General features: G+C 37.0%; 3 protein-coding genes and 1 pseudogene across 4 annotated transcripts; 1 reads left to right on the forward strand and 3 right to left on the reverse strand.

Annotated features, from left to right (window-relative positions):
• The first annotated feature begins 20,360 nt into the window (after positions 1–20,360).
• LOC113339246 lies at positions 20,361–23,914 on the forward strand. Of its 2 annotated transcripts, XM_026584546.1 has the most exons (4): positions 20,361–20,444; positions 20,659–21,534; positions 21,673–21,835; positions 22,576–23,914. In XM_026584546.1, the coding sequence occupies exons 2-4, from the start codon at positions 21,162–21,164 to the stop codon at positions 22,859–22,861; spliced, it is 822 nt and encodes a 273-aa protein (XP_026440331.1). In that variant the 5' UTR covers positions 20,361–20,444; positions 20,659–21,161; the 3' UTR covers positions 22,862–23,914. The 2 variants fall into 2 exon arrangements, with proteins under 2 accessions (XP_026440331.1, XP_026440332.1); XM_026584547.1 differs by lacking the exon at positions 20,361–20,444 and having other exon boundaries at positions 20,605–21,534.
• Positions 23,915–38,306: 14,392 nt separating this feature from the next.
• LOC113340317 lies at positions 38,307–42,227 on the reverse strand (annotated as a pseudogene).
• LOC113340129 (elongation factor 2-like) lies at positions 40,221–40,751 on the reverse strand. The gene has a single exon (XM_026585337.1). It carries the CDS (start codon positions 40,749–40,751, stop codon positions 40,221–40,223), a length of 531 nt encoding a protein of 176 aa, XP_026441122.1.
• Positions 42,228–55,645: 13,418 nt separating the features above from the next.
• LOC113340130 (probable disease resistance protein At5g63020) lies at positions 55,646–59,032 on the reverse strand. The gene is made up of 2 exons (XM_026585338.1): positions 57,877–59,032; positions 55,646–57,192 (listed from the first exon to the last, which is right to left on the reverse strand). Exons 1-2 carry the CDS (start codon positions 59,030–59,032, stop codon positions 55,646–55,648), a joined length of 2,703 nt encoding a protein of 900 aa, XP_026441123.1.
• Positions 59,033–72,089: the final 13,057 nt, after the last annotated feature.

The raw sequence follows: 72,089 nt of genomic DNA on the forward strand, positions 1-72,089 counted from the left end.
CTATATACCTTAAGAGCAATGGACAAGCGGAGGCGACTAACAAAACAATAGCGATGAAGAAAAAGCTAGGAGCATATAAGAAAAGATGGTGCGAACAACTGCACAATGTCATATGGGCCTATCGAACTACAAAAAGGGCGGACACGGGAGAAAATCCATTCTTGATAACCTACGGAGCCGAAGCAGTCATCCCAACGGAGATAATACTTCCAACAACAAAAACGGAGGAATGGGAGAAGAACCTAACAATAGAGTTAATGTTAGAGAAGCTCGATGATCTTGAAGAAAGGCGAGAAATGGCTTTGCAAAAGATGGTAAACTATCAACGAAGGATAGCTCGAGAATACAACAAACGGGTCATCCCTAGAAACATTGTGGTCGAATAATACATGTTGCGTCAGATACCACCATATCAAATAAATAATGAGAGGGGCAAGCTAGCTCCGACGTGAGACGGGCCCTACATCATACACGACATCGCCGGAAAAGGGTCATACTACCTAAAGACCCTCAAGGGTGAAGTATTGCAACACCCTTGGAATGAAATGTACCTAAAAAAGTACTACCCGTAAGAGAATGGTGATTACTCAGGAGAAGAAGGGAACGGGCAATAGACCATCATGTTATATCCCTGATCAAAGGTATTATGAACCTTACTAATCAATGAAGGAAACTTTTTACGAAGAGAAAGTCAATTTTTGATTAGGTACAAACTGGGTTAGAATAGACACCCTTTTTCAAGGCTGACGATGAAACAAGGTAAGACATAACTGCGCATATGTCAATACTCGGATCCTCGGAGTGATGGCTCCATTCATGAGGCAATAAGAAAAACTAAGTTATCATCTATAGAGATACCTTGTCGAAGTAAAGCAGCCTTCACGTTGAACGCGTTGGGTTACAGGAAAACTATTGCCCACGTAGGAGACTTCACCACCATGGTACCTACTGGACAAAAGATACTTAGGTAGGACGATGAATGTTCCACCCAAGGTTAAACATACCTTAGCACCTTGTGATGACCTGAATGTGCAATCATCTAGACACAATACGTCTACAAACAAAATATTCATGCAATAACATAGGTAAAATAATAATGTTACCAAAATATGACTAACATGTCTTAAAAGTTGCAAATAACAAAGGTTCAAACCATCACGAATCATTGTTTCAAGGAAAGGAGACGATACAAAGGTCCCTCATCTAGGGGCATAATACAACAAAAAGTTCAGTTAAGATAGACTGGACACGGCGTGATCAAGGGTAAGGAAGACGAGTAAAGACAACTCCTTCAGCTTGTAGCTCAACTTCTGCAAAGGAATCTTTGATGTAATCAATGGTCGAACGCTCATATTGTACCTTCATCTGAGAAGACTGAACCTCCAGATCCGAAGCCGACTTCTGACGAAACTCCATCACTTGAGCACTAAGCTGATCATTAACTTGCTGAAGATCCTCAGCCTTGAACTTAGCAGCAACATCAAATCGACGAGATATCTCCATCGAGGATATCTGGCCTTAGAGACGATTGATCTTGGCATTTGCACCCACCAGCTGTTCCTGGAGACCTGCGAGAACGAAGGGTGTAAGCAATAAGAAGAAGCGGCAAAAGACATAAAGAATGTTGTTGGAATATAAGAACCCTAAGCTACCTCCTGCATGGTAAGGGATTCTTCTAAATTATGTTGGGCCTCCGCAAAGTCCACCTCAGCGGCTTCGAGATCTTCCACAAGGGTATCACGTTCAGTTCGGAGATCATCAACATCAATCCGGAGCGAAGCACTCTCAGAGGGTAAAACTTCGTAAACATTCTCTAATTCTTCCAACTTCCTAACTAAGGACGCATGGGACATGGAAGATGAAGCAGTGCTTGCCTCGAAAAGTCTATTCTTAAGAGAACAAACCTCAGAAGATAAAACATTACGCTCTGCAGTAACCTTAGCTAATGAAGCACAAGCATCTTCGAAATCCGCATGATATTTCTTGCGGATAATTTCTTGGCTGAGAGGCGTCTCTCAACTAAGGAAGTATCCTCCTTTTGCTTTAAAATGAGACTCTCATTCCAATTAAGGGATTCGTGAAATTCTTTACGAAGCAAAGCCACCTGCTTCACTAGATCCACGTTACGAGCAGATTCAAGGGAAAGTTGGGCCTCATTATGAACAGTTATGTTCATCATCCTGTCAGACTTCTTCTGATAATACCAAATATCGGAGGTTAACTTGTCTACTTGATCCCGAAGATATCTAAGGTCACTAGAGCTACCAGCTAGCAGGCAAAGGTTGTCTCAGGACTATGCAACCAAACAAGAACAAAAACAAGGCTAAGGGAAATAAGAAACGAACTTATGGCTTTGGAGGACTCAGCAGCCAGAGAGGAATCAACATCTTTACGCCCGTCCTCAGTAACTTTAGCAGCATTGTTAGCTCTCTCAAGAGCCAACAGACAAGCTTCCAAGGATCTCTGAGTCTTTATCAGATCATCCTCCAATGAAGACACCTTATCAATAGAAGCAGCATCACTGGCCGAAGGTTGTTGTGTGCTAACGAGGGAATATTCTTGACGAGCACGCTCCAACAGAGCACTCAAGTGAGTACACTTAGACCTATAGAACTTTAACAAGGTGAAGCCAACATCTATTTGCTTGCAAAGCTGCAAATAAAGGAGTATAAGAACGAACGAAGAATCAAAACAATTTGCAAAGTGGTAAGGTAGAAATCACTTACTGAGACGAGGATGGAAATCATCATATATGTCCATGAAAGCCTCCATCTCTTGGATGCTAACCCTACGGATTTCACCAAAGCTATGACTGAAGCGAAGGAAGTCCGAGACAAAGAATGGATCCTTAGCCGCACGATATTGAGCAGACAACACATCCAACTGCGAAGCTACCTCAAAAGAGCTATCCAGGAAATGACGATCAACCTCAGAAGAAAAGGGACCCTTCGAGTTCCGCAGAATGGCTTCAAGAATGGCATCATCAGAAATACCAAGGCTCAAGTTCTCAGGCAGCTTACCCTTTCCAGACTCAGCAACAACTCCATCAATCGCTTGAGAACGAACATGGGGCACGACTACTGAGCCCTCATCACGACAAAGAGACGGCATGGTGGATGAGCTAGGAAATGAAGAAAAAGATTGAGCACCACCTAGGTCCATATCACCAGCAGAAGGAAGATTACCCAGTACGGTCCAATCTGGTGACGAAGGCGGAGGTCCAACAACTTTGCTAATAGGGGCAGTAGAAATATATTGAGCGCTCCCTAACGAGGGTGGCATAGCATTGAAGTAGAAGCTTACCAGTGAAATAACAACCTTCTTTTTCGGCTGAGAGTATGAACTGCTAACCCTCACCACCGGGGTAACAAAAATTGAAGCGAAGTAGCAGGAGACGAAGGAAGACTCTTGGAAGCTACAAAAGCATCTCCAATAGTAGCCGAGACAACCGGCAATGCTCCACCAGGGGCAGAAAACGAGGGTACCTTTGGAGACAAAGTAGGATCTGGAGATTGAACACTAACAGGGTTAACAAATGGAGCATCACCACCAGCTACGAGGTTCTCACCCTCCACTGGCCAGTATCCTCAATGTCCTCCATATCCTCATCATCCGGTACCTCCTCACCAGCCTTGGTATCCTCATCTGATGCCTCAAGATCAATAACATCCTTCAACTTGCCCTTTCTCTTGGAGGACTGTGGAAAAACACATGCGCCAGCTAAGGATCAGGGGCAAGATACTAAGGAATCTACAAATACAAAGGTATGGCAATGATTCTTACCTCCGCGGGTGTTAGTGTAGTTGTTTCAGCCGAAGCCTTTCTTTTCCTAGTCCTGGTGGCTACAGAATTACCAGCAGAGCCCGGAGCAGTCCTAGCATCAGATCCTGGAGCAGTTCGTGAAGAAGAAGCAGGGGCAGACTACAAAAAAAAGCCATCAGAATATTAAACAAAGATATTAAATCAAAAGACTTCAAACATAAACGAAGGTTACTTCATGAGAAGCAGCAGGGTTGAAAACCCAAGGCTGATATCCATCATACTTCTAAGGCAAGGAGAAAGCTACACGAGGGACATTGGGATCAACGGTAGTAAAACCGTAGGACCAAGGACCCGCCACACGAAGAGGAGTACGAGCCCCGCGATCATCAAGATCAAGACGGATACGATCAGACTTCGGCAAAGGTAGCCTAGCAGAATAAGGGATGACAGTCAAACCAGTCTTATCGATATCCTCTAACAGACGAAGGATGTTACCTTCCATGATTTGATTAGTAGTAACATGGATACAACGAGGGACAACAATCCAAGGAAGAAGATTACTCTTCTGAATAGCATCAGTGTACGTAGCATTGAAGTTGGCAGGGGTATAATCCTGCTTAGACCTTCCATCAAAAAAGGAGTCATAATACTTCAAAATGGTCTTACCATTTCTATGGTACCAGCTCTCACGAAGGGCACGCCAGTAGTTACCAGTATACTGCAGAACTCCTCGGACCCGAGTCTTGTTCACCGGGTCATCCCTGGTAGAAAAAAAGTCATAGTAGAAGAGATCCTTTCTACTAAATAAAGGGAGAAGCATACCTGCGGCCAGCTGGCCAACACTAATCAGAAGATTGTTCTCATCATATGGAAAGCTCCGAATCAGGGACTCAGTAAGAACATCATGGCCGTTAACAAAGGAAATCTCAAACATATGGAGGCGAAAAGATTTGATGATCTAAGCTAAAGATAAGTGAGCATAGATATCTTTGTCACGCAGCTGAAGCCTATGAATCTCATAGTGAGGAGGAGGAGGTGGAATATCCTCAACAACAACTTCTTCTACCTCAGGGTCCGCAACAACCTCAGGTACCACAACCATCTCAGTACCAGGAGGTATATCAGTATCCTCAGGAGGAGGAGCCGACGTAGCATCAGGATGATCCACGGAGGTGGATCAGTAGACGAAGAGGTTTTTTGTCCCTTACGCGTAGGCTTCTTCGGAAGTCTCATAATCCCTATCACCAGCAGGAAGAACACCCCATCAACAATGGCGGACTAAAAATCACAGTCAACTCAAAAGCAAATTGGGGTCAAAAACATGCATACTTTGGGCATGGGTTTAACTAAGCTAACCAAAGGAAGCGGTTTAAACCCGTCACGACACAAAATGGAAAAATATTCATTTCCATGAAGAAAGTTGCAGACGAGAAACAATCATGCCAGAATCATCATCAAAATACAAAATGAGAGCAAACCCAAGTTCTCATACAACATGAACGAGTAAAAGAGAATTAAAACTCACACATGCAAGTACAACAACATTCTCCAAAAAATCGAAGAAGATGAGACAGAATTAAGCATGGAGAAGTACGAAAAGCAACAACAAAGGGCAAAGTATCAATTACTTATATTTGATGATCGAGTATTGAACCACAAAGCTTTGGCAAAACGAAGAAAATATCAGCAGTTGATGGTGGAAGAAAATCTCTGAAAGAGACAGAGAGCGACAGTTCGAGAGGAAGAACAGGAGTTAATGAAAATTTCTCCTCTTTATTCCCTTCTTATAGGTGGCTGAAGAATCCAAAAATTTGGACGTACCGAAATTCAAGGGGGAAGTTATTGCATGAAAGGACATATAGGGACCACCCAATCAGTACGTGCAAAAATGGCGGCGTTACGGGAGTTTTCTTCCAATCCTACCAAACGGTAGAATATGAAAGAAAATGGGAAAACTGTGAGTACCAATAATCTACGGAGCACTTGTCACGATCTCAGTGGTCGCATACAAGATAACTGTGTAGCCCTCGCTATACAGAGGAATCCAAGTGATAGAGTATACCTTCGTAGATCTGCTTTATCTCGTCCCAAGAAAGGATGCCTCGACGGCTAAGATGAAAGAAGTAAAAGCCTAGTCTATGAGGAGGAAGCTGACGAAGGGACAAAGGTAGATGACATATATAATCAGCATTATATGCACAAATATCTTATCTACACGCATAATCAAAGCACGTGTAGAGAGATTATATGGCGGAACCAGATTGGCAGAGGCTGGCGGTGAACGAAGGTACAATATGTACTAAGGCTGGGAAGTTCCCGAATGAACGTGGGTCAGCTGAGGTGGCAGAGTCCGACTGGAGAAAGCGTGCGATGAACGAAGGTACCATTTGTACGGAAGGTATATCAGAGAACGATAGACCCCAAGACAGCAAAGATATACCTGGAGTCGAAGGGGCTATAAATACCAAGCTTCACGTACAAATTAAGGCATTCAATTTCTAGGATAAGAAGATCTAGTCTTAAGCTTATATCTCTTTAATGTTTAGAACTTAAGTAATGACTTCAACTTGAGTTTATATTACTTTGGGAAGCATTTAAGATCTTTTGTAACCACTACAACTTAATACAAAAAAATCACTCATTGCCCCGTGGACGTTGACGAAAGTCGAACCACGTAATATCTTGTGTCTCATGATAACTTAGTAGCATTTACTTTATATTTGTGTTCTTTGTTATTATTGTGATCTTTGATATCTTCTATGACTTAGCATCATCAGTTCAACTGAGGTATCGATACTACTTAGTATCTGATTCTGTGAAATGTATACATTACGTAGACTACGGGAAAACGAGTAGTTACATAGATCAAGGTGAGAATGGAAATCAATAGAAATATAAAAGTCTAGCTAACCTCAAAATTCGGACTTATGCTTCCCTAAGTGCATCCTAGATTATTATTCACCCCGTAAGTATTAAACTTACAGAATCAACAAAATCTGAGACGAACAGAATTTTGTGATTTCTAACTATCTTGATTGATGGATCAAGATCAACATTCAAAAAAGATCAGGATGCTCGCGCTATCAAGATAAAAGATATCTAGACCTCCCTTCATGAATCCCTATGAAGTATTTTTAGTCGCTGAACCCTAAAAGGGTTTTAGGAAGAGGACAACTCTAGTTTACAACTAGCACACACAAAGATAGTGTTAGTATTCAAAGATCCCAGTTGTTTGAGGTTCCCCTTTTATAGACTTTCAAAGCGTAAGTTGATTTAGGTTTAATCTAAGATAGCTTTGGTGTTAGAGCATTGCTTGGTCGAACTCACAAGTACTATTATCTCAAGCTTATTGTCAAAACATATCTTGATTTCTAGTCTACAATTAGTTAAGTCTCGGACTAGGATAGAAGATATAGTTGAGAAAAGGACCAATCATCATTGCTTTCTACCATTTGAAGGCGAAGATCAACCGAAGATTTTGGAGAACTTCATCAACAAAAGGTAAGTGAAGACTGAACTACTTATTTCTCAAGTTATATTCACTTTTCTATCTTTGAGACGTTATCGCGTAACTAATTAGATTACCATGCATATACAAGAATTTCGATTCAAGTTTATCTTGGAATTAGTTCTCAAAATATATGACTAAGATTAATGAACATTTGTTCATACTTGATGAATTCGGTTAAAGAAAATTTATTGTTCGCAATCAAAATTATGATTCAAGTTTTATCATACGAAAATATCCGGGAACAGTTATACATAACTACTATAGATTCAGATATAAGATAGTTTTATCAGTCTTACAAACTGGGAAAACTGTTATAAGTTTGAAGCCGTATTACATGTACTCGTACACGTAGCCCAGTAGCTATATGTCTACAAGTAGATTTTTGGTAAGCATATCCTTATGCACATTCTATAAAAATATGTTAAATCATGAATCGGATCGGTATGCATACCCGTATTCAACCCGAAAAGGAATTGTGGTCACAGAACCGGTTTTGTATCCATACCGGTACACGTACCAGAAAAGTTATGTGTTCAAGAGATCGATTTTTGTATCCATACCAGTACGCATACCAAAACAGTTTTGTGGACTCCGCGCCGGTTATAGTCTTAAGGTACACATACCGGTACGCATACCTAAATAGTTTTGTGAACTCTAGAACTTGGTTGTGATCAATAGTATACAAATTGGTACACGTACTGTGACTGACCTGACTCACGAACGGCTATGGTGTTTGTACCTTGTACATCTACTCACCATGTCGACTATTTTCAAATGCAATAAAATTGTTTCTACGAGATAATTCGCATTTGATCAAATCTCTAAAAATACCATACAATTATTTGGTCGCATTATTGTGACTCAAGGTTAAAGTCTTAAGTGATCATGAAAATGAATATTAAGCTTATAAGTTTAAACGTCTAGTTTCATCCAACCACCTTGAACATAATCTTTATACACGGTTCGATTACGGTTTCACCTAACCAGAGTGTATATCTTGTTTATGTAATCAGATTCAAAGATTCATCTAACGGTGGATATTTATTTCTTGTTTCCAAAGCTATCTTAGCTTAAACCTAAAGCAACCTATTCTTTGAATGTCTATAAAAGGGAAACTTCAAGCAATTGGGGTCTTTGAATCCCGACACTAATTTGGTATGTCCTAGTTGTAACTACAGTCGTCCTACTCTTAACCCTTTTAGGGTTTAGAGACTACAACGATTTCACAGGAATTCGTAAAGTCAGATCCAATTATCTTTTGTTGATAACTCGAGTATCCTGATCTTGATCGATTGTTGAGCTGATCATTCGATCAAGATAGATGGTAATAATCAAAGTTCTCTTGGTCTCAGACTTTGTTGATTCCAAAAGTTTTATACTTGTGAGGTATATAATATATGATCTAGGCTGCAATTCAGGTTGCATAAGTCAGGATTTGGAGGCTAGTTAGACTTTTGTCTATTTCTATCGGTTTCCATCACCTTGATATTTGATCAAAAAGGAATCACATATAGGCTTAATCTGTGGGAGGCAGGTTGGTTTAAAGTCTTCAATTGAGTTAAAGCAACTCTTAGTTAGTGTAAGGTCATCTAAGGGAATCAATTGCGCGGAGTCCTTCAGGGATTCAAAGGCGTAAGGAGCGCGACTGTACCTTAATCAGTGTGAGACTTTATTAGGGATCAACTACATTCTTGCCCGAAGTAAATTGGTAGTAGGCTAGTGTCTGTAGCGGCTTAATACCAATGAACTTCATACTTGAATGTAGTAGGCTAGTGTCTATAGCGGCTTAAATGCAGAAAAATCCTGGGACCTAGTCCAGATTGAACATCAAACTGGATTAACCTTCTACAGAGACTAACCTACTACCAATTAACTTCGGAATGGAATTTAGTTGAGGCCAAATTAAACCTTCATAACAATTCAGTTACAGTCGCGCTCCTTATGCCTCTTGAATTACAATAGGACTCCGCATAATTAACTCCCTTGGCTGACGTCCTTTATATCCTAAGAGTTGCTTCAACTCAATTGAAGACTTTAAGCCAATTTGTCTCCCACAAATAAGCCTATATGTGTGATTTCCTTTTTGAACGTAGATCAAGGTGAGACTGAAAATCGATAACAATTGGCAAAGTCTAACTAACCTCAAAATCCGGACGTATGCTTCCCCAAGAGCAGCCTAAATTATTGTTCACCTCACAAGTACTAAACCTGCGGAATCAACAAAGTCTCAGACGAAGAAAACTTTGAGTTTTCAATCTATCTTGATAGATGGAGCAAGCTCAACAATCAAACAAGATCAGGATACCCGATCTATCAATATAAAAGATAGCTAGACCTGAATTCACGAATCCCTATGAAGTCTTTTTAGTCGCTAAACCCTAAAAGGGTTTTATGAAGAGGACGACTCTAGCTTATAACAAGGAAACATAAATATAGTGTCGGGAATCAAAGATCTTAGTTGTCTGAGGTTCCTCTTTTATATACTTTCAAAGCATATGTTACTTTAGGTTTAGGTTAAGATAACTTTGGAACCAAGTGAACAATATCCAATGTTAATTAGATGAATATTTGAAATGTGATTGACATATCAAGATATACACTCTGGTTAGGATGAACCCTAACCGAACCGTGTACAAAGACATTGTTCATAAACGGTTTGTCGAAACTATCCGATTGAACCATAAGGTTAATCATTTTCATAAACACTTAAGACTTTTAAGTTTGAGTCACAACTGTACGTTATTAATGTGATCAATCATATCTATATAGTGTTCTTAGAGATTGTTTAAAATGTTAATTATCTCACGGAACTAATTTTATATGCGCTCGACAGGGCAAGTACGTGTACCAGGTACGTGTACTCAGCCTTGTTCGTGACTATATTTTTCATGGTACATGTACCGGGTATGTGTACCCTTCAGAGAAATATAATTTCCTACACATACAGAACTTTTGTTTTTTTGCGTACAGAGTATGGATACCACACCGGTTTCAGAACCAACAGTTCTTCTTTGGTATGCATACCATGCATACGTACTATTCCAGGTTCACGAGTTTACAAACTTTTTATGGTATGGATACCAGGTATGCATACCAATAAGTCGTGGCCGAACTATATCTACATTGGTACGTGTACTAGATACATGTCCTATGGCTCCAGACCTATAACCGTTTTTCCAGTTTGTGAAACTAGTATGCATACTGTCCTGTATCCAGATTTTCAGTAGTTCAATATTTCTCTCTAGATCAATTCAAAACAATCATACATAACATCAATGACATTGTTCCAGGATATTTTCGAATGATAATCTTGATTACGAACAATAAATTTTCCTTAACCGAAATTCATCAAGTATGAACAAATGTTCATTAAGCTTAGTCATATATATCTCAAGAACTAATTACCAAGACCAACTTGACTCGAAATTCTTGATATGCTTACGATAGTCTAATTAGTGACGCAACAAATTATGATAGATAAAAAGATGAATAAAACTTGAGAAATAGATGGTTCAGTCTTCACTTACCTTTTGTTGAAGAAGTTATCCAAAATCTTCGATTGATCTTCGCCTTCAAACGGTAGAACCCAATGATGACTGACGTGATGTCCGTTTCTCAAATACACTTGTATTCTAATCGAGACTTAAATAATTGTAAACTGGGAATCAAGATATAATTTTGACAACTAAATTTGACAACAAACTTAAGATAGCAACACTTGTGAGTTTGACCGAGAAATGCTCTAACAAATTGTCAATGTTATTTGTTCATTGGTGAAACAAAGTTGTGGTTGTGAATATTAGAAAGTTGTGTTACTTTCAGTTTATTTTATTCATCGCCGTTAAAAAACCAAATCTTTACCTTGTAGTCACATTTGATGATGTTGCAAATTCTACCGTTTTTTATGGGCGTTGACTAAATACACCCTTGTGTAAGTTAAATACAACTCTCAAAAAAAAAGATTATAAAACCCTCTTGACATAAGTAACTAATACTCTCTTTCATCATCGACTAATTTTTCTTTTACTTTTTTCTTCAGTTCCGACTTAAAATAAAATAATTATAATTATAGAGATTATGATTACCTCGTTAGCCTTGTTCTACTCCTAGCTCCTGGATAAGCTGTTGATTGTGAATCTTATTTTCTTCGCGTCATACTTAAAATATTCATAGTGTTCTCAAATGGATTAGGAAAACTCTATAACCTGGACAATTAACATAGTCCAGATATAAGACAATCAATCCAAAACTTTCATCATTCTCATCTTCACCCCACTACCAATCCCAATACTAGAGTCATTCCCCTCTTCACCATTAAGATTGTGCCACATCGTTTTCCAAAATTGGACAAGCTCCTGTTGTCCCGGCTGTAACAAGGTCGGATGGATTATTAACGGTGAAAAGATGGTTAGTAAAATCTCTTACAGGGAAAAAAATAAGAAGTCAGAGTTCGAATCATAATATTCAGATCCCGAAACAAAGGTACATGTTCAAACTAATCAATGTAAAACTGTATTATACCGCCAAAAGCATGATTATGATTACCAAGAAAATTATGGGTTTCTAACGTAATCTAAGGATTGGATTTTGAATATATTTTATTTTTTTCTTTCAAGAATATTATTATTTCTCCAGATTATACATGGAATAGATTAAGAAATTACAAATATATAATTATTCAAGAGATACGGTTTTCACCCATGTCTATCCCTGCAACGAAGAAAAATGACAGAAAAAGATAGAATAAAAAATTAAAGTCATGTTTAGGAAGGAGAGAAATTATAAAATTAAACTTTTGTGTCATTTTAACCATGGGTATTTGTTACACGCTATAATATTTGCTATCCATATTCCTTTCTTGAATTTAGGGTTGTATTAAATTAAATAAAGGATTGGACTTAGTTATTATGTTTTTACCTGTTTCCTTCATTTTATTTTCCTCACACACACCATATAAATCACCTTAACTTTCTACACCAACAAGTGTTTTGTTTACTGATCAAATTCTTGCTGAAAACCCAGTTCGCCGATGTTAATACCCAAATTTCGGTTTAGTTCCTACCCGTCCTAGATATTGCACATGACCTCACAATACCAATAATACTAAGAGAGAGAACTACGTTTCCATTGTACCTTGTACTTCCTTATATAGGCTTTTCTAAAAACCCCTCTTTTTATGACATCATGCCACATGTCCTAAACCTTCTTAATTACCACTAATATCAATCCTTAACATAACCTTTTACTTCTTTGTTAATTCCTCCTTAGTCCTTCCACCCTTTATGGGTATCTTTTATGTGGGCTTGGGTTTAGTCCCCAAGCTCCTACGTCTTGACCCAAGTTTTATCCCTACTCTTTGGGGCATTCCCATCCCGCTAAAGGGTGTTATTTTTCATGTATTAACAGCCGACCATACTAGTATAACATTCTTTCGCTTCTTTACTAGTATTAGATTGCATTCCATCATATGGTATTTATATATTGCAAGAATTTCCATTTGATGGGCCAATATAATTAGCATCCTTTTTTTCGTTAAAAAAATATGTTTGCATTGTTGGTTCCATTATTCAATACTCAATTTTCATCGTTTGGTTTGTTTGTAAACTCATCCATAGATCATCAATCCTTAAAAAAATTTGAAAATTTAGTATTTATAACAAGGTGTAGCAACCCCACAAACAGATCCGTTTATCACCAACTGCTTATTTTGATGTTAAAACTCATTATACGATTTTGTAATCAAATAATTATGTAAATAATCCACCCATAAATAGTATAGGCTCGAGTAAAAATCTTTATTTGTTATAGTAAAATAATGATGATGAATTTGACCTATTAAAATATTTATAAATATAGTTTGATGATTAAGGAGTACAATTCCAGACAGATGCGGATAAAATAAAAAAAATACTATCAATATCGCAACTGCGAAATGGAGAAGAAAACTTTACTCCAAAAACATGGAAGACATATTTAAAATCAGTTACAGAGAATATTTCTTAGTTTCCGTATCATGTTATAGAGTTCTCATCGACTCGTCTTGGCTGAGCCGAAAATCTTTTGAAAAGATGCCACCTCATCATAATTGCTAACCATTGTATGTATAGATTTGGATGGATAGAAACTTTTTTCTACAGCTTGAGTCCCATGATCCTTCCCTTATCAAAGAAAATTCATATAGGGGTTGTTGCAAACATTAGAGTGTTTTTTTATGTAAACAACATAGGGTTACCAGTTAGTAAAATTAAAAACTCCGTATCCTTAATATCTTCATGTATAATGGCTAGTTTGTCCCTATTTAATTGTAGTAATTTTCTGATTAGATTGGCTAATTCATTATTAACTATAAAATTAGATTTAATGTTAGTTATAGTTATTAGATAGAAAAAACATAAAGTTTTTAGGTTTCTTTTTTAGAGAAAAGAAGTAGAAGGAAAAAAAAGAAGATAAAATACCAAACCTACAAAGAAAATAAGAAATGGCCGAAAATAGTGAAGTATACCTCTAACTTAGCTCCAATATCATTCTTATTGCTCAAAACTAATAAAAGTATGTAAAAGATTTAATCTTTTAGTTTTTCAGGCATGATTACGGTTGAGTTTTCCCGAAAATACTCAACCATAAGACGTTTACAGCTAAAATTGGGGAAACCCCAATCATAACGCATTTACAGTTGGGTTTTGGTATTTCGAACCTGACTGTAACTCATTAAGTGCATTAGTATACGGTTGGTTTTGAAAACTAAACTTAACCGTAAAGGGATTTGCACAATAAGGAGATTTCAGGATTATTTAAGGCCAGGTTTTATCAAAGTTGAACCTAATTGTAAGACCATTATGGCTAGAAAACCTAACCGTAAGTTCACATACAGATCAAATATCTAATAAATTTACGATTTGGAGTTCTTTAATTCCTTATGTACGGAAGCAGATCCATATAATGAGTTTACTGTTAGGAAATAAAGAACTCCCAACCGTAAATACCTCTGCCACCCTTTTTTTCATACAAATTTGATTGAATTCGAACTATTTAATTCAAACACAATAATGACAAGTAAAAAGTGTGTTTGTGTCAATCTCAATCTAGTTTTTTTGTTGAGGCGTTTGAAATTATCTTAGGTTGCTTGATTATATTGGTGAGGTTCAACAATTGGAGGTTGTTGTTAATGGAGGATTATGGTTGAGGAGAAAAAAAAAAGAGGAAAAGAAATGAATTAAAATTAATTAGTTATCAAGTTTTTTATTTTTAAGCTTTTATTTGACGAAGGGTAATTCAAACATTTGATATTTCCTTAAGACACTCCTAACCAACAAACAAATCACTAGGAATCCTGGATAAACCCATGTGGTCTTTTGACAATCCCTATAAGAGGTTTCTTATTAAAACGAGCTAACTGCACTCTAAAGGCCATATCCCATAGTGTCAAAATCGTCTATCTTCTTTGGTTCATAATCTAGCAAACTCTGAATGGCTAAATTTTATTTCATTTTAAAACGCGACTTAAGTAGTTGAAAGTTTTTTAATTTAATTTAATTTGTTTTGGTAAGAAAGTAGTCGAAAGCTTTGCTAACACATTCTTAACTATAAACTATGATCCAAAAGGTCTATAACTCCAAGGGACGCCCTTAGATAAGTATACCCCAAAATAATCATTACTATTTAGAAAGTTTTCTCGAGAAATAAGAATAGCTAGCTTCACGGTGCCACCCAAACGTCCTTTAAATAGTGTTTATAGGTAAAACCCTTCCTGTATACAATATTTTGATTTTAAATGTTCGGCTTTTTGGATAATTTGAAACTGCTCTTTATATGTTTGTTAAAATACCTAAAACAAAAAATTTTTGTTCTTGTGACAAGCATGCTTAAGATTTCTATTAAGAAAGTGTAATGTTGCTGGTAATTGGAAAAAGTTAGTGTAAATGATCTATGCTATTTTCATTAAAGTGTTAGTGATACAAGTTGTTGGTTTCTTGAAACAGATTAGGAAAAGGAAATACGTTCGATTCTTCTCTTATGTTTATTTCTTTTTGTTGTTCTTATCATCTGGACGCAGTAAGCTATGCGCAACAAGATGCCATTATAATCGATTTTCAATCATCTTAAATTCCTTTTTAATGGTTCAATGGTAAAAATGTCAAAAGAAAATCTTATATTTTAGATTAAATTTTGACATACTTTTGCGGATTGTACGTAGTTATTTTTTGAAATGAAAATAAAAATTATGAAAAATAGAAATACTGGTTGCATTTTATCCACATGGGTTGTATTTAATCACAACACTTTAATATGGATAATTTAGTAACTAATAAACCACATTCTCAAGATATCGAATAATTATTATTGAAACCATTTTAAATGTTGAAATTTGTACACAGAACATTGGATATAACAAGTTTTTCATGTTTGTATGAGCACATTAACCTGAAAATTAAAATTTTCGATTAACATCAAATTAATCAGCTTATCAAGCTTTTCTATGACACACCTTTTTATTTCCTTTTGATGTGATAATAACCCATATAGAAGTTAATTCATATATGAGCTTATTCAAAAATTAATCCAATATTTTTAAAGGATTAGGCGTTTCTTCGTATTGTAAACTATTAACGAAAATTTACGAATTAATTTCTTTTAGTTAATATTTACTCGCATTTTCAAAAACCATAATAAATTTTAAATTTAGCATTCGTAAAAACTAAAATTTGTTTGTACATTCACGAATTGCCGCTTTTTCTAAAGCTTGTCGTGTGCTGCTCCTTGATTAATTATTTTGTTGTTGTAATGTTCAGATGAAGTCCAGTTTAGAGAAGTTTCCGACGATGTTTGAACTAAACTACCTCAAGACCTTGGAGATTTCTGGCTTTCAAGGAAGTGTTATGGAAATAAAGCTTGTAGAATTTTTTTTGAGGAAGGCTAGCATCTTTGGGAAATTGTGTCCTTTCTATAGACGCGGTTTCAGTAGGATTCAACATAAGAAATTTTTTGATGAGGCTGCAGTGTTTCCAAGGGCTTCTCTGGGTGTCGCTATTTTGTTTACTTGATTAGTAATCGAGTGGGGAAAAAATAGTTTCCATATGCACCTGTAAAGACTTCACAATAATCTTCTTCTTTTTTCACATCTTGACCAGTCTTAGACTTTGTAGTAGAGATGGAACTAAAAACTGAGCGATCAATATATGATATGAATTCATGGAAGATCTCCATGGTTGTGAATTTTTATAAAGAACAAACTCTCCACATTGAAAACTTAATTAAAACATAATAGAGAATTCTATCATTGAATAAAAAATAAAAAGAAATCTATCAATGTAAATTTAATAACTTCACAACTGGTTGAAAAAAAACTTATTAAGAGTTTTCCGACATTTTCTCTTATCCACCACCACAACCACCACCACCACATCAGCCGACAATTATCTAAATCCGGAAGCCAGTCAAGATTTTGATTAAGAAAGTGTATTATTGTTGGTAATTCGAAAAAGTTTGTGTAAATGATCTATGCTAATGGGATTAAAGTTTTAGTGATACATGTTGTTGGTTTCTTGAAACAAATTAGGAAAAGGAAAAACGTTCGATTCTTCTTTTGTATTTGTTTCCTCTTGTTGTTCTTGTCAACTGGATGCAATAAGATACACGCAACAAGATGACATTATGATCGATTTTCAAACCTCTTAAATTCCTTTTTACTGGTTGAATGATATATTTTGGATGAAAATTTGACATACTTTTCGGATTGCATTTAGTTATTTTTTGAAATGAAAATAAAACTTATGAAAAATAAAATATCGGTTGTATTTTATCTGAATGGGGTTGTATTTAGTCACAACACTTTAATATGAATAATTTAATAACTAATAAGTCAATCATTTTCAAGACAGTGAATAATTATTTTTGAAACTATAGTTTTAAATGTTGAAATTTGTTCATAGAACATTGGATATAACGAATTTTGCATGTTTGTACGAGCTCATTAACCTAACAATTAAAACTTTCGATTAACATCGAATTAATTAGTTTATCAAGGTTTCCTATGACACCACTTTTTATTCCCTTTTCCATGATAATAACCCATAAGAAGTTAAATATTTTTAAAGGCTTAAGTGTTTCTTCATATTGTAAAATTTTAACGAAAATATACGAATTAAATCTCTTTTAGTGAATGTTTACTTGCATTTTCAAAAACCAGAATAAATCTAGAATTTGTAAAAACTAAAATCTATTTGTATGTTTACGAGTTACCGACGTGAATCGATTTGAAGAAACACAATGGATACATTAGATTTAGGTTTTTATATATACGAATATATTTGTCCAACATTTCTTCTTTTACACCTCAATATATTTATTTTGTGTACCAATTATAATTTGGTTGTTAAAACGTGTCTTACGTGCTAAACACTCAATGTAAAGAAAGTCCTTACATTATTGACACGCGTGATCTCTCTTGATGTAATGCATACGATATGTATTATGTATTGGGAGTCCTCAAGCTTTGTATTGCATAATCTCTCTTGATCTAATGCATACAATATGTATTATGTATTGGGAGTCCTCAAGCTTTGTATTGCATATGGAATAACAAGCTTTGTATTGCATATGGAATAACTAAGTATTCACATAACCGAGTTGCATGATCCCTTAAAATGAGTTTCTACCTGCTACGATATGCCGTGTTGATCATCTAACTCTTCTTCTCTCTGTTTGCAAGTACGGTAGGAGTATATATTGTACTGGTTTCACCGTCTAGCAAGAGTTTTGATAGATTAATCCTTTTCACGGTGATTTATGCACACAATGCCTATGATACATATTGATATATTTTGAGATTAATTTTGTAAACCTTTATTATTTGAGTTTACGAATTTCTAGTAAATCTCTTATTAACATTTTTAGTAATTGGTAGATCTATGATTATTATGACATGGTTTTATAAATAATTTCTTGTGGAAACGCACGATGTTTTTCCCTCATTCGTGTTATGTATCGTTTTTATTTACTTTCGATTTTTTGTTCGTATTAGAATTAAACATATTTAGAAAATGATTAATAGTTTAGTTACAAACACCTGACACAATTTCAGTGACTGCGAAGGAAAACAAATCCAAACCTTTGTGGATTCAACAGTTTGTATCAGGTTAACTTTTTCTCTGGCCTGTTAATTCAAAATTCTAATTTTAATTTATTTTTTAGGAGATTTTTCTGCCTAAACTTATGTTAAGTTTTAAACCTCGCCGAAAAAATTTATCCAAAAGTTGGGAGAAGTTTCGAACCTCACCTACATATCATCTATTGTCAGTATTTAGCGTGAATGGTAAATGGTGTGGTGTATTTTACCATATACAATTCCATTTTGCTATTCCTGGACGTAGCTACTTTAATTAACCATTTTTCAGCGGGTAAGCTGGTGTTTTTTTTATCATCTTTTATATTTCATTTGAATTCTGAATTTAAGTTTTCATGAAATGGAATACCACATTTATGTAGTTTTAGACCACTAATGGAAATTTTAACAACTCTTTTTTTATAAAGCAATGACAATTTTAATATATCACTGTAGAAATATTTCTAGATTATTTACCAAATTAAATGTATTGGCTTTTTGTTTTGTTTTTTATTTTTTTATTTTTGAAGAGATGATCCTACCTATGCCTTCAAAGGACCATCATATTGTTATATTCGTAGATGGAACCTTTCATTCTCTGTTTAGTTGTAAGACTATATTGATGTACCCATACAATCCTGAAACATGGATGGAGATTGAAAGTGTAAAAAATTAAAATTATAATGCGCGGAAAAACTGAAATGATGAAAAAAAATAACATAACTAACAAAAATATAGCCTCTAAGATTGCATACACAATTAAACAAAAATATAAACAAAACAAAGATGAATTGCCTGCATTAAATTAATATGTATGAAAATAGAAAAATTGTAATAAGAAACTGAAGTGATGGCAGAAAAAGGTTGCAAAGTCTAAACTAAAACGGAAATGAAATGAAAACATAAATGAAGTTTTTAATAAAATTTTTTTCGCCCCTGACAATATTTTAAATTAAAATTCAGTCTGATCTGGTGTTAGAAATTTTTCACACCCACGTAGTGCATGTCCTTCAGTTATGAGTAGTCAATACATGGCATCTAACACAAGTTCTCATCTTCTTCTAGGGAACTGAACCTGTTTCTTTCCTATCAATAAAAAAAAGAATCATAACATTATAGTAGGTTTCATAATAAAAATCAACTGAAAAATTCAATTCGAAGAATTTGAAAGATAACTAATAAATCAATACCAAAGAAGGAAATACCCTAAAAGACGAATCCGAGTATCCGATGACTGATTTGACTACCACGATTAGCTTATTCTAAAGCTGATCGACTGAAGAAAACCAATTCGAAGGATAAACTATAAATTCACTTCAGTATTGGAATCTTGGTGTCTTTTGATATTGATGTTGATGAAGAGTGTTGATGGAATCTCAGTACAAGTAGATGTGGTATCCATTTTTGTTGAAAAACTTGGTCTACTAGAAACGATAAAGTCAGCAAGAACTTCACAAGAATTTGATGAAATCAAACAAGAAGATAAATTCGACCTAAATGAAATTAGAGATATTAATTAGGAATGTTAAGAAGAGAGGTTAAAGATGATCCGATCTTCTCAGATATGATCCTTTCAGATCTGCGCAGATAAGCTCCAACGGCTAAGGTTTGGGTTTCTTTCAGTGATTGGTTTCAAGAAGGAGATGTTGTTTTTCAAATCAGTGATATTTATCAATTGACTCGTCTGAATCTGACTAATTATATAGAATTTGTCTTATTACACTGCGATGGAGTTGGAGTTGCAAAGAAAAGGTTGGTAAATAAATTTTCCTTGCTTATGCATGTATATATTGGAAAGACAAAAATAATTTAGGCTTTTCAAGGGTAAGCAAAACTCTCTTTTTTTGCGGATTTGGGCTTGCAAAATTTATAGGACTAATGGAGAAATGTGGCAGCCCATGGAGGGCAACCTTGCCCGGGGCTGCCAACATCCTGATTTCTATTCATAGTCTCGCATCATACAAGTTGTTTATTTAATTTAGTCGCCCGCCACAAAATCAGACTGACATCCTCACTGACTCCCTCGCTCAGTAATTATCAGCCTCTTCCTCCTCCACTGAAGTCAAGTAGGTAACTCCTTTTTCATCAAATTTCTTAATTCTTTCCATCTTTGATTTTCGGATATTAAAAAATGGAAATTATACAACTGCTCTTTATATGTTTGCCAGAATGACTAAGAGAAGAAAAATATTGTTTAGAGGATAAATCAATCTAGCAATTTTAATGATGAAGAACCCGATTGTGATGTTGTTTGATCTGTGCTAATGTAATGTCATTAATACAGGTTGGTGGAAAAGGCATTACGTTTGGTTCCTCTCTTGTTATAGTTAAGGGTTTGTTCAATGGGAAAAATAGATCATCAAAGGGGTGAACGCAGACTTCCACCATCCCCAAAGGTATCACCTTGGCTTGTTATCCCACATGGCAAAGATAGTAAGTTTCAAGCTTTTTATAACATATGTGCTGATGATCAATTAAACAAGAGATGTTCAAAAAAAGTTTATACCAGAATTAAGTAAAAGGGATTTTCGGCAGAAAAATTGTCATCAAGGATGGTTAATTGTTCTTTGTCATGATACTACTGATCCTATTTATGGAGATTGTTTACTTTGGAATCCTCAAACACTAGATACCGTTCAATTACCTTCTCTGTTGGATTATTATGAAACAGACGATAAATATTGGCTCAAAGATTGTATTTTGACTTCACCTCCTCAGATCAACACCACCATCAGAAGCGACAGTAGTAGTACCAGTAGTGATGGTTATAACTATGATAAAGATTCCATGGTTTATTTACTTTTTGATGGAGGTCACAATAATGTTGTTTGTACTGACGTTCTTTTATTTTGCCACCCCGGTGAAAAAGAATGGAGAAGGCATGAGCTTAATGTATCAGAAGAACCAAAAACGATGTTGTATCTCAAAAATAAGTTACATATAATGTGCTTCAACCCTGTCTACTATGTGATAGAAGTACAAAGTGGGTCTGATATGGATGATGAAGAAACCGTCTCAGTAGGTGATGAACTCATTGTTAGCCCAGACAGCATTCCTGTAACGGAATCAGGAACTGGAGGTATGCTTCGAACTGTTGAGCAATATTGTCTGGAGTCTTTTGGTGAGGTCTTCCGAATTCGGAAATGGAGCATCCGTAGAGGTATTTATACAAACTGTATACGCAAGATTGAAATATGGAAATTAGATTCCGCTTTGATGGCTTGAGAGAATGTGAAAAGTTTGGATGACCATGTCTTTTTTGTAAGCTATCATACACAACTGTCTTGCTTGGCCTCAGACTTGGGATTTTCAAAAGGTTGTATGTATTTTACGCAAGACGAAGAAATGAGCTTGTACAAATATGACTTGGAAGATCAAAGTATTTTGCTTTCTTTACCATGTCCTGATCTACCAACGCCGTGGTTCCAACCTGAATGGTTGATGATTACTGCAACCCCAAGGTAATTTTGAAGAACATCGCGCTTTGTCTCATTAATTTGTACTTACTTTTGTTTAAGTATCATCAAATTGAAATTTCTTTTAAAAGCAGGCAAGCTATCTTTCTTCTTTTCATAAATCCCTTTGTTCGAATCTCACTAAAATTTATCATTAGTCTTTTTTATCTTCACATAACAATTTAAGTAACCACAGACGCAGAGCCTCCTTTGTCTGTCCAGCCAAACTTTTGGTACCAAGATTATTTTGACCATTTAGCCAAACTGGTCTCTTTTTTTTTTTTTCCTTGCAGAGTTATTGAAAATCTGTAAAGACGGTCAACAGTTTTCAATTGAAAATTCACAGAGTTATTTAAATTGTTAGAAGAGAGGAAGATCCCAAGTTTTTCCTGGCCAATCATTTTGCACAAAATTTTCAACCAAGTTCTGAACCTAACTGGTTGGGATCGTGCTAAAATGGGGATCCTCATTTACTGAAGTCCTAAATGTAAATTCAGTTATAAGTGCCAGTGTATGTGTATGTGTGTTTAGGGGTCTGCAAGATGGATGCACAATGTAAATTCAGTTATAACTTCTTCCTCTTTGTCTTTTTCTATTAGACTCCATCCAGAGTAGACTGACTAGGTTATCGCTTTCTACAGATAGTGTCTCTTTTCAAGTTTTACACATAAAATGTATCCACTTAGCCTCTGTGTGATTGAGTTCATGCCGTTTACTTATTTATGTTCTGATTCTTTAATTTGCAGGGTCGATGATAAAAGACAAATGTCAGACTGTATTTTGGGAAAGGTCGAAGACATGGACAAAGTTATAAAGGTAACTGAAAACATACCTTGTGTAGCTTGGGATGGTGAGAAAGATGGTATTGGAGAAGCAAAACTAGGGATGCTTGCGAGTGATGATTTCGTGTGGTCGGTGTCTAACCATGTTCATACATTGGATTACATTCGCTTACGTGCAGTGAGTAAAAGATACCGTGCGATAATGAGTCTCAAAAGACCCTCTTCTGCTAGAACTATCCGGGCCCCGTAATAAATATCCCCATGGCTGGTGTTTTCTACGGTTGATCCCTACATCTTCAGTTTTGTTAACCCATTGCATAATAATGAAAAATACCAGATTAATATCCCTGAGATGTGTAAAGGTTCTAGGATTCGTTTTTCGAAAGGTGGGTGGTTGCTCATGTCAAATGGTCTGAAATTGCTCTTCCACAATCCCTTCACGAGATGCAGCATCAAACTTCCAGACTTGCCAGAAAATGACGGTCTATTCTCAGGTATCTCATTCTCGTCCTTGCCGGCTTCTTCAGATTGCATGGGTTTTACCTTCTGTAAACCATTGGGTGATAATGTATCGATCTTCTTCATTAAACGGGGAGAAGAACAATGGAGGTATGGTTCTTTTGATGGTACTTATTTAGCTCCAGATAAGAAACTCGTAGAGTTTGACACTGGTTTGAACAATCCAGTTTTCTACAATGAAGCATTTTATTGCTTAGACTTGAATCGGAACTTTAGGAGTATCTAAACAAGAGAATGGGGTTATTAGTTGGGAAATTTTAGCCATGGTACCCCGGCCTAATTATGAGTTTATCTATGAGAGTTACTTGGTGGAGTGGGAAGGAAACCTTTTGTGTGTGTTGTTAGGGCATTTGGGGAAATGGGTTCGTATTTTCAGATTGAACAACACTAAAATGGTTTGGGTTGAAGTTGCGAATTTGGGGCGGCATATGTTGTGTATTAGCAATACATTTTGTATCTCTGCAGTTGCTCCGACTAGTCAAATGGAGAACAAAATCTACTTTGCCAGGTTGCATGAAGAAAGGGTACTCTACTATTCTCTTGATACAGGTACGTATCACTGCCTCGGAAGTAGACATTGTGCTAAAGATTATCGGGAATCAAAGGAGATGTTATGCTGCAGTTGGATAGAACCTAATTGGTCACAGAGCTCAAATCATTTTCTTAACTGGCTTAGCGTTTAGAATTAGACAGGAGTACATTAAAAGTATGGAAATGTGTAATCTTTTGTTAATAAGATGGAAATGAGAAAATTGGGTTTATAGGAATGAAAAAGAATAGAATGATGGAGAAAATTGTCCATTTTCTGTTGAGTTAAGGCTTGTACATTTGGTTTTTGCTCAGGCTTAATCTTTTTTGAGCTGTAATCTCGGCTTAATGGCTGACCAGATTTTATTTTGGCGAAATCAGCCGAGAAATTGATATTTGACGTGCCAGAGTAACCAGGTCTCTAAGGGCGCCATAGTCAATTCCTGGGACATGTTAAGACAATTGACCCCTACACGCTATTCAGCTCCCTCCAATCTACACCACACGTCTATGATTTGAATCACATTCAGGTACAAGTGGGGTTCACCATTTCCCAGATGTGGGGTTTAGATTAGAGGGAGCAGAGTAGGGAGGTGGAGAATAGGGAGCTGAATAACACCACATGCCATGTCAAAATCTCAATTATCTGATTCGAAAAACACACGTAATTCAAGCAGTGACTGGTTGTAATGGGTCCATGTGATCAACCTAGTCAGCAGCGTCAGTATGTTATAAAAAGGAAAACCAAACAAAGAAAAAGAGAAAAGAACAGTCTGTTATAGAGCACCAGACTGTAACCAAGTACAACCAAAAATACCACTATTGTTAATTAGCAAAAACTGCAGCAAGAGATCCAAACCCAACCGATCTCTCCAACATCCCAAAGAAACAACTACCAATATCCCAAACTCAACTCTCTGGAAACCATGGTCCAACACAGTAAAAGCCAAACCAGACCTTGCAACTACCAACAGGCTAACCATTTTTATCCCTGAGAATAAGGACACACACCACTAAAGTATTCTTCCAAATTAGATTCCTATCTTCTACCTGAAACAATCAATCCCCTAAAATTCCAATAACACCAGGATCACAGACAGGGTTGATGCACATAATATCTAACTTATTTTTTCACCGGGGTGACAAAATAGAAGAACGTCAGTACAAAACCTACCACTGTTACCTTCATCAAAAAATTACACAAACCATGGGATCTTTATCAAAAAATCACCATCAAGATCCATTTGTAATCGAATTTAATTCTAAATACTAAGCCAGTCAAGAGATTGATCTGAGCTCTTTGACCAATTGGGTTCAATCCAACTGCAGCATAACATCTCCTTCGATTCACGAAAATCACTAGCAGAATGTTTACTTCCAATTATGTGGTACATACCTGTATCAAGAGAATGGAGGAACCTTAATCGTCTTGAGTGGTCTTTTCTTATGGATGTAATAGAGCATACGGGATTCTGTCATGAATGGAGGAACCTTATATTACAGTGCATCAGTCCTACAAAAATATCTATACTTCTTAATGGTTCACCATGTGAAGCTTATCAAGCATCTCGTGGGGTGAGACAGGGTGACCCTTTGTCACCTTATCTTTTTATCATTGTTATGGAGGCGTTTTCAGGACAATTACATCATGCTGAACAGATGAAGCAGTTCCAAGGAATCCAAATTGCACAGGGTGTACCATCTATCTCTCATTTGTTCTTTGCAGACGATTGTATGTTATTTATGGATGCAGATCTCCATAGTGTTGATAACATTCTAAAGATAATTAAGGATTTTGGCAATGTTTCAGGCCAACTTGTCAATCTCAAGAAATCTAGCGTGCATTTTAGTGAAAATGTACCGCATAGATTTGGAATTATCTCAAGAAGATTAAAGGTACCAAAGATGATCCCTACTGAAAAGTATTTAGGTATTCCTATCATAATTGGTAAGAAAAAAATTCAGTGTTTCATGATAGGCACATTTATATGTCTTATATAATCTCAATTGTATATATTATTAGTGCTCGATTTTATATTTATTATGGCGTTTTATGTCCCTGTAGGTATTTTTGGAGAAATAAGCTTTTGCGGCGAAATTGACTAAAAAGTGGTTTTTGCGCTCGTGGGAGAAAATTACTATACGGACTCTCACTTTGGATAAGGGGTAACCTAATTACTAAGGGGCACCCCATTTCAGGGCATGTACTAAAGGGACACCGGAACTGGATAGGGGGAGGTCATCTTCAAAATTCAAAACAGAAATTGGCGGGAAGAATAGGCAGCAGCGACAACAGTTTTTGAGAAGAGATTTGAGCGACTTAAGAGGAGATTCAATGGGCATATTTGGTACCTACGGACTCTAGGAGACATAACAGGCCTAATGCAATCATCTTGACCCATCCAATTGGGCTGGGCAAGTCGGAAAATCCACACAAAGTCAAGACAGCAACACGGTCCCTGTTTAGGGTTTGAGATTATTTTGAGAGATTTAAGGGATTTTCTTGCGTGGGATATACTTCAAATAAGTTGAGTCCAATTCCTAGAAAATATTTGAGACGAGAGAATAGCTAAAAACAGGGTGGAACGCAACAAGAAGAGGATTATTCTTCAAACTGCCCGTAGAGAATAATGGAGATTTTCAACGAGTTTGATCGAGTTTCAAGGTGATTCAAAGCCTATAAATAGTTGGGTTTACGTCATAGAAAGTTTATCAAGAGTTTTGGGGTAGAGCAGAGACCAGAGAGAGGCTAGAGGAGCGAAGAACGGGAGCTGCAGGAAGGAGGAGTTCTGCTGCTGCTGCTGCCATTAAAGAGCACGAAGAACACGAAGAACAGACACCAGAAGACAGTCGTTTATCAACAGTGACAACGACTATCCAAGGAGGGTCTTAAAACAACAGCGTCAACAGCAACAGTGAGGTATCGTTATTTACAGCAGTGGTGTTTTATCGTTCTTCTCTGGACGCTTAAAGAGGGTCGTAGTTTCACTGTATTTTTTTTTCACTTTTTTAATCATATTTTGAGCATCAAATATTTACTTTTAGAACATGATTATTATGAGTAGCTAAACCCCATTACTGGGATGATGGAGGAAACCATTCTTTATGCATGAGTAATTCTATTTAATTCTTTTTTGACTATTTGCACTATTATGAGTTGTTTTATGATTTTTCTTGATTATTTGTGATTTTATCTGATGATGTATGCTTAGTCTAGGAACTCTTGATGCATCATGCTTATGATTTACATCTAATACTTTACAAAATCTATTTTGGGCAAAGAAAAGAGTCGATATTTGTTATCATTATAAGCTATAATTGTCTAGAATTAATAGTTGATTCGCATGAGTATAAGAATTGGTGGAATCCTGAGTCCTAGTATCTCTTGATCCTGTGACAAATTGTGTATATATTTTTGTTTTAAAAATCTTTTCAAGTCCGAGTAACGAACTCTTATTTACCACAAATTTAATATTACAACATTTCACAGACTTGTATGACAGAGTTAAGAACAGGTTATCAGCATGGAATGGAAAGACTATGTATCAATGTGGAAAGTCTTTAATGATTAAGACAGGCACAAATACCATCCCGGCTTATTCAATGAGTTTCCTCCAGATTCCATCTGAGGCGATTAAACAAATTGATGCCGCACAAAGAGACTTCTGGTGGGGTTTTGAAGAAAAACGAGGAACTTATTTTGTTTCTTGTAGGAATTTGAGTCTCCACAAAAATCTTGGTAGCCAAGGTTTTAGAGACTTAAAAGTTCTTAATCAAGCTATGTTAGTAAGGGATCCATGAAGAATATGTACCAACACAGAAGCTCAATGGGTTAAAGAAATGCAAGCGAAATATTTCGCAGGTACTACATTGCTTCATGCTAGTATCAAATCTAATTGCTCTTGGGCGTGGAATGGTATCCAAAAACAAATCAGTTTTATTAAGAAGCATAGTCGATGGAGACTGGGTAAAGGAGATAAAATCAAAATCTGGCTCGATGTTTGGATTGCAGGTATGGATTCCCCTCCAGTTCCAAGGAATGAAATAATGGATTCGGAGAACTTCATCTGGGTTCAAGAACTGATAATAAATGATGGCAGTCAATGGAATGAGGAACTTGTCATGCACTTGTTTGATACTCCTACTGCAAACTTAATTCTGGATATGAGAATACCGTCATCTGCTGAAGATAAACTGATATGGAGCCTTACGAGAAATGGCGTTTTCACTTTGAAGTCAGCTTATAACAAACTGTTCGATGAAAGTAGGGGAACTCAACAATCCTCTATATTCATTCCAGGCACAGACATTAAATGGAAAGATTTCTGGGGATTCAAATTTGGCCAAGGACAAAGCACTTTTTTTGGAAATGTCTGACATATATTCTTCCAACAAAAGATAGGAGATCACGAGCCTGCAACTATGTCAATCAGATGTGTCCGCTCTGCAAGCAGCACAATGAAACAGTAATGCATGTTCTCTTCAATTGTCCCTTCTCAAAAGCTGTATGGATGTCAATACCAGGTGGATCAAGAGTTCTCTCTGGAGCGCATAGCAGTATTGAAGACATGTTCTAAAGTTGGTACCAACAGCACCAACAACAGTCATACAACACAAGTTGGCTTCATACGGCTATGTTAGTTTCTTGGACAATTTGGAATATCAGATGTGAAGTCGAATTTCAAAGCTCAACAGTAAAACCACAAGGAGTCGCAAGAAAATCTATGAGTTTCATAAACTATATGGAGGCACTCTATAATAAGATTAAAGCTCCTAGGATAGTTGAGAATAACCTATCAATACCTGCACCACACTGGAAACCTCCTAATTCACCCTATTTAAAATTAAATTGTGATGCCTCTTATGATGTAAATACTGGTCTAACTGGCGTGGCTCTTGTGTTGCGTGATCATACATGACAATGGAGGGGAGGCTGCTCAAAGTGCTATGCAGGAGTAGCAAATTCGGAACAAGCGGAGTGCTTAGCTTTCTCAAGTGCAGTCAACTGGAGTATGGAGCTGGGATTAACTCAAGTGATTTTGGAGACAGATCTTCAAGGCATAGAGAGAGATATCAACAACAACGTTCCAGTAATAGCATGGGAAAACGAGGCAATTCTGTTGGATGCAATTGAAAGAGTGAAATGCATTCAATTTTGGTCTTGTGTTTTCGTTCATAGGAAATGTAATAAAGTTGCCGACAATTTAGCTAAACACGTGAAGTTCACAGTACATCTCTCTCTGGCGAACACGTGAAGTTCGAGGTGGGTGGGCCTCTTTCATTTATTTTCTTTCTCTGTTTAGGTGGAAGACTATGTTTACGTGTCAATACGACAGTGAAGCATGGGAGGAACTGGGGAAACGTACAAATCCAAAACTGGCGACTGTAGTGGGCCCACGTAGAAATCCGCTGGTTTATTTGGATCTGAATCATGGTGAATCAGATGTTTAACGGTCTGACTCGGCTCTTGGTATATTTGAATTGGTGGAACACATATCCGACTCCAAATGTGACTCGCACATGTATTTGTGCCTAATTTACATGAATTTTAAGAAGATTTATAACTCTACAATTTTTACTGACTCAGTAATTGAATTTGACACGGCTCCTCAATTTATTCGATAGAATATCAGATTGACTTTTTATTTTGAGTCAAATCTAACTTTAATCTAAGTGATTCGGAACATTTAAGTCGGGAAATGATATCTTCCTGAACCAAGCGATAAATCACACCTAGCACTAAATAAAACACAAATACATTGAATCATACTCAATTACTTGTAGGTAAGTCACGAGGAAACAAACAGGTAATTATAAGTTACATCCCAAGTTAACAAGGTAAAAACTAACACAAAATTGGTTAAAATGACCAAAATCAACAATTCCTGGGTGAAAAAGACATCTAGATTTTGATACTGTTTAAATGGACAAACATGTAAAAAAGTCAGGATGTAAATAATTTCATCCTACTCATTTTCAAATATTTTTTGTTATTTTTAATTCACATCAGGACCCATAAAGCCGCATTTGCCAATCTTTAAAAATATCTGGTCTATCTCTTGTTGGTGTTCACCTACAAATTTATTGTAATATTTGCACATCTCCTAAACGTAATGAATCTCGGACCTTGGTCCATCTTGGTTGGGACTAAAATACCGAGATAACTTTATCTCCGGAAGTTCTCAGTTAAATCCCAGAGTCTTTATTTTCAAATTTTATGCTTGTAATATAGATGTAAAACATTTTACAGACTATGCATAAGTTAAACTCGTATAAATAAAAAAGCAATACTAAATTTTTTCGAAAAAAAATTAAAAAAGAGAGCTTGTTAGAGTTAAAATTAATTTTTTATTACAAAATTTCGTAACTAGAACTTTTCTGTGCAAGATTTCGGTCATGTTTCGGTGAAATCTTCACTTTCTCGTTCAAATCTCCTCTCGCCGAGACTAAAAGACTTGCCTCAGCTGTAGAACGAAACTGAGATTCTTGGCGAGATCTCGACCATCTCGACCGAGATTGACAGTAATTACAAGTCGAATTTGAGGTTCATCAATCCATTGTAGAAACTACCATTTAGTCCTAGGAATAAAATAATAAAGAGAGTTTGATATTGTTGACCTAGTTAACTGTCTGTTTGGTCCTTTTAAAAAATATATATTACCACTAGTGGAAAATGGGGTTTTTACAATCCACATCCGAGACCCTCGGTAACAGTAGTTGGAACGTTGATCAAAAATAAGCGTCTCTGATATGATAAAAACACGGAAAAATTCCGAGATGATTAATACCCGTCTCTGAATAATTACGTTTTTGCCCTAAAACTGCTACCGATATAAAATGACACTTGACTCAGACAGCCACGCGTCCGATTGAGCCGAGCCATATCGTTAATGTTTATGGTAATGTATACTATAAAATTGTTGTTGATTCTTCTTTTTTTTTGTGCTTCGTTTTGTAGTTTTCAGAAGATAAAAACTGCAGTGGAGATTACACAGTTACCTCTAGCAGTTTCAAGAGCCGAATCTACCAGGTTTTTTGGTTTCTTTGTCAGTTGAACTTGGAAATGTTCAGAAACCTCCCGAGTCGAGAAGGTTAGCTGATAATATTATACATAATAATTCATTAGATACTGAAGAGTGTGTTAGGAAGCCTCTGAGGTTTGTGCTAATACAGACAATGAGATTATGGGATTACGAGAAGTGGTATCATGGAAGCTTACTCTGGGGTCCTCAGGGAGGTTTTAAGTGTTCAAAGGCAGATCTTATGTTGCCACATGCTGGTCATTTTTGCAATTTATTGAATTGGTGTTCAATGATAAGATTAGGTATGCTATGTTGATCTAGTAATCTTCTTCCACCACTTCCATTTTCTGTTCTGAATAATCTCATTTGGTCTGTTGTGTTGGCATTTGCGGGAGTGTCCTTATACAAAATATGTTCTATGTTTTCTTTTCAGGGATGAAAATGTTTCTAAAGTTGCTGAATTTATATTGGGTGATCTAGCTGATTCACTGGGTCCAAAGTTAAAGGTATTGTTCAAGGACAAGAGTCTTTTCTGCTGAGTTTGTAGGAGAGTGTCTGGAGCCGGAAGATGATCAGCTCTAGAATACAGAAAAAGTACTACCCTCTCTGGTTCCTATGGTGTAGATACACTATTGAAACAGGAAGAAGATCAGGAGGATGATCTTGTTTGGAATCTATGTCTGGTGGGGTATGCTTATCGCTGACAGAGATTGTCATGACATGTATATTGTGAATGATAGGATTGTATTCAATGTGTAAACAAGATACAATACATCTCTGTCATGACATGTATATCGTGAATGATAGGATTGTATTCAACGTGTAAACAAGATACAATACATATGTTCTTATATACAAAAAGAGAAACAAGATATACATGGAAAAGGGAACAAAGTACACAAAGATATACATGCCATGTAGAGAAAGATATTATCCCAAGAAATCAGGACAATATCGTTTAACACCCTCCTTTAAACTCAAGATGGTGCAACACACATGTTGAGTTTGGAAACCAAGAACCTTAAACGAGCTGAGGTCAATGATTTGGTGAATAAACCAGCGAGTTGCAATTCCGAGCGAACAAATGGTAAGACAATAGTCTGTTGCTTGAAGTGATGTCTTACAAAGTGACAATCTATCTCAATATGCTTCGTACGTTCATGAAACATATCATTATGAGCAATGTGAATAGATGCTATATTGTCACAACACAATGGAGTAGATTCTGATAGTGAACTCCCATATCTTCAAGGAGCCATCTTAACCAAACAATTTCAGAAGTTGTATGAGCAAGAGATCGATACTCAGCCTCTACACTAGACCGAGAAACTACACTTTGTTTCTTACTGCGCCAGGAGATCAAGGAATTACCTAGAAACACATAGTATCATGTGGTTGAGCGTCTATCTGTAACGTCACCAGCCCAATCTGAATCTGAATATGCATGAAGACAGAGATCATAAGTAGATGAGAATGTTATACCTTGATACAGGGTGCCTTTAATGTAACGTAATATCCGAAGTACTGCAGCATAATGTGTGGACCTTGGAGCTGACATAAACTGGCTACTACATGATCATGACTGATATCTGGTCTTGTGATGGTTAGATAATTAAGACTTCCCACATGCATACGATATAAAGTAGAATTTTCTAAAGATTTTCCTTCGACAGGATTGAGTTTCACATTTAGTTCAAGAGGAGTATCTGCAGTCTTACTATCTGTTAAACCAGCACGCTGAAGAATGTCGGAGGCATACTTCACTTGTGAGATAAAATAACCATCAACTGATTTATCAACCTCTATACCAAAAAAATACCTTAAGAGACCTAAGTCTTTCATTTCAAAACACGAACTGGGATGAAGTTTGAGAGAAGTAATTCCTTCTAAATCATCACCTGTGATAACCATATCAACAACATATAAAAGGAGAATAACCACACCCTTGTCAATTTATCGAGTAAACATTACTGAGTCATATACACTCTGATTGAATCCGTACTGAAGGATAGCATTTGGAAACTTCTCAAACCAAGCACGCAGTGCTTTTTTAAGTCCATACAAAGCTTTACGAAGTTTACATACTTGATTTGGAGAATGAGGCATTCCTGGTGGTGGTCTCATATACACTTCTTCTTGAAGTTCGCCATTAAGAAAGGCGTTCTTGACATCCATTTGATGAAGATTCCAATTACGAGCAGCAGCAACAGCAAGAAGTGTACGTACAGTAGTCATACGAGCAACGAGAGCATACGTTTCTTCATAGTCTATACCATATTCTTGTGTATATCCTTGAGAAACCAAACGAGATTTGTGGAGTTCTATCTCACCTGCTGAGTTTGTTTTGATATTGTACACCCATTTAATTCCAATAACAGTTTTCCCTGGTAGCAAGTCAACCATATCCCATGTACCAGCGTTCTTGTGAGCTGTTAGTTCTTCTCCCATAGATGTTTGCCAGACTGGACTTATAGATGCTTCCCTATATAATTTTGGTTCATGTATAGACAAAATGGATGATAAAGAACAATGATAATCTACAAACCTGGCTGGTGGTCGACGAGCACGTGGAGGTAAAGCATCATCCTCAGGTACAAGATCCCTTTCTGGAGAAGCATTGTCAGGATTTTCCATAGAATGGTCATGTGGAGTTTCAACACTGTCAAGAGGAGTAACTTCTGTGGTGGTGGATGGAATATTTCTAGGCTGACATATAGATAAAGAAACATCCTCAAAAAGATCTAGATACGTAAACTGTTCTAGAGTAGAAGACTTGCTACTAAGAAGAGACCAAAAGGGTATATTTTCTCAAAACGTAACATGACAAGAAATACGTAATCGACGATTCTCTGGGTCGTAACAACGATAGCCCTTTTGTTCAATACCATAACCTAGGAACACACAGATAGCATTCTTTTTGCTGAGTTTGTTTCGTTCTCGTTCTGTGAAAAGGACAAAGCATGTGGAACCAAAAACACGAAGCTCATAATAGTTTGGTTTCTTATCATAGAGACGTTCATAAGGAGATATTCCTCTTATGACTACAGATGGAACGCGATTTATTGTGTAAACAGCAGTAAGAACTTACTCACCCCAAAAATTAGAGGGAACTGAAGCTGAAAGAAGTTGTGTTCTAGCGGTCTCTATGATGTGACGATGTTTTCTTTCTGTTATACCATTTTTCTCTGGAGTTTCAGTACAATATAACTGAAGTAGAGCACCTTCTGTTTTAAGAAATTCTTTGAAGGGAGTTGATATACACTCACCTCATTGATCAGCACGAAAGGTTTTAATGGATTTTCTAAATTGAGTTTTGACCATTCTAGAGAAATCTGTGTATATTTTCAAGAATTCTGATCTAGAACTGAAAAGATATATCTATTTAAAACGAGAGAAATCATCAATTAAGATAACATAATATAAAGCCCCTCCCTTAGAGGCAATGAGAGACTTTCCCCACACATCATAATGAATAAGATCAAAGGGTTCAACTGAATGAGTAACACTATTATTAAAAGGAAGTGCAGGTTGTTTACCCAACTTACATGAAATGCAATAAGGTTCTTTATCAACTTGAATTGTTCCTAGTAATCCTTTATTGATCATATATGTAAGACGTGAAAAAGAGACATGTCCTAGCTTATAGTGCTAAGACATAAATGGAGATACAGTAGAAGGAAGGGAATTTGCATTTGCAGCGGTAAGTTCATTCTTTGATTGTTGAGGAACATTTAGAGTTTCAAGGAGATATAGTCTACCGACTCTACGGCCTATCCCAACAAGCTTCTGTGTCCTGAGATCCTGTATTACACAGCCAAAGGAGAAGAAATAAATGTTAAAACGCTGATTGCACAGTTTCCCAATTGATATAAGATTCATCTTGATCTTTGGAACAAGTAACACATCAGATATATGTAGTTTGTCTGAGACTTTAACCTGACCAATGTGACTAGAGAAGCTATTTCAGATCCATCTGCAGTTTGGATTTTGGGTGTAACAATAGGATGCTTGGTTTCAAAAATGTTAGAGTTGAATGTCATATAATTAGAAGCACCTGAGTCAAGAAACCAACTATTTGAAAATGTACCTGTGGGAACAGAGAAAGCAGACGATGTTGTAGAGTTATTGTTACCAATTGCAAGGGCTTGTTTGAGCATCCCTTGGATATCATCAAGACTAATTGATGAAGATGTTGATGTTTCATGACTTCTTTCCAGTGCAGGTGTTGCAAGAATAGATGGTACAGGTGTGTATGCAGTGCCATTCATCCTTCTTCTTTCTCTCATGTTTCTTGAAGATGGAGATGTACAGTTTCCTACTGTATGACCAGGTTCTTTACAATAGTTGCACTGAATTAGAGAATTCGAACCTTGATGGGTTGGAGCTTGAAAGGATGATGTTTGTGACACACCCTGTGTTGATGGTAAAGTGCAATTTTTGGTCAAGTGACCCGGTTTCTTGCAGTTGTAACACTGAACCTGTGAGATGTCACGATAGTTTCTCTGAGAACTGAAGGTATTATTAATACTTGTACGTGAAGGAACTGCAAACACAGCAGGTATTTCAGGATTGATCCGCTTCCGAGTTTCTTTAGTAATAATCTCAGATAACACAGCTTCCACCGCCGGGAGAGGTGACCGACGAAGAATTGAATCTCTTACAGTCTCAAAATCATCTCTTAACGCAATCAGAAGTTGAACCAGTCGTGACTCTTCTATGTATTTCTTCCACAACTCAATATCTGCAGTCCAATTTGGTTCCATGAGTGCTAGTTGATTCCATATGATTGACATCTCAGAATGGAAATCTGAGATTGATTGATCCATCTGTTGTTTCATGGATCAAATATCTTGTTCTAGTTTGTAACACTGAGCAAAGTTGATTTGGGTATATCTTCTTGAAAGAAAATCCCATGATTCTTTGGCAGTTTCAAAACCAGTGAGTTGCATACTTATGGAGGTGATCACTGTATTGCTTATCCATGTCAGTATCTTGTGATTGTTGATCTCCCAGTCTTCAAGGATTTCTTCAGTTACTTTTGTCTTTGCTAGGCTCAGTTTGTTTATCTCTAATAACAACACTAGTCGTAACAGCACTAGGCTTTTTGGTTTTCCCATCAATATATTTCCACATAGCTTTTCCTTTGAGAAAACTTCTCATAAGGAAGGACCAATGATTATAGTTTGTTCCATCAAACTTTACGGTAATAGGCTGATAATCTTCATGCGACATATTGAACGATAACATGAAAGGTTTTTGGATATTAGGGTTTGAGTTTTACAGGCTAAACACAGACGAGAGAGATGGTATGGCAGGGATTGAACTTGTTGTTGTTTGTTGTTGCAGCGGAAGATGGATTATTAGGTCTTACGAGGCTCTGATGCCATGACAGAGATTTTCATGACATGTATATTGTGAATGATAGGATTGTATTCAACGTGTAAACAAGATACAATACATCTGTTCTTATATACAAGAAACAGAGAATAAAAAGAAAAACAAAATATACATGAAAAAGGGAACAAAATATACAAAGATATAGATACCATGTAGAGCAAGATATTATCCCAAAAAATCATGACAATATCGTTTAACAATCGCAACCAAGACTCGGTAGTGCTCCATTGGTAAATGCTTGTTTAGAGTTGTTGTTTAATTCGATGATGGATGAGATAATTTATGTAAAGGTTACTACAAGTTTCTCTCTGCTCTCACCGTATCTCCCTAGCACAATATCTGCTCTGCTTGCTGCTACTGAGGGAACTGATGCCAATGATTCTAGGCTCAGGTCTTCTGCATATGAGACCCTTCAGGTGATCATCCAGAAATTGAATGCTTCAGATGAGTGTTTTTCTTCAGGCAGCAGATCAAATTATGATGTTAGTGAAGTTCGTAAATTGTAGCTCTTGATAGTGAAGTTCGTAAATTGGCACGACACACCTCGTACGAACTAATGAGCGGGTCACAGGTAACCATAATTTCCATATGTTCCTTGAATGCCTCTGAATTCCATCCTGTTGTGAATCAACAAGTGTATGCTAATCTCACTTCGACAGTCCTTTATATTGCAGGATATTGCGAAAGAACTGGATTCTCGCAGATCCTCAATAATGATGTGGATTTCCTAATTACTCTTACTTCATTCAACGTGAAGCACAAAGTAGCTACCCACTGCACCGTCACCGGTGTTGATCTCCATTCTCTGCATGTACATCCAGACCCCACCCAAAGTCCCTTTTCCCCGGTAAAACGGGATGAAACTGAAGACCAACACGTGACTACGAAGGCTTGCCCTAACGAAACTGTCCCACTCGATGAAAGTCCTCCAGAACATTGAGTTCTGGCTACATGCTTATTAGACTGAATAAGACTATCTAAGATTTTAGTTATTATTGTTATTTTTTGTTTTAGCTTCCTTGGTTAGATCAGGTTTACTTCCCTATCTAACTATTATCATGCTCTGTCATACAACAATGGGTTATATGTTTAAGAATGCAGTTACGAATTGTTTTAATTTTGAATTTTTGATGTTTCTTTATCGACTATACAATCCCATGTTACTCCGGATTTTGGTGGGGATTTTGTTATGCTTGGTCATTCTAATTACAAATTTGTTTGTGGTAATAAAGACAGCCTGAATGATTATGGAAAAAATTTGGATCCTAAATATATGTGATGAGCTACCACAGATAGAATCTCCTAAAGAATTCCTCGGTTATGGATCATTCGAACCGATGTCAAAGCCGATTGGGAAATTAGAACCGCTGATAATAGTACAACATAACGACGCTAAAATTTTCTCTTAGATGAGAGTGCCGGTACCCGGAAAACATTCCTATAAACCAGGTCGGCAGGCAGTTGCAGAATTAGAGGAAATGCAGTCCTAACCGTTGCATTGTCTTTGGTAGCATCAACCGCACATTCTGGATATTCAAGATCTCTTTCAAGTTCACGAAACTTCGAATTGTAGCGTTAAAAAAATCGGACGAAGCTGACATATTCTGAGCAGCGCTAAACTAATCATATGGGATGAAGCCCCAACTTGAAGACTTTCAATTCTTATTCCTTAAACCAAGTATAGTTTCTTATCCTTGCTTCAGATTTTGTCTTCTCTAGATCTTTGATCTAGCTTGTACTTGTACATATTTTTCTCTTTAATATATCCTTACCTTTTCTAAAAAAAAAAACATTACTCGAGATAGTCTGGAGGCATAACGATCGTCCTAGGTGGCAACTTGAGACAAAATCTCCTCAAGGGGAGGCAGGAGCAAATCGTGGGGACTTCTCTAAGGAGTTCCACAACGTGATTGTACTCAAACTAAACCAGAACGTGGGACTCGGAAGTCAAGAACCTAAAAATGTAAAATTTGCGAAATTCCTACACAAGCCAAGGTAACACCGTATATACCTTAATTTATTGCTCAACAAAGTAAAACGAACTATAAACACCGTATAAAACTTAAGACTGAAAAGATGAATATATGAAACTAAAGAGAATTGCCGAAAAGATGCACAGTTATCTAGCCACACATATAGTGGTGGCTGAAACTAAAGAGAATGAAGATGGTCGCTCTATTCTTACGAGCAACTCAAAAGGGGGTAGGCAGAGTAGTAGTATAAGATAAATTTCTCTTAAAAATAGTTCATCTTCACTTTCAGTCCAGTACGTGAATGTATGATAACTCTCCCCAAACCAGCAGACATTATTATTAATTACAGACCCTTCTGATGTTAACTAACATGCAGGTTTATATTTTAATCATACTTTTATATAAGAGAAACTAGTCCCCATAATAAGAGACTGGACTCACCTGCGCTTGCATGCCCTTCTTAAACCTCATTCGTGCAACCTGTAATTCAGCTGGATAACTTTCTTCTAACGGATCCGAATCAATCATTTCTTAGCGAAGAAACACACACTGGTGTAAAGCCTCACCTAACGTTGCAGCCCTTAAATCCTCTGCGAAACCAAAGGACTCGGCAACAGGAAGTGTACATTTAATGTTGTAAACGTTGTGCCTCAGGATCATCACGTCTTCAACCGCTCCCTTTCTCTGACCCAAGAGATCGGATACTTTTCCAAAGGCATTCTCTGGTACCTGAATCTCAACCAACTGTATCGGTTCTATAAACCAAGGCCTCGCAGTGAGCTGGGCGGCATACATGGCCCTCTTAACTGTAAGGGTAACCTGTCCCATACCTCTACGAACAGCATCAGAATGGAGTGCCACATCACACAACTCAAAGCACACGCCTCTCATCTTTTCAGCTGACAAAGCACCTTCAGTTGATGCACTATGGAAACCAGCAACAACCGATTCCTTGACCTCATCCAACTGGCGGACTCCTCGACGCATATCCACAACCATGTTTGGGCCAATTTCCTGAGGACTAAAACACCAAACTTTGTTCGCGACATCTCTGTTCCATCCATACTCTTCAGCTAAGATTCTTGAACAATCCTTGAGATCTCCAAGACGACCATCATCAAGTGCCATAACAACAGCTCCTTCCAGAGGTCGTGCCTCCATGTACAAACGGTTGTGCTTGTTTGGGGACTTGCTCATCACTATTCTGGATGACCTCTCACGAACAGTTTCACGGTATGAGACAATTGGTTCAGATTTAGTAATCTCCGTACCTCGCATGAAGACTTCCTCCAGATCCTTCAGGCAGATTTCGAGATGAAGCTCTCCAGCACCTGCAACAAGACAAGTACAATGAATATCTACTAGAATGAATAGTGAGAAAGAGGAAGAAAAGATGGAAGAAGACTTCACCTGCAACAGTGTGCTCTCCAGTCTCCTCTACGGTACAGGCCACCAGAGGATCTGATTTCGCAAGACGCTTCAGCGCCTCAACAAGCTTCGGAAGGTCGGCCGCATTCTTGCAACCTACAGCAATACGAACGACGGGGGAAACCGAAAACTGCATGGCCCTGATGGGACAGGCTTTAACGTGTTCATCACCGGCCAGGGTTGCGCTCTTGGTGATAAAATGCTCGATACCTCCCAAACCAACTAGGTTTCCGCAAGGAACATAATCCACCGGCTCTTGCTTCTTTCCCGTCCAGATGACTGTTCGATGAATACTCTTCATATACAGATCGTTCTTGTTACCTGGGACATAATTCGGTCCCATTATCCAAACCTTGGAACCAGCTGAAACCGTTCCAGCAAACACCCGACCAAAAGCAAAGAACCGACCAATCTCAGAAGACGGTATCATCTTCGATATATAGACCATTAGAGGCCCTTGGGGATCACAATTTCTGATGGCATTTGCAAATGAATCACCAAGGGGACCTTCGTACAAGTTCTTGACACGGTAGATCTGTGCTGTAAGAGGGGATGGAAGGTGGAAAACTATCGTTTCAAGTAGTGCATCGCTTGCAGGTAGCCAAGCATGCATAACACGCTTCAAAAGGGCCTTCCCCGCCAACTCCTTGTCATCAGATTTCATTTTAATACCGATCCTCCTTTCTAATATACGCCACATACGGACCTTGTCCACCTGATCATCCATACATTTATCATTAATCTACTTGATCGGTTCGTAACACAAATGGACAAAACCCCTCGCACATGTAGGTGAACCAGTTTGCTCCTTTGTCCATCTACTAGCCTTACGATCTATAAAATTATCACCCCATAGCTTCTCCAGTAGTTCAGTTTCACCTACATCACTAGACCTTGACGCATAAAACTGAGCAAACTGTCTCAGCGTGAACGCCCAACCTTGTATACCCGCAGAAAAAGCAACATTCCCTTTCAATGGGCAAATTTTGAAATCACTAAAAACTGGATCTTCGTATGACACGATCACTGAATTCACTCTCTCAATAGCTTTTGAAATGTTATTGTAGACAACCTCCCCGTCGAACTTAAAACACTTATCAATCTTGTTAACAATCAGAACAGGCTTGACCCTTTCTGCCAAGGCTTGTCTAAGGAGGTTCTCTGTTTGGATGCAAACACCCTCTATGCAGTCCACCACGACAAGGGCACCATCAGTAACGCGCAGTGCAACTGAAACCTCAGCCGAGAACTCACTGTGCCCTGGAGAGTCCATGAGATTGCACAGGAAAGCATTCCCACAACTTTCCCCCTTGTATCACTGTAGAATATCATCATTTACGCTGTAGCCCAGAGAGATCCCATTAGATTTAATTGTCATGCCACGTTCCGCCTCATCTACTCTATTATCCAGCATTCTAACATCACCAGCAGCTTCTTGGGAAATAACCCCAGCAGCAGCGATAAGAGAATCACAAATTGTTGTTTTGCCTGGATTTAGCAATAAAACAACACTTAAGTGAGCAAACAATCATTACAATTCTTAATAAATAACAAGGTCAACCTTTGACTGAGCAAAGAATTCAAAATCCAACTTATTATTAAAAAAAGAAAAAAAAGAGCATGCTGCTCACGAAAACCTAACCATTCTCCTAATTAATGGAACACTCAGCATGTTGTTCACCATCTCAAAGTCTACAAAACATTCAGCTTTTCACTAAACGGTACAACCATTCTCCTAATCGAACCAAAAGGTATACATAAATTTACCAACAGAGTTCTCCCTTTTTAACAATGCATGGAAAAATTCGCTTTATGCCACTTAACGAGATTCAATTAGCCATTATCTATTAAATATTTACCCACTAAGATTACATGCCGCTATATGCTACTTAACGAGATTCAATTAGCCATTATCTATTAAAAAATTACCCTCTAAGATTACATGAACCCTGAATCAAAACAATCCAACATAATTACGGAAAAGCACACTACAATGTATTCGAAAATCTCAAAATGCTAATCATAGCAGTTCTTCGTAGTGAAAGCAGCAAACATGTAGACCCGTAAAAATTATACTACCACACAAACATATGATAAACTAATGCTAGTCCAAATAATGTATACTACGTAGTGAATTACTTACCATGCTGCAATGGTCCAATCATTGCAATGTCACGTATGTTTTGCTTTCTATCCATAAGTTCCCGAATTCCTTCGGGTGAGAACTTCACCATCTTTAAAACCCTAATTGACATGAACAGAACAGAAATTACACATGTTCTTTACAAAGATCAAGACAAAAAAGCATTACAGAACAAAAAAAGTAAACCCTAATTCCACATTACTATACTAAAAGCAAGAACCGAAACCCTAATCAAAAGAAATCTCCACAAAATTAAATTGAAGAGAGAATCAATTTATCACAAAATTTTATGAAATTAAGCACCAACAACAAAAAAAAGCAACAGATGATCCAACTTAATACATGTAATAATCATGAAACCTGACAAAATCTAAACCTAAATCATGAAATCTACTCAACAAAATCACCAAAAACGTAGCCGCGAAACCCTAATTTTCAATATCAATTACAAAATCAAGAAACATCAGAACAAGACAAACATACAAATGAAGAAATGAAAACACTAAACCTAAAATCGAAGGAAAGGAGGAGCGAGAAAACTGACCTTTCCCCTTCTTCTTCTTCGCTGCTGCTTCTTCTTCTTGGGAAAATATGAAAAACCCTTTCACAAACTTTGTATAACTGAGACGGGAAAATGTTTTAATCTTTATTTCACAACTATCAACTCATCAAATAACCGTCCATTTGTATTTTAATTTAATCTGACGGTTCTTATTGAGTTTTTGTTGTTACTGTATCGACGGTAATTTTTTTGATACATTTGTGTTTTCTCAGATGAAAACGAACGGCTCCCCTTTAAAGCATCAATCCCCTTTCAAATACTCTATGTACTTGGCATGCTTAACTTTAACAGTTAGTCAGATACAAAGTACTATCATTTCTGCACCCGAGATGGCTATCATTGCTTTAAAATAAAATCATTTATGCATTAGAGGACAGAAAAGCATCAAGCCATCTAGATTATAAGTAAATGAACAAATACATCAATCGGATGGTTGGAAAATAACATTCCAGATTAATCGGCAAGATGGTTCGATTTTTTTTCTCCGATCTGACAGTGAATTGGGTGTTGATACGCGAAATCGATTTATTTTTCTTCAATTCATTGCTCTGAATTAGGTTTGTGTTCGAGTCACGACCTGTGTATTGATTAGGTGTTCATTTAGAAGGATGAACTCTTTTTTGTTCGGAACAATGAACTTTTCGTTGTGTGTTCTCTGTTCCATATATGAATTAGTTTGTTTCCGATTAGGTGTTCATTTGAAAATGAACTCTTTTCGTTCAGAGTAACGAAGCTTTTGTTGTGTGTTCATTTTTGAGAGCGAATTCTAGTCCAAATTTGAATTAGTTGTTTTTGGTTAGGTGTTCATTTGAAAGAAAGAAGTTATTTTTTTTCACAACAATCAACTTTTTGTTATCTGTTCATTTTTGAGAATGAACTCTGGTCCATATTTGTTGATATCATAATTCATATATTTATGTGAACCTTTATTTCTTTCAGAAGGCACAATTAAGGGATACTCTCACAAATTCAGAGATATTCACGGCTGGATTTTGGCTAAGGGGTATTTTTAATTTGGTATCCCCGATTGTGCCTTCTAAATAAAGAAATAAAATATATATATATATTCAAAACAATGGAGATATGAAAAGAAGATAAAATTAATGTAGCTCAAAAGTGCCTGAGATGCTTCCGAGGAAACTAAAAGAGAGGAGATTGAAACGAAATCAAAATCACATTGAATAAATCTGGAAGATTGAAAGAAAAAGAAAATAAAAATTCCTCATCAGAAAAATGCCTCGATTAGTATATGTAAGGACTCTCAAACTCGTCAATGCTATTAGACCGGTCAAGAGATGATTTAGAGATGATCAAGAGACGAATTAACCGCTAATTATTCAATTAGTTAATATATATTTTAATAATAGAATTAACATAACAATAATTTAGATATGAAACTAGTATCATTGAATAGGTCTCGAAAAGTTACACGAAAGGACTACTCGAACGTGTCATTCGGATACGAAGAAAATATCACCATATAATTATGAAGGGGAAAGTAGTCTTTTTTCTTTAAACCGACCTGGGCTCACCATATCCGAAACACTAGGTACGTCAGTATTTTCTTTGGTTTTATCTAAAACCGAGTCGAAAAAGATATCATTTTTCGTCTTCTTCCTTTTCGTCTCTTCATCTCTATTCTTTCTTCTTCCCTTTATTCTTTTTTTCGCTTGCTGATGAAACTGTGAGATGACTTGAGAGAAACACTAGAGAATTCTTTGTTGATAAGAAGGTTGATGTCCTAATCATATAGGAGATTAATTAGAGATGGTTAAGGTTTCGATGAAATGTTATTAAGAGAAAAAGATGATGAATAAAATTTCCATTTGAATCGATTGGAGATTTATGTCGTATTGAGGTTTAAATTAAATAACTGGTGATGGGTATTATAGGTTGAGAGAAATGAAGAATATTATGGGATCATCACCCAGCGCGTTAACTATCAAAAAAATAATGAAAACAAAAATAAAAATAATAGAAAACGAAGTTTTGATATAAAAAATGGATTGACGAATTTTGGTCGATAAACATTCTAAAACGAGCCCAAATACATAGAGAAAATAATTGGGTGGCTTGAATAAACTCATACATATGAGATGGTTGAGTCCCTTAAATTACTAATGTCTGCTACTGTTTTCTTTTTTTTTACCAATCTGTGCTAATAATTAATCGAATTAGAACAAATAATTCCTCATCTTGGAGTGTGGGTTTGTTGTAATTATAAGAAACTGAAGCGTAAATGGTTCTAATTTTCTCAATTTGAGTTCTAATTTCGTCTATTTCATGAAAAATGAAAACTTATCATCATTCATAATTCTTCATTTCAATTCGATCGATTCTGATTAATGTGATGGATATTTTGAATAACTTTGAACTGTTAATTGGTTTATTCGATTATATATGAATGGGATTGATTATTTGAAGATTAATCTCAATTATGAGAAATTTGTAAATCAAAAATTTCAATTTTATTTTCTCTGGACATTTCTTGTGACGGACAAGAAAGCATTTTTTCATCCTATAGATGGCCTCCCTTTGGTCGGCCGATTAGGGTTTCGTTCAAAAATTCAGAAAACAATTGAAATATGAAATTGATGACCTAGGAGGACGATTAGACATGGGTTTTGAGTGATTAAGTGGGTTATATCTGGATGTCAAGTAAAATTAACTCACGGGTGATGGTATTGATGTTGGTGATCGAATTTAGGGTTATAAGCAATTATTATAGGGTTTCGGTGGAATTGAATTGGGGAAATAGCTATTCAGAGGATGTTGATGCTTGGGTAAGACTCCAATTTCGTTGAAGTTTGACATTTTTGTTCAAATTGTTTCGATTATTGAATTTAAGTGATTGTGAATAAATCTGAGGTTGAGTATAGTATGGAGTTGTAGTTGTAGTTCGGATTGTGTTAGGTCACAGGGGGGAAGGAAGGATGGTGTTATTTCTGAATATTGAATAGGTTGAGTTGTAGATGAATGCTAGGTTAGTTGAGATGGTGATATTGTTGTTACAGGAAATGAACTAGAGGACAACAAGGATGGTTAGGAGCTTATGCTTGAGCTGAGTAGATATAGTTCATGTGAATGGTGTTATTGAATAAGCATGGAGGAACTGAAATGGGGGTGTTGGATTGAGCTGTAGTTGTAGGTGTTGGATTTGATTTGGTGGTGAACTGACTATGGACTGTTGGTAGAATGAGATGTTGTTGTTGTCTGTGTTTATGTTAATTGCATGTGAAGGTCAATATAAGATGGATACAAGTGATGAATGTGTTGAGGGAGGCAATTAAAAAGTCTTGAACTTTATGGTATGAGCTAAAGATAGAATTGTTGTTGAAGATGAAGTAGTTAAGGTTTGGAATTGATGATGCCACGGGCTGTTGAAGATTGAGTATGAAATTAGATTATGAATGAATTAGTATTGGTGCTGGTTCTGCTGTTGTTGGTCTGTATTTCTAATAACAAAAATGTGTAGTTGGATGACTGTATCTGGAATATTGCGGTGTGGTGTTCAAGTTGATGATTTTGCAGAATGAATGGTTGGATTGATTCAAGCGTGGGAAATAGGTTGTTAGATATTATGTGTTTGCATCTGTATTTTGGCTTGTGCATTAGCGTCCTTGACCTGTGTAATGCACCTAGTCATCCCAGTCAGCTGTCTGACTTAGCTGACTCAGTTTATCTGATTAAGTCAAATGTGTATTTGACTTACCTGAATCAGTCTTGTTGACTGAGTTGACTCACCGATTCCCTGTTTGACCCAGTGGATCTTGACCGAGTTAACCCTTTTACTTAATCTGGGCCTGTTGACCTAACCTTGACCTGTTGACCATTGACTTGACCTTTGACTGTATGGTAGGTTGGGAAACCTACAATAAAATACTGCAAGTGCACAGCGTCTAACTAGTAGACAATGGCAAATACAGGTCGTTCCCACGAGGAGTGTGAAATACTCTACCAACTAATACCAAGAATTACTAATTAACAAGATGATGTTTTAAAGAGTTTTCGGAAATTTGGAACAAAATGAAATAATAACAAGTCTAACAATGAATAAAATGAAAATGGGTTGTTAGGATTTTCGGTTTCCACCAATTAATTATGCAAGCTCTACTAATCGTTAAAAATATATTTCATGCTTTTTCAAATACTGTTTCTCCGCTGTAATCTTCTTCGCTTCATGGGTAGTGATTCTAAAGCATTACCTATCAATCCTAAAGCATATCACGTCAAGGGATTTAACCAAAGTACGAAATATCAATTGAAAAGCATAAATAATCAACAAAATCACATAAACAATTAGATACCAAGCTTTTGTGAAGATAAATTACTAGTCATTCAAATCATTATTTAAGCATATAAATGTAGAGTTTTCATAATAAAATTGGGTTCTACCTAAACCCTAACATGGTTCTAGCTAGCCATGGCTTTCTCAAAAGCCATAAAAAGATTAACAAAAGAGGAAGGATTAAACCGATATCGACTTTGTCGCCTCTGGTTCTTGTACTCTAAAAACTTCCAAAGCGGCCGCACTTCTCCCTCTCGTCTGTCACTAACAGAGAAGTACTCTCCTCCGCGCCCTCTGGCCGTTTTTCTTCTTCTCTGTATCGGCCTTTTCACCGCAGCCTCTTCCTCTCCCCTTATTTTGTTTCTTCTCATTCCTTTATATTTAGTGCTGCAAAAAAGTCCGACTAAGACCTAGTATAATTACCTAAGCCCAGTACATCATGGTCCATATAGCCTCAGGTCCAGCATCTCCACAGTAACAGTCGAAAGTCAGAGACCCCAAATTCCACACGCTAGCACTGCAATCAATCTTCACCATCATTTAATACCAGCACTGCCATTATTTTCCCAGCAGATTCGATCCACCACCAATAAGATTTGAAGCTCGATTCCATCCCCATACTCCTCTGCAAATCCACTACTGTCATTCATGCCCGAAACACTGCCTATTCAGCCACTGTTCTTCGTTTCAAATCTTCTACAGAACTTCCAATCTGTCGTTTACAGTCATGAGTAAATGACAGCAACACCAGTTCGACTGCTCCATTCATGCAAACACGATCCCTTCATCTGTTGCCGTAAACACCACTGCTTCTCTACTTCGCAGGCATCTCGTCGTCACCAGCAGAGACTCAACCAATGAATCCCATGCAAACCCATCTTCTCAGCGTACGTATATACCTTCTCTGTACGTTCACTGCCTGCTGCAAATGAAACACCACTTCCTGTTCCGAAACAGCATCTTCTCGAACCAACCAAACTGAGCCATCCATCGACCAACGCCAATCATCACCTTGTTTTGCTGCTGCTAAGTCTGACCCAACACAATCATCTCTTCATTCACATATAGCCTCCATCTGCCAAATCCGGGCACAGCATACCCTTCCAGACCCGAATCCATTCAGATCCAAGATCTCATTGATGTTGTTGTATGCACAGAAAACCAATCTGTTCGGCAGCTGCTTGCTTGAGAAATGCAAATTTCTTCTTCTGTTTCGACCAAAAAGATATGTGGTAGAAAATACCACAGAATAAGCCACGTCCCCCTTTTCATCTTAGCCATTAGTGGGCCGTGCTTGTGTTAAACAAGTGAAGGCTGCTCTCGTCCCCACTACTCTGGACTCTACGTGAACTAAGTGAGTGCAGCAACTTGATAGTTCGCAGGGATGCCAATACCAGTGTAGTCACAAACTCCATTTTAGCTCCAACTTTATCAGTTTATTCTTCGGATGGTCTAATTTTCCTGTACTTTCTACAAAAGCACTAAAATAGCATTATTAGTCAAATATTGAGTCCTATCTAATATAAATATGGGTATAAAATGTATTACTTACGTACTTATCAACACCCCCAAACTTATTATTTGCTAGTCCTCGAGCAAATCAAAACTACAAAATAAAATCCTAACTCACTATCGCAGGCATCGTCGATTGCATTTAGCGTAAGCAATAAGCCTTTAAACCCCTAGGTGTCCCTAGTGGTCGAGTTATAGTCTCGGGAGGGCTTACTAGAGATATACCCACAAAACCTTTACTCCAGACTTTAGCTATCTACGCAGAACCTTGGAAGGCACTAAAGAATCTCCTTGGTTGGCATACTTATTGACTACAGGAAGAAGTACCCTGATGCGAAATTCCAATTGCTGTACACGAGTTTGCACTCAAGCATACTAAAATTCATATAAAGTGACAGCTCTACTCAGATAGTCGCACTATGGACATCAATATCCGAGTCAAACTATCAATGGATAGATCAAGAAGATGGATATAGAAAAACATAGATGGTTTTGATGTTTACTAAGTGAACGGCGTTTCCCATATCTGTCTGAAGGCCTCCGCCAAAATGAACCTATCCTAATGGATTGATACTAGTCTGACTAATATCAACACACTGGCATATACAAGGGAACCAGTGGTCGATAACCTAACTCTAGGTCAACACAACTGGCATATACAAGGGTACCAGTGGTCGACTTTATTGAATTTATTCCTTTTGGTCAAATGGTCTGATCTCAATTTTTTTTTTTTTCAACTTTTGGTAACTACCATTTTTTTATCTCTTTTTTTTTCTTTTTCTTTTTCAACTTTTTTTTTTCATGGTATCTCAACCACTCTAATTCACCCTAATTGGTAACAACTTGAATCGTGGGCCCCACCTCACTTAGAGAAACATGGTTTAAAAACAAAATAAAATAAAAATAGAAGTGAAAAGGACTCAACGAGATATGGTGAAACTATCATGTTATTTCTAACACCTGAGCTCTGTGCTTTTATGAATAGACTCTTTAGATGTTTCCATCTAATCAGATTGGTTCCTCAACTCCTACAACCAAAATGCTTCCATCCACTTAGATTAGTTAGTGCAATCCTCAATAGGCATAAATTTCTAAGCTCTGGAGTTTATTTATAATGCAACTAAAAAGTTTCTCCCATACCCCCAAACTTAAATCTAACATTGTCCTCAATGTTCTAAAGATAAAATTAAAAGCATGAACAAGGAGAAACTGTTACCATTCGAAGCAAAAGAGTTAAGGAAAGATATTACCGTGTTGCATGAGCATGTGATACCTCCCAAGAAGTAAAATGTATTTTTTCTTGCTGTCAGTAGAATGTCCTCAAACAAGGTGGGGATGGTACCCAAAAGTAGACATCCAATCATATATATAGAGTCTGAAAAGTTGAGGATCATCCCAACTAGTCCGGTCGGCTGAAAATATGAACCTGCAAACACTATAAAGCTCCAAATGGATGCGTAAGTTCATTCCCAATAGAAATCTGTAAGTAATATTCAAGTCATGCATGGACATGATAGGTAAATCACTCCCGTAAGAAATAAGTTCAGATTGTTTAACAGTTTCTATTCGCGGGGCACGCTCTAAATCAGGTTCCAAATCATTGGAAATAATTTCCACAGCTGAAAGTTCAGTCGTGGAACAAGGGCTCAATAGAGCAATAATATCATGACTCATAGACCCACTATCATCTACAACGGTTTCATTATGAATATTATCAAGATGAGAAAAACCATAACTTGATAGTCAGAAAATGGTTTAAAGGTCAAGGTCGGACCTTTCTCGGCTGATGAAACTAGTCGAGACTCGGCCAATACTAGAGGTTCTATTATGGGCTTCCATTTATTAGTGTCTAGCAGTGGTGTGGAGTCTAATAAGGCATTGACTTCACAAATAACACTATCATCATCAAGATCATACCCAAAATGAGTTAAGCAAACCTCTAGTGGATCTTCCAATTGGTCCTTGCAAAAGCTTTGTGAATCCATAATTTCTTTTCACCCGCAGCACTTTCTAAGGTACCTAAAAAAAATATCAAATAAACTGCGTAAAAAGGAACTAAAAAAAAAATTTAAAGAAAAACAAAATAAATTATATACAAAAATAAAAATAAAATAAAACAATTATGTACAAGAAAATTGATATCAATCAGAGAGTACTATACAGCCACTCCCCGGCAGCGGCGCCAAAAACTTGGTAGGTTGGGAAACCTACAATAAAATACTGCAAGTGCACAGCGTCTAACTAGTAGACAATGGCAAATACAGGTCGTTCCCACGAGGAGTGTGAAATACTCTACCAACTAATACCAAGAATTACTAATTAACAAGATGATGTTTTAAAGAGTTTTCGGAAATTTGGAACAAAATGAAATAATAACAAGTCTAACAATGAATAAAATGAAAATGGGTTGTTAGGATTTTCGGTTTCCACCAATTAATTATGCAAGCTCTACTAATCGTTAAAAATATATTTCATGCTTTTTCAAATACTGTTTCTCCGCTGTAATCTTCTTCGCTTCATGGGTAGTGATTCTAAAGCATTACCTATCAATCCTAATGCATATCACGTCAAGGGATTTAACCAAAGTACGAAATATCAATTGAAAAGCATAAATAATCAACAAAATCACATAAACAATTAGATACCAAGCTTTTGTGAAGATAAATTACTAGTCATTCAAATCATTATTTAAGCATATAAATGTAGAGTTTTCATAATAAAATTGGGTTCTACCTAAACCCTAACATGGTTCTAGCTAGCCATGGCTTTCTCAAAAGCCATAAAAAGATTAACAAAAGAGGAAGGATTAAACCGATATCGACTTTGTCGCCTCTGGTTCTTGTACTCTAAAAACTTCCAAAGCGGCCGCACTTCTCCCTCTCGTCTGTCACTAACAGAGAAGTACTCTCCTCCGCGCCCTCTGGCCGTTTTTCTTCTTCTCTGTATCGGCCTTTTCACCGCAGCCTCTTCCTCTCCCCTTATTTTGTTTCTTCTCATTCCTTTATATTTAGTGCTGCAAAAAAGTCCGACTAAGACCTAGTATAATTACCTAAGCCCAGTACATCATGGTCCATATAGCCTCAGGTCCAGCATCTCCACAGTAACAGTCGAAAGTCAGAGACCCCAAATTCCACACGCTATCACTGCAATCAATCTTCACCATCATTTAATACCAGCACTGCCATTATTTTCCCAGCAGATTCGATCCACCACCAATAAGATTTGAAGCTCGATTCCATCCCCATACTCCTCTGCAAATCCACTACTGTCATTCATGCCCGAAACACTGCCTATTCAGCCACTGTTCTTCGTTTTAAATCTTCTACAGAACTTCCAATCTGTCGTTTACAGTCATGAGTCAATGACAGCAACACCAGTTCGACTGCTCCATTCATGCAAACACGATCCCTTCATCTGTTGCCGTAAACACCACTGCTTCTCTACTTCGCAGGCATCTCGTCGTCACCAGCAGAGACTCAACCAATGAATCCCATGCAAACCCATCTTCTCAGCGTACGTATATACCTTCTCTGTACGTTCACTGCCTGCTGCAAATGAAACACCACTTCCTGTTCCGAAACAGCATCTTCTCGAACCAACCAAACTGAGCCATCCATCGACCAACGCCAATCATCACCTTGTTTTGCTGCTGCTAAGTCTGACCCAACACAATCATCTCTTCATTCACATATAGCCTCCATCTGCCAAATCCGGGCACAGCATATCCTTCCAGACCCGAATCCATTCAGATCCAAGATCTCATTGATGTTGTTGTATGCACAGAAAACCAATCTGTTCGGCAGCTGCTTGCTTGAGAAATGCAAATTTCTTCTTCTGTTTCGACCAAAAAGATATGTGGTAGAAAATACCACAGAATAAGCCACGTCCCCCTTTTCATCTTAGCCATTAGTGGGCCGTGCTTGTGTTAAACAAGTGAAGGCTGCTCTCGTCCCCACTACTCTGGACTCTACGTGAACTAAGTGAGTGCAGCAACTTGATAGTTCGCAGGGATGCCAATACCAGTGTAGTCACAAACTCCATTTTAGCTCCAACTTTATCAGTTTATTCTTCGGATGGTCTAATTTTCCTGTACTTTCTACAAAAGCACTAAAATAGCATTATTAGTCAAATATTGAGTCCTATCTAATATAAATATGGGTATAAAATGTATTACTTACGTACTTATCACTGTACTTTTACCTGGACTTAGACATTGACTATTAGTTGATCTGTGACCGTCAGTTTGACCGTTATTGACCATTAGTTGACTCAGATGGACTGGAACTTAGTTTAACGGGCTGGTTTGTTGGGATTGAACTTAGAACCAGCTTTCCTATTGAACATAAATTGGACCCTTATGGTCCGAACTGACCTTTGGACTCGCCAATGAGATCATTGTGCATTGAGCTCAGGATCATATGACGAGCACTGCGATCCTTCTTAATCCATTCCTGGTAATCCTCGAGGTTGCGACGTTGTTGAGCTGTCGTACCCTCCTCGGTCCGAGGCATCACATGCTCAGTTATTTCCTGCATCCCGTCATTATGCGAGAGAAAAATGATCTTTCGGCGCCAGATGTTATAGTTGTCGCCATCAAGTTTTTCTCCCTTTTTCAAATTAGCAATGATGTTCTTGGAAGCCATATAGTCTAACATAGCAAGCGAAAAATAAAAGAAAAGGATATTAAACTTATGGAACTATACACATATTTAAAAAATAACTTTGTAGCATTAATCTAAATAAATAGCAAAACAACATTACAAGTCGCAAGATCGAAAAATCGTTAAACTCCTAATCATCTCTCGCGCCACAAGTAATATTTTCTACATCTATTTAATATATGTGTAAGTTAATGGTTTTTGGGAATTAAACAAACTCAACCAAACAACCTCCCACTCAATTGTTTTAACATGTTATCAATCATGATCTTAACTCAATCAAACATGTTTTAACAGCGAACCAGACCGAACTGTTGGCCTAAACCGAGAGCTGAAACGTCAGGATGGACTGCGAGCTGACTCACCGGTCCGATCTGGACGGCGAGCTGACCCACTGGTCCGAGATGGACCGCGAGTTAATCCACCGATCTGGACCGCGAACTGACCCGTTGGTCCGAGATGGATCGCGAGTTGAATCGCCGATCTGGTTTGGGTTGACTCGCCGATCTGACTCGGTTACTGTTTATAGTCTTCTCCAAATTTCAGCAGTGTACAGACGCGCATGATCAACTTTGGGAGACGATATCTCACTCATACGAGCTCCGATTTAAGCAAATAATATGTCAAAAGAAAGCTCTCAGAGAGCACTATCTATCTATATTAATTTTAATTAACATTGATCGACATATATACATCAAAACAATCATCAAACCGCTACTCACAAACATGATATAAAACAAGGGTTTTGTTATATCTCTCAAACCACACGTCCAAACGATACAAAACTTTCCAGGAGATCATTTTAATCAATAATGAACATACCCAATTAAATATTTCAAACCAAAAAACCCTTATCAAGATCCAAAATATTTATACATCCATCAATGGTTTTTTACCCAAAAAACAACAAGAACCCTAATCATGATACTATCATGTTATCAGCAACATTCAAGCATCCAAAGCAAGTTATATCAAGCACGAAAACGCAGCAAACCAATATCTCACGATACCAATATCAGAGATTATACGATTAAGCGGAAGCGGGTATCGGTTCATACCTTGAACTTGAGCTCCGATTAGCAAGAACAAGGAACACAATCAGCAGCAGCAGCAGCAACAACACCGTTTTTAACTCGACGATCAGCAGGTACTACAATCACTAAAGATGAGCACAAACTTGATTCACAGGCTAAGAACTTGAAACCTTTATCTTCTTATGGTAACTCTTTTTAGGGTTAGAGTTACCACTTTTCTAATGGTAAAACCTTTGTGTGATAGTGGTGGAATCACATAACCCTTTACACATATGCTAGAGATGTTTATATAGGTTCCAAACCCTAAGGAATATGGAACCCTACCGGGCTTGCCACATACAATATGGGCGACAATATTCGGTTCCAACCTGAATATCTAACACTGAGGCATGAAGAATCGGATTATACCGATACCCACATAAACCGATTTTGCGATGAAGCCTCAAAAATCTGTTTATAGGTGCAGTCATATATATCGATTGTTTGCAAGTATTTGTAAAATACATACTGAAGCATGCATCAACTCGTTACATCATAAACCAATTACATACCACAATTATAATTAAAACCGTAACTGCATTAAGTTCATAACCTATTTTACCAAATTAAAAGCATAATTATCCAAAAAAGTGTTAAGATTAAAAACTAACAAAAGTCGTAAAAATTTAAGTTTATAATATCTCAAATATCTAGCACAAGAGGGCATCGACATCATGGAGTTGCAGCATCAGGAACACCAGCACTAGGAATAACAACATCACCATCAGCAACAACACCATCGACAGTAACAACTTCTTTTTATGCTTCAGCCACTTCTGCAAAAACTATATTCATATGTATGTGGTATGACCTCCGAAATCTTCTAAATCACCAAAGGTATTATATATAATTTTTACTTGTAAATTTGGGTATTTTAAGTGTTTCAAAATTGGGACTTTTGTTTGTTTTGATGATTCTTGCGTTTGGATTTTGTATCTAGATTCTAGAAAACTATAACTAAAAAGGGTTTCATAGGTTATCTTCTACTCAAAAGGATTGCCGATGAGTCGATCCATCTTGAGGTTTTGGTATAAATATCTTTAAAATTAGATGATTATTGAGTAAAATCACTTGATGGTCTAGATTTGACCTAAGTAAAAATTGCTAGAGTTAACTGATTTCTACCATTGCTCATTTGTCGTATGAATACGGTACCCACTAGTGTTGTCGTATGAATATAGTGCTCAAGACATTTAAGTACTTACTTTATTTGATTCTTAATCTTGATTACAAACCACATGGTAGTTGTTGATACTAGTTTTTGGATATTTTGATCCTTGGTTAATAAATAGCATCCATTGGTTCATCTTACTTTTTAATGATTCAATGCTACGGTGGTAGTAGGGTGTTTAATTCGTGTTTATCATACCACACAGTTAGAGAGCAGACTTGGTCAATTTAATTGTTGATTTTAAACTTAAGGTGTAGTGATTAATTAGCAAAATTGTAAATCAAGAGTCTGTGTAATATTTTGTTTGCATACCACAATAGTGATTTCCAATAGTGTTTATACATGCTATGAATGCTATTGTTATTTTGCCTCTCTATAATCTGCTAGATCATTTTTTTTTTCCTTTTGGTGTTATAATTCCAATCATGTTTTCTGGTTTGGTCCTTAAGTTTAATTTTAATGTTGTGTATTTGATTCTACTCAGGTTAATTATAATGTCACTACCATTTTCTCCCACCAGCTAAGAAAGGGAAAACATTAATTCATTCTTCAAGCCTATAGAAACTTTCAGTATCTCGTTGAATAAAAGAAAGAAATTTGGCATAGGTTTAGCCCCATCCGACACTAATTTGTTGGTCCATCCCCACGGAATAGCAAGTTTTAGTTATGTTATATAAGTGGGGATTTTATTGTTAAATTGAGAGGTTTAAACAAAAATTATTTCGAATATCAAATTCAAATTTAAATACATAGTATATATTTACAAATTAATATCCAGCTCAAGAAAATAAGGAGAAAGATTATATTTGGTGTCTTCGTCTTCCCATTCTAGGCTTTCCCACCATGTTTTCCCTCCTTCAATCTTGTCCAAGGTCTGTGGGATCACGTTATTGGTATTAAATGGTAGTTTCTTCAACTCCGGACAATCCATCACGAAAATCTTTTCCAAATGAAAGAATTTTACATGGTGGTCACATATCTTTTTAAAATTCCTTAGGGAGACCAATCTCAAATGATTTAGCCTAGAAAACGTATTTCTTAAATTCTCTTCTGTTGCAAATGCATTAGATATTATCTCTTCTAACGCCTCCAATTCAACCAAGCCAAGCAACTCGAGATTTGGAGCATAAATCAGCCATGTAATGTCCCTCAATCGAGGACAACCATTGATCACTACATGTTTAAGGTTCACAGAGAAGAATGATTGTTGAGGCGCATTCCACACAATCCTTAACTTTGGCATGAAAAAAAGGTGCAACTGCTCCAACGTTGTGAACAAAGTCACTTCATCCCCGCTTATGATTTTCAACTCTTCTAATTCATCGCAGTTTTTCAGTTCAAGTGTGCTTAAACGGATCATGTGAACAAGACTAAGTAATGGAATTGGGGACGATGGTAAAGAAGGTAAAAGCGTGAGGAATGTAATGCCGAAACAATATTTAACCCTTAAATGGGTGGTGCATAGCTGTAATTTTTGACTTGTTACTAACCTTTGAAGAGATCGACCAGTTCCTATTGTGATTCCAAGACAAATCAAATGTTGTAAGCTTTCTAATTCACAGAGGCTTGGTCCACCTTTAATTTCCCAGTGACAACATGATTCAGTTAAGCATAAGATCTTCAATTTCGTCAGAGAAGCTAAATACCCTGGTGTTAGAACGTCATCCTCGTCATAAGCTGGCATATGCAGGTACTGCAACTTCGACAGTGAGAAAATGCTCGTTGGGAGTTTCTCGAGTTTCACCTCATCCATATGTAAAACTCTAAGCATGGGCATGAATCGGAAAAAGTCATCAGATATAATAGATATACTACTTTGCTCAAGGATTAGGGTTAAGAGATTCGAGCAGTGCGGTGCTCCATTAAGTATTCTAATGGCTCGATTGTTTATCAAAGAGATCCTCTCTGCTTTCTCCCATTCATGGAGTTTCACTGTGCTTTCTGCCCGTAACGTTAAATGCGTGTTTTTATCTCTCCCAAGATCTGAAGCTATCCATATTGCCAAATCACGAACTACATCATGCATTTTTACCATGTACTCCATCTTTACCCCAAGCTCAATACCGGTTTCTAACAAGCAAGCATCCTTGAGACATTTAATCACGTCGTGGCCTTCATTCTGAGCTTTGGCAAAATCATCTAAGTTATCCAAAAATCCTTCACCCACCCAAATTTCAATAATATCGTTTTTTTCAATGGAAAAGTCTTCTGGATATAAGGAGCAATAAAGAAAACAAGACTTCGACTTTTGGTTTTCCAGATTGTCATAGCTGAACTTCAAAATAGCTAATACCTTATTGGCCAAACCTGAGAGCAAAAACTATGGAAGAATTAGATATTTGGACGACTTCAAGGAGTCTCTTAGTGATGCAGAAAATGCTTTCCTGTCCGTTACAATAATTATTCAGCGAAACTAAGTTTTTCCAATAATCCTTTCAGAATGAAAACATATTAACGATTATGAAAATTTCACTCCGTCTCAAAAAGATACGTAATGTTTCTATTTTTAAGTATGTATGTCAAAAAGAAAGGTCTGTATCAATTTTAGAAAAGTCAAATGCAATAGGTTTATTACTTTATTAATCTTAAACAATAACTCTAGATTCTCCGGGGCTTAAATCCCATGAATCACATCCGGAGACACAAAAACAATGAGCCCTAATGTGGTAGAAAAGCCTCCCTTATTTTCTTCCAGGTGGGTCCCAGGGATTCTCTCTCTCCCTGTGCATTTTGGGGGAGATTGTTCCTGGTGTGTCTAGCAGTGCTGAATCTTAAATGCACATCAATAAATGTGCATCTTTACTAAATGAAAATTTAAGAGAAAAAATAGAAACAGTTACTATAATAGTTGATTTTCTTAATTTCTAGTGCTAAACCAAAGATATGCATATCTTTATGAAACGGAAGCCGTTAGTGTTATAGTGACTTATCAAAGCAGGATAATAAATTCGTTCATGTTTCCAATAATAAAAAGAACTCCACGATTCATACCTGAAAACTGTGATGCTGATTCTTGTAGAGTATCTAGTGCGTGTTGCCATTGTTGGAGATCGGTTTTGTTGGACATGGTTCGACCAATAGTGATAAGAGCTAAAGGTAAACCACGGCATTCATTAGCAATTTTTTTGGCAACCTCAAATACATCTGGATGACAACTTAGCGCTTGTTGCTTGACCTTTTGTTGAAATAGGCTCCAAGCTTGATCCTTGTCTAGACACTCTATTTTGATTCTTTTATCAGCTTCCATAAATCCACACACTTGCTCATTTCTTGTGGTGAACACTACCTTTGACCCAGTTCTTTGGATGGTATTCACTGAAACTCCAATTGTTTCTAAATCAATTCCTTCCCAAATATCATCTAATAACAACAGAATTTTCTTATTTTTTATCACTTTGAATATGTCATTAGCTACCTCATGTATTTCAGTTTCTTCAGTCCATGACACTCCTAGTTTCTTTCCGATCTGGTTCTGAATACCTTTTATGTTTATATCTTTAGACACCATAACAAATATTACTAAATCGAATTGTTCTCTTTCGACAAACTCATTGTTAACCTTTTGTAGAAGAGTTGTCTTTCCAACTCCTCCCATTCCATATAAACCTATAATTCGAACAAGGTTTCCCTCAGTAACCAATGAATCCATTACCTCATTAAACTTTGTGTCCATGCCCATAGCTTCAACGGTGGGAATTTGTTGAACAGGATCCGGTTGACATCTATAAGTGACATCATGGAAATCGCCTTCCAACAAATCTTGTACGGCATTCATCTGTTCCACTACTAATATTCCAAGTTTGTACGCACTCCAACAATTTACTCGACCACAACAACAAAAGTAGCATCCTGTGGTGTTGTTCTTCATAGCTTCGTTGTCGTCTAAGAGCTTTTGTACGTCTCTCTCTAAGGCTTGTACTTTTTGGAGCCAATCACTAGCCAAATTTGTGCGCTTTGCTGGTTCAATTGGGTTCGACTCTGCCGTCTCGATTCTTCTATTTACATCCTCTCTTCGACATCTCAATGAATTAATTGAAATCTCCAAAGTTTTTAGATTTTGTTTGAGTTTACGGACATTATCTGTACTATTAGCACAACATATCCATAGACGATAGAAAATGTCAAGGACTGGACTCACAATTTCCATTACAATTGCATATTCCAAGAAAACAACGATAGATTTGAGTGTGATAAAATATGAATATTTTGTGAAGCATCAATAAACACAAAGCTAGAAAAGGCATGGAAAATATTAACATATTCCACACGCTGAATCCGATACTATATTATATAGGTAAAATACATCCAGCTAAAATCAAAAAGAAAGAAATTGGGTGGCTGAAAAAAGTAAATACTTTTTTTTTTCAGACACCTATGACCCTATTTAAGACGTGTGATAGTGGTAACTTTCTAAATTTGGCCAAAAGTTTTTGGTTGCTGCAGTAGTGGTAAGACGGGTGATACTTTCCTTTTGTCTAGTAACTCGAAGACTGCTATTGGGCACTTATAGTTCATCATGTTTGTCTAGTAACTCAAAGACTTTAATAAATTTCTTTGTCTAGTTCATCATGTTCATTGAGTAACCCAAGACTTCAGCAATAAAATTATGTTGAAAAACCCCCCCTTTTAAAAATGGATCTTTACATAAGCATTACGTAAATCCGATGTCACCGAATGATAGATACGATGTCACTGAATGACAAAACCCGATGGGTGATAACGTCGGTGAACTGAGTCTGAACCTAGTCAAAAATCTTTTGGATCAAAATAGATGAATGATTATGTCAAGTTGTATCTTAATCTAGTGAGATTGAAAAAAAAATTGAAAAAAAAAAGGACTAACGGGGGTGTATTGGATCAGGATTTATCTAGATAAAATTAGTTTAACTCGCCAATGAGATCATTGTGCATTGAGCTCAGGATCATATGACGAGCACTGCGATCCTTCTTAATCCATTCCTGGTAATCCTCGAGGTTGCGACGGTGTTGAGCTGTCGTATCCTCCTCGGTCCGAGGCATCACATGCTCAGTTATTTCCTGCAGCCCGTCATTATGCAAGAGAAAAATGATCTTTCGGCGCCAGATGTTATAGTTGTCGCCATCAAGTTTTTCTCCCCTTTTCAAATTAGCTATGATGTTCTTGGAAGCCATATAGTCTAACATAGCAAGCGAAAAATAAAAGAAAAGGATATTAAACTTATGGAACTATACACATATTCAAAAAATAACTTTGCAGCATTAATCTAAATAAATAGCAAAACAACATTACAAGTCGCAAGATCGAAAAATCGTTAAACTCCTAATCATCTCTAGCTTATGCTTGAGCTGAGTAGATATAGTTCATGTGAATGGTGTTATTGAATAAGCATGGAGGAACTGAAATGGGGGTGTTGGATTGAGCTGTAGTTGTAGGTGTTGGATTTGATTTGGTGGTGAACTGACTATGGACTGTTGGTAGAATGAGATGTTGTTGTTGTCTGTGTTTATGTTAATTGCATGTGAAGGTCAATATAAGATGGATACAAGTGATGAATGTGTTGAGGGAGGCAATTAAAAAGTCTTGAACTTTATGGTATGAGCTAAAGAAAGAATTGTTGTTGAAGATGAAATAGTTAAGGTTTGGAATTGATGATGCCACAGGCTGTTGAAGATTGAGTATGAAATTAGATTATGAATGAATTAGTATTGGTGCTGGTTCTGCTGTTGTTGGTCTATATTTCTAATAACAAAAATGTATAGTTGGATGACTGTATCTGGAATATTGCGGTGTGGTGTTCAAGTTGATGATTTTGCAGAATGAATGGTTGGATTGATTCAAGCGTGGGAAATAGGTTGTTAGATATTGTGTGTTTGCATCTGTATTTTGGCTTGTGCATTAGCGTCCTTGACCTGTGTAATGTCTGCACCTAGTCATCCCAGTCAGCTGTCTGACTTAGCTGACTCAGTTATCTGATTAAGTCAAATGTGTATTTGACTTACCTGAATCAGTCTTGTTGACTGAGTTGACTCACCGATTTCCTGTTTGACCCAGTGGATCTTGACCGAGTTAACCCTTTTACTTAATCTGGGCCTGTTGACCTAACCTTGACCTGTTGACCATTGACTTGACCATTGACTGTACTTTTACCTGGACTTAGACATTGACTATTAGTTGATCTGTGACCGTCAGTTTGACCGTTATTGACCATTAGTTGACTCAGATGGACTGGAGCTTAGTTTAACGGGCCGGTTTGTTGGGATTGGACTTAGAACCAGCTTTCCTATTGAACATGAATTGGACCCTTATGGTCCGAACTGACCTTTGGTTCCTTCTACAAAGCTGTAGATGTTCAGAATCTATTGGATTATAAAACCAACCCAATTGGATTAGTCTAACCTTAGTTGAGCTAAAAGTAGAAAATGAAAGATGTAAAACCATAAGTGGGTTTAGAACCATTAAATACACTTGTTATGAACCTTTATTGAGCCTTTTGGCTAAACTCTTGGAGTAATAGTGTGATTAATAATTAGTCTTTATTAACAATAATTGATTCAAAGGATGTTAGAGCATTGCTCAGTCGAAATCGCAAGCGTTTATATCTCAAGCTTTTTGTGATCAAGTTTAGGTATCAAAACTATAGTTTTGATTTCTAGTATACTTATAGCTATGTCTCGGACTAGGATAGAATGTGTAGTTGAGATTTAGAGTTCACGACATTCATCGATTGAAGGAGAAGATCTACTAAGGAGAGCTTGGAGGAACTTCATCAACAAAAGGTATGTGAAGACTAAAACTTGTCTACCACTCAGAAGTCTATTCTATTCTATTTTATCTCCCATTGAGACAAAGTCGTATAGTTATACAGTTTTCATTATACACATTTGATATTTCGAGCTGAGTTTAACTCGCTTATCTATTTCTCGAAATATTTGTCAGAAGCTTTTTTTCTTAGCTACGTTCATCATTATTCTTGACATGTTTAGTTGAAAAAAAAAAATTTTGTTGGAAACTAAATTATAGGTCAAAAGTTGATTATGTGAAATTCTTTCGAACATCTTATATGATTTGTGTGAGACAGTCATTTGATGTCGACTCGGAAAGATTCGTATTGATCATCCAATTACTTGAGAACTACTTATAAGCTAATGGTTTGTGTGAGACATCCACTGTCGTCTTCTTTGTCTGGATACTTCACAGTATGCGTACTTTGTATACAAATTGTTTTGGTATGATTCAGGTCCGGAAACCAAGTTTGCGTATTAGTATGCGAACGATTTTAACTGAAAAGTCTGGGAACCAAGTTTGCATACTAGTATGCGAACGGTTATACCTGGGTTAGGTCCTGAACAACAGTTTTCGTACCCGTTTGCAAACTGTTGGACAATATCAATCCGGAACTCAAGTTTGTGTACTCGTTTGCAAACTGCTTGGAAGTATGGAACTTAAGTTTGTGTACCCGTTCAGGGCCGGCTCTGAAGTTTTGATGCCCAAAAGCAAAACCAAAATCGTTGCCCCATGAATGCGCGTCTCAAGTAACCAATACCAGATTGATCTGTCTCTATTATTGACCCATTGGCTAAGGCCTTAGATAGTTTTCAAATGATTATCAGTCGTGACAAATCCACAAGTTTGAAGGAATTAATATGTAATACTGACCTTCCAGGAATTAATATGTAATACTGACCTCCATCTCTTAAGATGTTTTATAATTAATCACATTTTAGTCCAACATATATAAATCTTGACCTGAACCCCATTAGAGAAATACCCCCTTCTTTTTTCGGTGCCCCTAGCAGGTGTTGCCCCAAAGTCAAACTTTGCTGACTTTTTCTCAGGGACGTCCCTGTACCCGTTTGCAAACTTAGTGGTTGAATAAGGTATATTTCATTTGTGTGTAGCAAGCTAAAACCATCTAACGGTGGACATATATTGCTTTTATTTTAAGCAAACTTATCTTGAATCTTAAATCGGGTTTTCATCTAATGGCGAATATTGAATGCTTTGTTTCTAAGCTAACCTAGCTTTGGTTGTAAGCAACCCTGATTGGAACGCTATATAAGGGAGAACTCTAGCAACTGTAAAATCTGATCCCCACAATTCTGTGTGATACTAGTTGAACGCTAGAGTCGATTCTCCTTTAGCCTAGGTTTTTCTTAAACCATTATAGGTTAACGACTTAAAGACTTCATTGGGATTCTGAAGCTAGATCCAACTATTTTCTCTGTAGCTGCTTATTCTGATCGTATTTCTTATATCGTATTGAGTACTATTTTCTCTAAGATTTCCTCGAGATTTATCTCTGATAGGTAAGATATAAAAAGTAATCACAAAGCTCTTCGTCTGATTATTTTTGACTCCACAATAACTTATTCCACTACAATATAGTCAAGTTATTGTGAGGTGATTGATATTTCCAGGCTTCACTCGGTGTTGTAAGAATGGATTATCAATTGGTTCCTGTGCACCTTGATTTATCTACAGACAGAACAAAACTTCATAGTTATTTTTCTGTGGGAGACAAATTTATCTATCAGAATAGACTTTTCTTTGGGAGACAAATTTGTTTATAAATATTCGACTTTGGGTCGTAGCATCTCTTAGTTGTGGGCGAGATCAGCTAAGGGAATCAAGTGTGTAGAATCCGGAGTGGTTTAAGACGCGTAAGGAGCGCGACTGTACCTTTATCAATTCGATATTGGTTAGGGCTCAACTACATTCCAGTCCGAAGTTAACTTGTAGTAGGCTAGTGTATGTAGTGGCTTAATACAATATGGTATTCAAGTATGGACTAGGTACCGTGGTTTTTTTCATTTACGGTTTCCTTATTAACAAAATTTCTAGTGTCTGTGTTATTTCTTTTCTGCATTTTATTTTTGTTGATGGGGAAAAACGATTTGCTGGTTTTTGCGGAATTGAGGAGATGACCGTGCGGAGACTTCTTGAACCGAGAAAATGCTCAACCTCACACATATGCACTGCAAGAAGGGAGTGCTTTAAGTTTGAGAGATCAATCTGTAGGACTCCGGCCTAAACCAAGACAATGACCGTTCCAGAATCAATTTGGTCACTAGAGAGGATGGGTTGATCTGTAGGAGGGAAGATGAGAAATGTGTGAAATCAATGGTGATCGAGATTGTAGTTGTGTTGTGTATTATGTGTAAGAAAGTTCTGAATGATTGAATTTTACTCAGTTGAGAGTGATTGCTCAGACGATGAGTTCGTGTAGACGAAAGATTGTCTGTGTGAACTTGTTGAGAAATTCTTGTTGTCCCTTTCAATCAAGATTCAGAGGAATTTTATATTGCTGAATTGAAAACACCATGATCCATAAAGTGTGACAGTTGCCGAAGTCAAAAAGTGGGGTAGTGGAAGATCGTGTTGAAACCAGTTGGTCATCGTGCGGAGACTTGGTTAACTTTCCACCCACTACTTTGCTAACTCCTCCGACTGATTGCATGAGTTGCTCACATTCTCATCGTGTGTATGAACACACATGTCGTAGACCGCCAGACCAAACCCCTAGTTAACATCCCCCCATGTGAAACGATTGATGTCTCGTGAATATGGAGTCTGCAAGGCAGACGTGTATTTAGTTAGTCAGTTGCTGACTTTATGGGACGATGAGTCCTTGTATTGCTGAGTTGAACATAGTTTGAAAATGTTCTGAGACTCACGAATTGAACATGTTTGTTGAGACGAAGATATAATTATGTTGATTGTTAAGGTGAGCAAATATTGCTTGTTTGATAAATTGTTGAACATTAATATGGACTAAGCAAATGTTGCTCATATGAGCAAATATTGATAGTTGAACCAATATTCATAGACTGAGTAAATGTTGCTCGTCTGAGAAAATGTTGCTCATTTGATGAATCATCGAATATTGATAGTTGAACCAATATTCATGATTATAACAAATATTGCTCGTATGAGCAAATGTTAATTTAAGATGCTGACATCTGAGCCGAGCATAATTATTAACGTGTTGATCACGGGATCAGTGCAAAATTATTAGTCTTTGAATCTTCTCAAAATTATGTTTTTGCAGAGCTCTGGATTCGAAACCCTAATTTTCATCAATTGCTGAATTGATGATAAATTGATGATTTATTCAAAACCATTCGTGAAACGAAGAAGGGATCAGATACATGAGATGATGAATCGACCATGTAGCGCCCAGATGCTCAAGTGCGCAAAATACCAAAGTCTCTTGAAGATCAGTTGGTGAAAGGATGATTAAATGCTGGTTTAATCATTTTTCAAATAGTGCTCGTGTGAGCGCCAGGTAGTAAAACCTGATTATGAAGAGATGAGGGACCGACCAAGGAGTCATGGGACTGACCCTTGGTGGTCGTGGGACTAGCTGATGGTCACGTGAGCAAACTCCAAGTTGTTCGAGGAGAATTTGGACCCAGTATGAGCAATTGAGCAAATTAGGTCAAAATTGTTAAAACACGCGGGACCGGATTTTGCAAGGCTCAGGGACGGCCTTGGTCGGTCAAGGAGACATGCCCGTGTCACCATAATGTCCGTGTCTCAGTCCTGAGAGTTTCGATATTTTTCGGTGTGCGATTGAGCAATATTTTGAGAAAATATGCAGAAATCAGGGATTTCGCTGAAACCGTGAAACTTCATGAGATGAAGGAATAATATTATAAAATCAAGAAGTTTGTTGAAACCAAGGATTTTGTTGAAATCATGGAGTTTCCATGAGATGAAGGAAACATAAAAAATAATAATAATAAAATAAGGTACGTGTGGGACCGGCTAGGGCATGACCGGCCGGCTATGGCCCGGTGCCACGGGTTTCCTAATTTTATATTATTTTTCATGAACTTGGTGAAATTTCATGAATCCAAGAAGTTTGCTGAAACTAGGGAATTTCCTTGAAGTGAGGGAGTTTTCATGGGATGAGGAAACAAATATTATCAAAATAATAAGGCATGAGCGTGTGGGACCGGCCACGACTAGAGCATGGACGGCCGGCCGTGAACCCGTGTCCCGTGCGCCTTTTCTCCCTAATTTATAATATTTCATGATTTGAGGAAAATATCATGAAATCAGGGAATTTTCATGGGATGAGGAAAAATAATAAAATATGATAAAATATAAAATTGGGCGTGGGACTGGCCACGACGTGACCGGCCGGCCGGTGGGCCCAGTCCCCAGGCGCCTTTGCCAATATTTTATTATTATTATTTTTCTTCCTATTTTGCATAGGTTCATCGTTCCTTCGTGTTTTGGAATGCTCGTTTGCGCATTCAGGTGCTCGTTTGTGCATTATTGCTGAGTACATTTGCACCATTTTGGTAGGGGCTTACTCGAGAGCTGCTCAGATGCCCGTTCGCCGAATATTTATCACTAACCCGTGGAATTCTGCTGGGAAGAACCACAAATTGAAGTGACGAAATATTACGAAGAATCGCAGAATATTGCTGAATATTCAGTTAACGATTATAGATAATTAACTGATGGCTCTACACTAGCAGGCACGCTGTCTAGGAACATTAATTAGCCGAGAATTGAGAAACATAGGCTTGTTGAAACGTCATATTTCCTTTATATAGTAAGGGAACAACTTTGTTGTATCCTGAAGACGTTATTGCTCTATACTAGCAGGCATGCTGTCTAGGAGCCGTCCAATCTTTCGATTATATATAGAAATAATTACTGAAGTTTCTCAGTATTTATGAGATGTGCCGTTGCCTCAGCTGAGAGACTACACATCTACATTCTGAGAGACAACATTCTCAGTCAGAGATTTTGCGTCATGAGCTTTCATGCTTTCAACGAGAGACATGAGCCTCAATACCCAGCTGATTGCTGGATCAGGAGCATTACAATTATGGTTTTACGATTTTAACCCTTGTTGAAAATCCACCATCTACATTAAGTCCCCTGCTTAGTGAGAGACAATCATGTTCCTCAGTCGGCATTGAATGGTGATTTTCCAGTTACAGACAAAATAAGTAATTCAACTTAGTCATAAGATAAGACGTTACCGGATTTCGACTGAATGAGCAGACCATGGTTTGAGAGAAAACCCCAGTGGCATAATAGAGCGTCATCCAATCGAGCATAAATTTGTGTAGAACCACTGATTTGATGGTAGAACCTTGGTCGGTTTAGGATTCACGGGCCGGGCCCAATAAGGAAATCCATGTGAAATTAGGTTTTGGAAATAAAATTGATATAAAAGGATTTAATTCTCTTTTTTTTTTATTTCACCTAAGACTGGCCACCACCTTCATCTCTTCATCTTCTTCACGCCACCAGCAGGGGAAGGGAAGAAAATTCGTCGGGATCATCACTGCCGGCCGTTGACCGGAGCAACCACCGTCCGGCCAACTTCCAGCCGGTGCCGACCAAGTAAGCAGCGAATAGTTTTTTTTGCTGTTGATTTCATGAGTTGTTCATGCTATGATCATTTTATAATTTCATACATGTGTATATATGAGTGTGAGTTTTGTTGAAAACCCTTGTTTTATTAAATGTATGTCCGTTCGATCGTTAATTCGAGAGACTAGCAATAATCGCTAACTTGAGAGAGATTTTTCTTTTGAAAGAGACCTGTGTCCAGTGATAAAATTATGTTTATGAGCTTTCATGGAAACCAAAACTTTATCTTAAAAGGTGTAAACTTTTCACAAGACCGAAATAAACCTTCGTTTCAAAGAAAAATGCTCATACGAAGGAAAAAAGTTTTTTTTTTTGTATGAGAAACGTGGAACTTCTCAAGGATATATTTTGTTTTGATAAACTCACGTGAGCATGAGATCACATCAAAAAAAATTTTACGTGAGTTAATCACGGTTTTTATGTTTTGTAAAATCAAAACATGGATTTTGAGTAACCCTTGAACTAGACAATTTATTTATGATGAAATATTGTCTTGGTGTAAATCTCATAGTTCAGTTGTGAATGTTTATACTATGAAAATTATGTTCATGATTTTATGAAAAATCGGGTTTCAATTTTCAAGTGATAAAATTTTATTCGGAGTGTTAACTCTTATGTCACCATTACTGTGTTAGTGAAATTGTAAAGAGGTAAGAGTTAAGAATTACCATTTTTGTAGATGTCGGCATAAGTATTCTGTTGTCAGATCATATAACTTCATCATATTGTCGAAGTTTTCACCGTGTATGAGGATACACTGACGTAAAATTCTTTGTGCACATTACAGCTACTTCGCAAGGATGTATGACTCCCAAAAAAATGATCCCTCCAGAGACGATATATGTATGGATGAGACTTCTGCTGGTGAAGAAGAAGAAGAAACTCCTGGACTCAAAAATGTTCCAAATATAGATGATGCATTTTTCTAGGTTCAGCAGGGAAACGAAAAACGTCTTAAATCTCCAGCATTTCGTCTTCTAATAAATCCTAGAGAGGTTGTTCAGAAGAAACTAGTGACTCCTCAAGCATCTATTCGATTTTTTCTTGAACGAGGACTTTTCCTTGCGTCAATTATAGAACTCAAGATTTCTCGACGACCTTTAGAAAAATTCTCTGGATGGTCAAGACATATGCTGGGTTTTCCTCGTGTTAGAGCCATGTTGGATAGAGCACAGGTGACCAGGGCTATCCAAGCATCTGGAGACTTATTCATTTTCCATGATGCGCGAGGTATTGTAGCTCTACTTGATCGTTGATGCATTCCGACTCATGATTTCATATGCAGATGGGGAGAATTTACCATCACTTTGGAGGATGTAGTTGCTTTGTTGCATCTCCCAATCATGTTGTCCATCTTTCCGTTAAGATGGCTCAAGATGAACAACTTCCCATAGGTAGTCTGTTCCTGGGTTCTTTATATTCTAACCTTGACTCCTTGGTTATATACTCCAGCATTTCGAATGGTTTCATGAAGATTGAATGCTTCTTCAATACGATGTTTCTCCAAGCCTTGATGTGGGAACAATTCAAGAATTATGCACTTGTTCCTCGCAATACTTTGCAGGGACTGAATGATGTTGATGCTCGCTGTATTTTTCCCGAGAAGGATAATGCTAGGATCATGCGCTGGTCTACGAAGCAACCTCACTCGGAATCAGAATCATCATATTGATCTTCCTCCTCATCAGACCCCTCTTCCTCATCATCAGACCCCTCTTCTTCCTCGCCAGACCCCTCTTGCTCCTCATCAAACCACTCTTTCTCCTCGTCTTCATCTGCATCGTTCGCTTCGGAATCGGTCTTTTGGGCCAACAGTGCATCATTAATCCCAAATCTCTCATCTTCACGAAAATCCTCAATCATCACTCTTAGAGCAGATTCTGTATCACTTCGACGCCCTAAAAAAGCAGCAGCCTTTTCATCTTCGGAAGTAGTTGCATCACTGTCATTTTCTTTCTTAATTACTGTCAGTTCAGCCAACCTCATCTTTTTACTCTGCACTTCCCAGAACTTCTCCTCCTCTTCTTCATCTATGAAAAGATCAAGATGACGCTTCTTTTGAAAAATTTGTACCGGTTTTTCAACTGGTTTCTCTTCTGCTTTGATTTCATCAATTGCAGCATGCATCTCTTCCCAGAGAGGCTTGACTTCAATATCACATAACAAGTCATTTACTCTCTTGTGTACTTTCTCCAGATCATCAGTTGGTCATCTGCCCAATCATCTGCATAGTGGATGATAGCCTTTCACGTCTTTCTTTCTCTTCTATCTCTTTCAATAGTTGCTCTTCAGTCATGTGGGCTTTACCCTTTCGTCTGCGTTCATCATCATCACCAGCCATTCTGATTGATTTGATTTGGAAAAATTTGGAAAACAGTAATCTCCCTCTACGAATTTCTCTCTGAATTTATTTGCTCTCTAACACTTTGGTTTCCCTGTTAATCCCCTTATAAACTACTCTATCAGGAATAAACTATAAATTCTTGGAGGGTCACGCCTATTCCCAAGAGAAATCTTTAATCGAACACGTACCCTAGTCTAATTGGCACCTATTCTAACCCACTATGTCATAAACCTAGGTAAAATGACATTTAAGTTAATTAACTAGGTAAAATGGAATTTTGGTTGCTTTAACAACTAGAGAAAAAAGAAAAAATATATATATTTCCTTCTCTTACTTCCGTGGAATAAAGACTGGAAGAGGCAAAATAAAGAAACTCTGGGTAAGAAAATAGAAAATAAAAATATTTCCTTCTCTTATCAGATTAAATTCAAACTTACTTGTTTAATTTCATGAATGGGGATGTTTTTCTTAATTTGAAATTACTATTGCTAGGGTTTCAGGTATATACCTTTCCCAAAACTAAAATCGTTTTCTATTGTATTATGTAAATCTAGGGTTCTGTCAAATCTAAGAGTTTTTTATGATCTTGGCTGTGATTCTATATCTTAGTAAGAATTTTAAGAGATTTTTATTGTCAGGGTTTCTTTTGTTTTGTTCAGGGTTTTCATTTTTTTTATGATCATAAACCAATTTATACAGAGTTCAACATTCTCTGATAAATTCCAATAATAAGATTGTAATTTTGGGTTTGGGTTTGGGTTCACATGGATGATCACGTTTCCTTATGATTTCCTTAGTGATTTGTTAGACAGTATTAGTTGGTTGAAACAATTGATGTTTTGTGTCAATTTTGTGACGGAAATTGTGGAATTTGGTTTAGGTTGGGTTAATTTTTGTTAGTAGTGCTTTTTTAATGGATTTAGGAATTAGATTTTGTTGCTGTAAGGAGTAAAAGTTGCATTGTAGATTAAACCGTCGTTATTATAGAGCGGGAAAGGAGAATCTGTTGTTGTATTCTCTCGATTTTGTTTTTCTTCACTTCGTGCTAAGCAATTGGTTTAACAGGGAAGAAGGCGTATTTGAAACTCGGTGTTCGACCAGCAATGCACGTGCACTCCGCTTGTATCCTATTAGAGAACCTACTCATTCCCTACCTCCACATACAACAAATGGCATCGTTTGACTCCGCGGAAGATTTGGCAATCACCAAAGCATGGGCATCCGAAAGTCGAGTTCTAGATCGCCCCTCGACCAATACCTATTGGGCGAAGATTCATAACAAATTTAGCCAAGATTATGGGAACCCAAAAAGAACAAGTGTTCAACAAATCAAGGATAGGAACAACATCATCTAGATGCGGTAGCTGGGTTTTTTAAAATCAAACACCGGATATTGCATGCAATCCACCTTATCTTGTCCCCTCTACAACTTGTACGTATCTTTATGGTTTATTTGGCACAATACTTTTTTCAATTTATATGTAACCAAATAAGTTTGTGTGTTGTTTTTGTAGCACAAAGCCGTGAAAGCGCGCTACTTAGAGGAAAAGGGCGAAGCATTCACATTTGATGAAATCATTGACTTCATAGTATTCATATTTTCGGAGTACCGCCAAAACTCAATGGTGAGTGAATCAGACTTCATACTCTTATTTGTCTTCCAGATAGGAAAGGCCAATTCTCTGTTAGGAGTGTCTATAATGTGTTGTCTAGTCCATCTAATACTTTTGCAGGTACTAATTCTGTTTTTCCACAGGTATGGAAAGCTTTGTGGAAGTTAAATTATTTGTTTGGAAGTGTTAAAATATATAGTCCCAATAAGAGATAAACTAGCTAGATATGGAAATGATATTGAATTGCATTGCAGTTTATGTAATCATCCTATGGAATTCAGTAATCACCTATTCCTTGAATGTGGTTATGCTAGATCTATTTGATTGGTTTTAAATATCAATGTTACCTTTGGTGCAGGAATTACTAGACATGAGATTAATAAATTTCTAATGGTTTCAGTTTGGACTATTTTTTTCAAGCATCAGTTTGGACTATTTGATGTTCAAAGATTTTTGAGAACATAACTCCAAATAGGACAATGTCAATAGATGGCATTAATAAACTTGTGTCTCCTGGAACTAATCTTTTTTATTCTACATTTTGATATTTCTTTAAGTCAGATTCATTACAAGGTGGAATAGGGCTAATCGTGAGAAATTGTGCAGGTAGCCGCATTCGGGTGCAAGGACAATGCTTCAATGGAGGAATGAAGATGGGAGTTGAAACTGAGGAGATGGAATGTAAGGCTATGATGGCAGCTGTTAGTCTGGCACCCTCTAAGAACTTTAATCATGTTATCTTTGAATCAGATTGTGAGACTTTAATGAAATCCATCAATGATCAAACCTATTATGTTAATTGGATAAATCAAGCTTTGGTTTTAGATATTGATTCTAATTGGACATAACACACAATTAGAATAATGTG

The sequence above is a fragment of the Papaver somniferum genome, unplaced genomic scaffold (genome assembly GCF_003573695.1).
Source record: "Papaver somniferum cultivar HN1 unplaced genomic scaffold, ASM357369v1 unplaced-scaffold_21, whole genome shotgun sequence".
NCBI lineage: Eukaryota > Viridiplantae > Streptophyta > Magnoliopsida > Ranunculales > Papaveraceae > Papaver > Papaver somniferum.

Excerpts from the sequence above, each read along its gene's own strand:
- LOC113340129 (XM_026585337.1), bottom strand. The coding sequence starts at position 40,751 with ATGGACTCTCCAGGGCACAGTGAGTTCTCGGCTGAGGTTTCAGTTGCA.
- LOC113340130 (XM_026585338.1), bottom strand. The coding sequence starts at position 59,032 with ATGGAAATTGTGAGTCCAGTCCTTGACATTTTCTATCGTCTATGGATA. Across the intron at positions 57,193-57,876 it reads ATCAGCATCACAGTTTTCAG|GTTTGGCCAATAAGGTATTA; the intron begins GTATGAATCGTG and ends TTTTGCTCTCAG.
- LOC113339246 (XM_026584546.1), top strand. The coding sequence starts at position 21,162 with ATGGTTTATTTACTTTTTGATGGAGGTCACAATAATGTTGTTTGTACT. Across the intron at positions 21,535-21,672 it reads GAAATGGAGCATCCGTAGAG|ACTTGGGATTTTCAAAAGGT; the intron begins GTATTTATACAA and ends GCTTGGCCTCAG. Across the intron at positions 21,836-22,575 it reads ATGATTACTGCAACCCCAAG|GGTCGATGATAAAAGACAAA; the intron begins GTAATTTTGAAG and ends TTTAATTTGCAG.